General features: G+C 36.3%; 1 protein-coding gene across 1 annotated transcript; it reads right to left on the reverse strand.

Annotated features, from left to right (window-relative positions):
• Positions 1–6,341: 6,341 nt before the first annotated feature.
• Positions 6,342–46,314, reverse strand: LOC139704176 (kanadaptin-like). The gene is given in 6 exon segments (XM_071607240.1): positions 6,342–6,802; positions 6,804–8,587; positions 8,590–8,657; positions 44,096–44,156; positions 44,998–45,188; positions 46,277–46,314. Coding segments are annotated over 6 exon segments (2,478 nt in total). The 3' UTR covers positions 6,342–6,466.
• Positions 46,315–72,089: the final 25,775 nt, after the last annotated feature.

Raw genomic sequence — 72,089 nt, forward strand, 5'->3', positions numbered from 1 at the left:
GTGCTTTGTGTGACTTTTATTTTCTCATAAGTTCTACATATTTTGTTTCTAAAAATGTACATATGTGAAATACCACTTTCCTAAGGCACCTATGTAAAATTTATACATAGTGTTTTATGCTCTTTTTTAAACTGGATATATTATGAAATGTGACTGGCCCCAGTGACCATTTTTCCTACAGATTATTATTTATCTCTTCCAAGATGTATATTGTATTGAGCCATGCCCTTGGGGTTCAAGTGTTTGGATGATTACCATTGCATACTTACATGTTCTCATGATCACATATGCTCTAATTTCAGTAAGTCTCTGTGATGGGGAGTATCATGTATATTCAATAGTAAAATAGTTTCCACAAATAGATACTAATTTAAACTCCTTTTGAGTTAATGATTATTAATTTGTTTTAAATGTTCATCAATATTACTTAATTTTTCCCATGATGGGTTTTTATTTTATATTTCTTAAATTTCTAAATATTTTGAATTTTTATAGTTAATAAACATATTTCATGTATAAATTTGAAGTTCAGACTTTTGTCGTTTATATATTTTTGGCTTAAAAGATGAGAAAAGGATCCAAAAATGCAGCTAGAGATTGATTTGAAAAAAAAAAAAAAAAAAAACAAGGTTTAAATTATTTTTAATTGACTTTTTTCTTTACTCATCATTTATTTTAGGTTTCTTGTATGATTGTAAGGGTAGGTTATTTAAAGTGGATTCTAGGACTTATCTTTGTTAATTACTACAGGAAAAATAAATAAGAAATTTCTCTACACTATGGCTGCAGGAAAATGAATAAATTTCTTTAAAATCATATGGTAATAAAATTGTTAAATGACATACTTACTAAACATCCACTCCTTAAAAATTTTTTTTCTGTAATATTTTTGGCAGAGAATCATGAATTCTATTATCTGGATTTTGGGATTTAATATAAAATCATATGGAATAAAATTTGGCCAATCCTAGAAATATTCATACATAAATTGTTGTTTACTTAATGACATGTTGTGGAGATAGCAACTAATGAACATATTTATTTTTAGAAATAGTTACTTTTTTTGCTTTTTAGTTTCTAATAAGCCTTTTAGGTTTATTTCCTTCCTGAGTCACTCAGGGCCACTGATGTTTTTTTTTTTTTTTTTTTTTTTTTTTTTAATTCTGTAATCTCCAGGCATTTACCCTTCTAAGAAATCTTGTCTTGTGAGCTCTGTTTCTGAAGAGTTTCTTAACATGAAAGAAAAAAAAGTCTTTATGTTGCCCCCGAAATGTATTCTCAATGCACTCTCTTCAAAATGGAGAGAAAATAATATTTCCTCAGACTGACATCCCTGTGTCAGGAGCTAACAATACATTGATGGTCTTTGAAGAAATTTCATACAGTTCTGTCTCTGGGTAGTTTTCTGTGGGCTGCTGAATTGCCATTTAATATCCAGATACCCATGTTTTTTCATCTGTACTATGGGAATAATTTTAGAGGGAACAGATGAATAATGTTCTTCATGAGGCTATGAATACCTGTATGTTCTGTAGTGCACAGCTGACAAAGCCCCTGGAATACACTGTGCCACTCACATGAATTTTCTTTCAAAAGCTTGTAATAACCTTTTCACTTTAGGCATCCATGTCATCCACATTCCCAATTATAAAAGTTTGAATCTTTCTTTTCTGAATTCCACGTTTCGTTTCTCTTGTGGTACAATGTGGTACAAATAACTATGTTTTTTTTTTCTTTCTTTTACACTGTGTTTCTAATAAAAATGTTCTCTGCTCCAAACCTATATTTCCCATGTCCAGCTATGTTTAGAAAATGACATAGATAATTTATTTGATTTTTTTTTTCTGTGAGGCCTGTTTAATTATTTAGGGAATTTTTTAAAATTAAGGTAATACCCAAATATGACATTTTAGAAAAGGCAAAACTATGGAGACAGTAAAAAGATCAGTGGTTGCCAGGGATTGGTGGGGAGGGAAAAATGAACAGGTGGATCATGCAGGACTTTTAGGGCAGTGAAACTATTTTGTTTGGTACTGTAATAGTGGGTACATGTCATTTACATTTATCAAAATTCACAGAATGTGCATCACCAAGAGAGAACCCTAAAGTAAACTATGGAGTTTCGGTGATAACATATCAGTGTAGGTTTGAGTGTGACAAATGCAGGCTCTGGTGGGGACTGGGACAACTATATGTGTCGGGCACAGGGCATGGATGGAAATAGTCTGTACTTTCTGTTCACCTTTGCTGTGAATCTAATACTTCTGTAAAAAATACAGTATATTGGGCTGGGGATGTGGCTCAAGTGATAGCACGCTTGCCTAGCATGTGTGAAGCACTGGGTTCGATTCTCAGCACCACGTAAAAATAAAATAAAGGCACTGTGTCCACCTAAAACTAAGAAATAAATATTTAAAAAAATAAAAAAAAAATTAAAATACAGTATATTAAAAATGTTAAAGCAATGTACTGGAGGGTTAAGAGCCGGACTTAGATATTAGACTGTTTGGGCTTCAGTCTAATTCACAGACTACTGAGTGGCCTTAGACAAGTCTTAACTCTCAGGGCCTCAGTTTCCTCAACTATAGAACTACTTCAGTGATCTAAGATTAAATGAATCATACAGGCAGTTAGCATAGTGTTGACACACTGGGGACATTAAATAAATCTTAGCTACTTTTGGAAATTTTAAATAAAAAAACAATTAAGAAAAGTTTTGACCTTTTAGGTAAGTTTTAGGCCCCTAATTCCTATAGTGAATCAAGAGACTTATTTTGATGTTAAATACATGCATTGACATTTTTTCTCCACTGTTCACATGGTACCACACTTTATCTTTTTCTTACAACAAATGAGTACCTATAACCAGGAAAAAAATTTGTTCCCTGCACCAAGATAGGAAGATCAGCTGCCCAAGACAGTGGTTTCTCTGCATAATTCCTGTCGGTCACCTAGATTCTAATGAATCCTACTGGATCCCCCCATCCCAATGCTGAGGTTCATTTGTTGGACAGCCATAACTGCTCCTAGGCCCTCTCTTCTGAGATCCAGGCCTATGTATTCAACTGCCTGGTGGACATTTTATTTAGGTGCCTCAAAGTGTTGAATTCATGACCCCTCCACTTTTACACCAGCCCTTCTTATTTCCCCCCTCAATGAATGACCCATCATCCACTCAGATGTGGAAATTAGCAGCCTAGGAATCTTCCTGGATTCCTTTCGTTTACCCTACACAACCCCCCCCACCACTCAACTTAAGTCATTCTACTTTTACAAATATTGCTAAGATCCATGTGTCTCTTTCCTTCTCGATCTCCACTGAATTCAAGCCATCATAATCTCTCAGCTGGACTGCTGCCACTGGCTCCTAATTGGTCCCCGAGTCTTCTCACCTTTTTTCACTCTTTCTCCACACTATAGGTTGAGTGTGGAGAATTCAAGGTTCAGAATTCCTGTCCAGGACAGCTGACTAGGGACACCCTGGTTGCAGTTAACTATTGTGTTCCTGCTGCGACCAAGTATTTTTTTTCTAATGACTAAATAACATTACTTTTATTTCTGAGAAAAGGAGCCTTGTGGGAGGCGATCTTTGCACGTGATCTGAGTTACCTCCCTGGCAAGAGGGAGAGTGAGAGGCGCTTAAACACAGCGGTGTTAAAAGCCTTCCCCACCCTTTCCCAGGTCCGAGGGCTTGTCTGTGCAGTGACGTGCCTGGCCACTGACCTGAAGACCCAATCGCCGCCCCTGACCTTGGGATGCTGCCCCCCTTAACCTTCATTGGATGGGATTTTCCCTGGAATTTTTGTTCTCCAATAAAATCTCACTCCCTGGCATGCTCTCCCTCTCTCACTAGTCTCTTCTGTAAACCTCACCACCGCATTAGGTGGCTAGAGGCGGGAGCTAGGAGAAGCCATCTTGGAGCTGTGTTAAAGGTAATGAGAGTCTGTCTCTTTAATTTAAAACTCACTAGCAATTTCTTATGAACCGAACCTTCTTTCATGAAGCTCGCGCTGGTCGCGTGGCAGAGAGACTTGTTTACTTTAACTTCTGGTAACCATAAACTGCAACCCATATATTCAGGAGGAGATAATTGGTATTCTGAATACAAATCTTCCAAATATGCATGAACTGGGACACGCTTTTTTAAAAAAAAAGGTATAAGGGAACATTTTGAACCAAATAAGACCTTGAAGATGAATCAGTCTAGACCAGGGGTCTGCCAACCAGCCTGCTATTTGTTTTTATAAATAAACACATTAGAAAGAAGTCACACTCACTCATATATTGTTAATGCTATTTACAAGTGTACTACAAAAGCAGAGCTGAGTAGTTGCATGCAACAAATCATACAGCTTACGAAGCCTAAAATACCTGGCCCTTATAGAAAAAAATTGGCTGAAGGAAAAAAGTACTCTTGAGGTTTGTCACCCTGGGTTGTACATCAGAGACCCCTTGTAGAAGGGGTCACCTCAGGGATTCTGCTTCAATTGGTCTGCAGTTAAGATCCAAGTACTGTAACTAAAAACTTAAATTTCTCCTCAGTTGCTGAGATTACACAGGTGTGCATCATCATGCCTGGCTTGTGTCCCCTTTTTAAAATAACAACTACTAACATCTATAAAGTCCTGTACTAAATCCACCTCCATCATCTCATCCAATCCTTAAGTACATTTGAGGTTCTAGGAGCTGGAAGCTTTGCTAGACTTGCTTGAGATAACAAAATTGAGACTCAGAGAATTTAGTCCTATTCCCAGTCTCTATTTAGTAAAAGGCAGCTAAGAAACATGTGTAGGTCATTTAAATCAAGTCCACTGCCCACAAATTACATATTTAGATTTTATTTTGGCATGTGGAATCCCACTTGCTTTCAGTGTCTGTAGACACGAAAGCATACCTACTATTCCCAGAACCTTAGAAATCTGTCCTCCTAAAGCTGTCTATCCTCCTATAGCTCCTGGGATTCCTTAGGGTCACTGGAGGAGAGGATGTGTGTGTGTAGTAGCTCCAATCCCTGCACCTTCACTTCACCCAGAGCAGATATATTTTTACCATTCAAATATTAGGCTCACACATACAACTGTGTTTGAATAGAATTTCATATGCAAAGACCACTGATGTGGCTCAGACCTCTGTCCATTGTTTTAATCCAAATGTCATGAACACTGCCCCCAAATTCCTGACACTTCTTATATCATCAATCAGTTCTCCCTATTGGTCTGAATGAAGTCCAAAGTACGTTTCTCAGAGTACCAACACTCTTTTGAAAGATGAAGGACTTACTTTTAGTAGACAAGAACTTCCCCCATCTGTCATGGTAACTGGAATGGCTCATTACTTCTTCCTGCCTACTGTTGTATATACTGCGTAATGCATAATAAAAAAGCAACCAGTCTCATTCACTCTCTGGCTGGGCCACAGCATTTCTCCCCAATGTCTGCCTTAAGCCTAACCCAAATGCTCTCTACCTTGCTGCATCCCTTTACTTTCCCGCTTTCTATCTATGGAAGTAAAGTGAGGCATTAATTATGGGGAAAACGGGTGGAGTAAGACATCTTTTTACATTTCTTTGTTCCCAAGAGGAAAACACAGAGGTGAGAAAACACACATTGGGCGGAACACATTCAACTTTTCATTCCATAACAATATTTGCACCCTTCTGTAAGAGGAGGATGACTAATTGATTAGTCAGAGCCAAGATATTCAATGGGATGAGTTTTTATCAGACTGGGGCCCGAGTATATGAGATGGTGCTATCTATGGTTAACCTTGTCCTGATAAGTCAGGGTCTATTCTCAAATGTAGAGTGAGGATTAGGGTTGGAGGCAGTAGGAAACTTTCACTGTCAATCTAAATTTAGTTCTAAGAATGACAAGGACATCCAGAGTCAGATCCATGAAATATTCATATTTCACATCTGAGGAAGCAATATTAGTGAATTCTACACCCTAACTGCCAGACATAGCCTAATGCTTAGGAAAGCACAATTCTCCATCTTTTTTTTTTTAATTGTGTTTCTGGGGATGGAACCCAAGGACTCAAGCATGCTAGACAAGCTACACCTCTAACCCACAGTCCCTAAATCTTAAATCAAACAGGCAATCAGTATTAGGGGCACTTTGACTTTTCATTTTATAATAGCATCCCTGTTTCTCACTTTACTATTTCTCAAAATATAGGGTTCCCTTCATACACACACACACACACACACACACACACACACACATATATATATATATATATATATATATATATATATACAAAAATAAATACTTTTAAACATAAATTCCCAAATCAGGAGAACTGGATAACAAGATAAATTCAAGAAGCCAAGAGCATGGAAGAAAAAGTCAGTCACCAGATTTTACATAAGATCATCTGAACTTCTCTGGCCATTCAACTTCACATATTATTCCAAATACTCTATGTCACATAGTCCACAAGATCTTCCTCTGGGACTCTGATGTAATCAATAGCCATACTTGTCATTAAGATGAGTTCTGCCATCTCCACTTTGGCCTTCAGGTGGAACCCACACACAGTAGTCTGGGTCATCTTCGGGATATTTAGAAGAAAGTGTGGGGGGAAATTTGCCTGGACCAGGAGCTTTCTTTTTCTTCAATTCATCTCTGCTTTTCTCATATTCATTCTTTGGTGCTGATGGTTCTTTGCAGGATGAAGATGTTTCATTAATCTCTTGATAATTTTTCTTCTGTTCCATGTGGCTGATTTGAGACATGTTTTCATGGTTTTTTGTTTCCTTAGAACATGTGAGATCTGTGGGAGAACTCATTTCCTGCACTGAATGAAGTTTCTGGCTCTATCTCCTGTGGCAACCTGCTGTTTCCATCCTCCATTTTCTCTTCGTGCTCCCCCTTTTCTTTCTCTTCTTCTTCATCTTCTTCTTCCTCCTCCTCTTCTACTTCAGGCTCGTCCTTCATTCTCATTAGAGCCGGAGGGAGTTCTGGACGCTTGGGGGGAAATTTCCCTACTGTTCCAGTTTTTAACTTGAATTTGCTTCCTCCTTTCATAGCACCAAAGAGAGGCAGTGTAAGTTTCTTAGCTTTATTTTCTGTATCTGTAGTCTGACTTTCAGTCTTTTTTAGTTCTGGAATCTCTGCTGGCTTTACAATTTTTATTAACCCTTTAAGCCTCTGTTGTTCTTTCCTCAGTTCGAAAGTTCTGAGATGAAGTTTCTTCCTGGACACACCATCTAATGCACTCCCTGATTTCATTTCTGACATGAATGCATCTAAAGAATCCTGAGGTGGGGACTCTGACAGAGCTTTGCTTGAGGACTTGAGACTCTCAGAAATTTCAGAGAGTTCCCTTTCAGCATCATTTAACTTTGCAACCAGTGATTCAAAGGTCTCTGGCTTCTCATCAATCTTCCCAGCCTTCTTCATTCGGTTAAGATGCTTCTTCTCCACAAGGCCAGTGCGATCAAGGAATGTGTCATCATCACTATCATAAAAATATTCATCTTCCCAGTTCTTGGCTTTCCTTTTCCGAGATACTGCTTCCTGCCGCAGCAATCCCAAAGTATCAAGGATCCGGCAAGCTTCCAGTGAGCACTGAATCATTGCTTCTTTTTTCTTTCCTGAGTGAATGGCCTCAGCCACCAGCTGTTTCCCAGTTGAATCATCCACAGGTAATCTCACCCTGCAGAGCCAAGTGCTATGTCCCTGTTCATAAAATTCATATTCTAGTTCTTCTCCTTCTCGGTCAAAGAAACCTTGGAGAGCCTTTTTTGGGTCCTTTATATAAAAGGCTTCCCTTTCCTGCTGAAACTCTAAGACAATGGGATTCTCTTCTGCATCATCCTCTACAGCATCTTCTCCCATTCCCCAGGTACAACCCATATCATCATCTTGGTTACTAGTATTCCTCTTCCTTTCAGTGTTATCCATTTCCTCTTCTTCATCTGAATCTTCTCCTAGCATCTTCTTCTCCAACAACATCTGTTGCTGCTTGCGCAGTTCCTTCAACTGTGTTACTGTTAACTCGTATTCTGCCTCTCGGTCTTCTTCTGGTCCCTGCAGGATAAAGAGCCGGGTGCTACCACCAAAGCGGAAAACGTGCCCGACATGGACTCGACAATAGGTGCGGGGAGGGATTCGAGTTTTGTTGAGGAACGTGCCATGGGTACTTCCCAGGTCGTAGAGGTAGAAGCCCTGCTCTTGGCCGTCGCATTCTCCGTCCGGGTCGGACGCCCTGTGTTGGAGCACCACGTGGTACCGAGACACCGAAGGGTGCTCCAGGCACATGTCGCAGCTAGACAGCCTCCCCAAAAGGTAGCAACTTGTCCCTTTTAAGCTACGGGTGCCCAGGATGGTGCCGCCCTTCAGGGTCTCTAGGCTATAGGGGGCCATGGCTGGGCTGCCCCACGGCGGCTCTCTGTACCGCAGAGCTCGAGCCGGGCCACCAGGGTAGGAAACCGCGGTGGGGGGACGCAGCTGCTCTTCCTGGACACTCCTAGTCTCTCCACTCCTAGTCTCTCCGCTGTCCCGCCTAGGCGGAACGTCGGGCTCCGTAGAGTCAGAGTCCCGCGGCTCCGTGGGCCATTCCTTCTTCACCTCCTCAGGGTTTGCGGAGCCTTACTCCGCACTGCTGGGGTCGCCGGCAGGGCTGGCTTCTTAAAGTCGCCACTCAGTTCTGGCCTTTATTTGATAATTTATAAAGGAGAGTTGAGAATGATTCTTGCTCGTGTTTCCCCTCCTTAGAAACTGAACCAGAACTGTTCTTGGTCCTGAAAAGGGAGGACCATAACCAATCAGATATATATATATATATAAAGTTAATTGATTGTATATTCTCTTCTAAGAACTCTCTGTTCAGATCCTTGGCCCATTTCTTGATTGGGTTATTATTATTATTATTATTATTATTATTATTATCATCATCATCATCATAAACATCACAATTATTATTATTTGTTTAGTTTTTTTTTTGAGTTCTTTATGTACCTTAGAGATCGGTGCTCTATCTGATATGTGCGGGGTAAAATATTCCTCCTAAAATGTAGGCTCTGTCTTCACCTTACAGATTGTTTCTTTTGCTGAGAATAAACTTTTTAGTTTGATTCTATCCCATTTATTGATTATTTGTTTTAATTCTTGTGCTTTCAGTGTCTTATTAAAGAAATTGGGGCCTAATCCCACATGATGAAGATTAGAGCCTGTATTTTATTCCATTGGACACAGAGTATCTGGTTTAATTCCAAGATCTTGATACACTTGGAGTTGAGTTTTGTGCATGGTGAGAGATAGTGTTTTGTTGAAGAGGCTATCTTTTCTCCAGTGCATGTTTTGACACCTTTGTCTAATATATAATAATTATAGTTTTGATAGTTGATGAGCAAAGTAGATGGAAAGTAGATGGAAAGCCATCTTCTAAGGTGTTAGGCTATCTTTTCTCCAGTGCATGTTTTGACACCTTTGTCTAATATATAATAATTATAGTTTTGATAGTTGATGAGCAAAGTAGATGGAAAGTAGATGGAAAGCCATCTTCTAAGGTGTTTTTTGATTCTGTTCTTTAGGTTTCTGTAGTTTTCCTTGTATAGACCTTTCACGTCTTTCATTGAGTTGATTCCAAAATATCTTTTTTTTTGAAGTTATTGTAAATGTGGTAGTTTTCTTCATTTCTTTCTCAGTAGAGTTTTCACTGATATACAGAAATGCCTTTGCTTTATGGGTGTTGATTTTATATCTTGCTACTTTGCTAAATTTATTTACTAGTTCTAGAAGTTTTCTGGTGGAGTTTTTTGAGTCTTCTAGGTATATAATCATATCTGCCATTTGAAGGTAAATGGATAGCATTGGAGAAGATAATGCTAAGTGATGTTATCCAATTCCAATAAAACAAAAAATGCCAAATATAAGGAGGCTGACTCATAATGGGGTAGGGAGGGGGAGCATGAGAGAAATCCATGGATTCTCAATAAAGAAGAGGGGTGGGAGGAAAACAAAGGGGGCAGGGGATTATCAAGAATGGTGGAATGTGATAGAGACCATCATCAAAAGTACATGCACAAATACACAAATTTGTATCGCCATACTTTATATACAACGAGAAATATGAAAAATTGTGTTCTATACATGAAATAAGAATTGTAATGCTTCTGCTGTCATTTCTTTAAAAAAATTGATAGAAATATGAAAAAAAAATGTTCATAAATTATATACATTATATATATATATATAAATCTAGGGAAAGGCAAGTCTCTTTCCTGAATTTTCAAAAATCAATTAATTTATTAATTTGTTCTAACTTGCTAATAGAGCAGAATGCATTTCACTTTGTAGCACACAAATGGAACACAAGATTTTATTTCTCTTGTTGTTCAGAATGTATAGTTACAAAACCCATGTAACTCTACTTTGTGTACAACAAGATTTTCATCTCATTCCACCATCTTACCTACCTCTATAACATCTCCCATCACCTCCCTCCCCTTTGTCTTATTCAAAGTTTCTTCATTTCTTCCATGCTACCTCCCACTTCCCTCATTGTGGATCACCATCCACTTAGCAGAGAAAACATTATTGTCTTTGGTTTACGAGGATTGGATTACTTGCTTTAACATGATATTCTCTAACTCCATGTATTTACTTCCCAATTCCATAATTTTATTCTCTTTTAATGCTCAGTAATATTCCACTGTGTAAATAGACCATATTTTTTTACCCATTCATCTAGGGAAGAGCATATAGATTGGTTCTATAGTTTACCTTTTGTGAATTGTTTTGCTATGAACATTGATGTGGATATGCATCTGTATTATGCTGTTTTTAGCTATCGTTGGTCTAAACTGAGGAGTGGGATAGCTGGGTAAATTTTGGTTTCTTTCCAAGTTTTCTAGGGAATCTCCTTATTCTTTTCCAGATTGGTGTCACCAATTTAGAGTCCTACCAACAGTGTAACAGTGGGCCTTTTTCCTCATATCCTCACCAACATATATTTTTGCTTGTATTTTTAATAATTGCAATTCTGATTGGAATAAGATTACATTTTGGAGTAGTTTTGATTTGCAATTCGTTAATTGCTAGAGATGTTGAACATTTTTTATTTATTGATTGATTGTTTATATTCTAAGAAGTGTGTCTCTTCAGTTCCTTAGCCCATTTCATTTAAGGATAGGGAAATTTGTTTTCTGTTATTAAGTTTTTTAACTTCTTTATATATCCTGGAAATTAGGTTTCTATTTGATGTGCATGTGGTAAAAATTTGCTCCTATTCTCTGGTATCACTTTTTGCCTCACTGAGTGTTTCCTTTGCTGAGAAAAATCTTTTCAGTTTGAATTCATCTCATCTAGTGATTCTTGTTTCTATTTCTTGTGCTTTAGTACTATTCTTAAAGAAGCAAAATTTCAAATCCCCTACTTGGAATTACAGTAAGACATTATGATAGCAACACGATTCATCTTCATTTCAAGCCCACTTTCTTAAGGGGCTTTCATCCTAGGAAGAAAAAGAAAATGTTATAGACAGGCCACTGGGTCTAAGGCCACGACATAAAATAAGGAATATACCATTAATCAATTTAAATAATATACTCAAAACTTTGGATCTCTGGAAAAACATATATATATAATAATATATATAATATATATATATATATATATATATATATATATATATATATATATATATATATATATATATTATTATTACACACACACACACACACATACACACACACACCATACACTTTCTGGTTAAATCTCCTTGCCCTCACTCAGGGCAGTTTCTCTCTAGTTTTTATATGTCAAAAGAAATATTGGTTAAAAAAAATAAATGTATCTTTCACCTGTAGCATAAAAGAAGTGATCATGTCCTTCATCTTCCTGAACTCAGGACAAGCATAACTCTCAAATATGGTTCTGTGAACTGAGATTTTCTGGAGTCTTGACATGGTTTTGAGGGTGCTGTTCCAAAATTACATATACTTTATTAGTAATATTTTAAATTCACAATGGTAATTTTCACATAGTGGAAATTATGGGTTATACTATAAAATTCAATTTTTACTATTTTTATATGAATTCTAAAAAACAATTATCTTTCCACCTCATATAATTTTAATGTTCACTCTGTTTCCATACAAGAGAAGTTAACTGAAATTTTACAAGATTTTCACTGTATTATTTCCATCAATAAATAATATATTTACATATATAATCTTCAAATTCAAAAGGCCTCATATGGAAGTTTAAATGCAAATGCTTGTCTGGGTTGGCTGGATTTTACTTCTCCAAGGATACCTTGCCTTAATTTCGCTGCAGCCTGAGGATCTGGATTTCAATTCCCAGAGCCTCAAAAGAAAAATAAATAAATAAATAGATGTACAGACAAGACCCTACAATTAGACATCATTTATTTCTGGATTTGAGGTTATCTCCTGACTCTCAAAAAAACTCACTAGGCTCAGATTGAGCATATGAAGACATAAGTTGTGTCTAATCAGGACCCCTTATATAAGCATTGACCAATGTACACATATTCAGTAAAGAGAAGCAAGTTGTGACCATCTGGTGTGAAGTCTGCCAGAGTTGGTATCCATTTCTAGGCTTTCTCACTTATGTTCAGTGAACCTTATTTTTTCTCCTGTATACGTACTTTGTGATTTATAGAGAGGACATGTGGTTCCTAAAAATACAGTAAATGATGAGTGTGCAGTGAAATCCTGAGACTGGATGGTGAGTCTGGTTGAAACTGGCTGCACTAACTATGGTGGGAACTGGCTATGGTTGGCTAGAATCCCTGGTGTAATCTTTAGTTTCTGCAATCCTGTGTCTTCTCCTGAGAAAGGTCAGCCATGAATTTCCACTGGCCAGTCAACTGGACCATATATTAACAGTAGACACTGGAAGTTCTATAGTATCCTATAGAATATCTTCAGCCCCTACCTTAAATTCTATGTGAGAACATTTGTGGCAATATTTCCGAATCTTCTCAGATTGTGTTGTGGATTCTGGAGTGAGGAGATCATCCCAATAACAACTCCATGTATTTTTTCCTCTAGGAGTGGGGTGAGATACTCTATAGATATCTCAGTTTTTCTTTCTTCCTTAATTCATTCTCCTTTTTTTTTTGGAGATTGTGGTATTGTGGATTGAGCCAGAGGTACTGTACCACTTAGCTACATACCTGGTACTTTTAATTTTTTTTTATCTTCAAACAGTTGCTGAGTGTGATTTTAAATTTATGCTCCAGTATTTTGAGTTGTATTTATACATAAAATTTTAGCTTCCTGTTCAATGACAACTTCCCACTTTCCCAGTATTATCAGTTACTTTTTTGCAGTACTATCAGTTTCTTTACCCATATTACATTTCAAATGAACATGGTATTTTCAATTGTTATACCAAAAACTGGATGAGATTTTAAAGTATTTTTTCTCTCTGGGTGCAATGATTCATGCATATTAATTCCAGAGACTCAAGTGGCTAAGTCAGTAAGATTGCAATTTCCAGGTAAACATCAGGAACTTAGGTAGACTAATTAGACAATTAGAAAAACCTGTCTCAAAATTTGAAAACATGGCTGGGTATATAGCCCAGAATTAACATGCTGCTGTTTCAAATCCCCAGTACCATAGAAAAATATCAAAAGCAAAATTTTTTTTGTTGTTGTTTATGAGCATTTTACATGATTGAAAAGTAAAGAAGAATCACTTGATATTGGAAAACTCATGTGTTTCTATTCTTCCTTTGTGTCTCCAAAGGGAGACAACCTGTCAGAGTGTCTTTATGCTCAGATTTCCTTTTGTGGAATGTATATGAGAGCATTCTCATTCCCTACTCTGGTATTCTCCTGGAACTGTGTTTCAGAACTATGTAATATGAGGATCCCACAGCTGGCACATCTAATGCCTCTCATAAGTCCAGACCAGTACTTGGGGCTTTTCTTGTTCAAGAGCAATATAAATGTAGAGAGCTTAGTTTCTCAAATAAATAACTGAGAGAACTCTCAACTTCCATTTTTTAAAAATGTCTTCACTAATTTTATAGTCTAGCACAGTGTTTCTTTCTTCCATATTCATATAATTGAAGTACTACTTACTATTCCACTTTTTGAGAGTAGCCATTCTAACAGCTGTGCTCATACAGAAGATCTTATAGTTGGATGGTGCACTAAAATTCTGATGCAAGCTTTTTAGATTCCAGGGTGCCTTATGCTCACTGGAAAAAAAAAAATTGATGTGCACCTATTTTAGAAATAACGAGGGATCTGTGATTGTAACCATTTTTTCTGCACTAATATTCGAGATTTTAGCCCATTGCAATGTTTTCACACCAATGTGAGAACACTCCTTTTTGATCTAGGTAGATTTGCACCTCCACAGTTACCAGTGCTTTCAATGTTTGAGGTTTCAGATGTAGTCCATTGAATGGAAAAAGTTAATATCGGGACAAATTACTTACAGAAAGAATTGGTTAGGTCTGGTGTTATTAGTAAAGTGAGCTGGGTGAGAGACATCAGGAAGTGCTGAACTGCCACTTTGGCTTTCAGTGGTGGTCTGTATTTCCCTGTTAATTTTTTGGTACTGTCTAGATATAGTCCAACTGTCAGCAACAGCTATTTGCATTTTTAGAGAATGTTGGCAAATCCCTCTAAGGAATTAAGGGATTACCTTAAGATTTAACATCTCTTCCACTCTGGCCTAATGGAATAAAGCCCATAGATCTTGCATGGCCATAGAAAACCACTTATTTTTCCCCCTGGAGTAAATACTCATGTATATCTTATTCCTTCCTCTGTGTGTACAGATAAATTAGCATTTAAACTACAGGCAATTTAGAGTTAAATAATGTATTTCAAATGCAAACCAGTCTTCCTTTATTTATATTAACACTGTATTTGGGCATTTTGTTCCAGTAATTTTGCATATTGCTCAAATCAGAAAAATCTTCAAGTGCATTCTACTTATCTCATCTTGGTCGATATTTTTTTTTTTTTTTTCAGTTTTCCAATTTGTGTGCCTCTAATTCCTTTACAGTTTTTAGAAGGACTCAAAACAGGAGTATATATTTATTTGGTGTACCATAAATGGAGGTAGGCTTATATTCTGCTTTTATTTATTTTTATTTTATTTTTTAAAATTATCTCTCTTTATATCTGCTCTTTGGTGGATGCTTGTGTATAATTCCAGTGTCACACACATTCTGCACACAAATCACTTTTGTAATCTATGCCTTTTATTCTAACATCTACCTTGAAGTTGGATTGTAGCATTCATTAACATTAAATATTTTATTGATATGTTTTGATTTATATACTTATAATAATGAACAATAAAAAGATATTTGCATACATATGAACTGCCCTATGTAGTTTTCTGTATTGTGATTTTTTTTTATCTTAAAATTACTACACTGTTTTAGTATTATAACATGTATTAGTGTCAGGTAATGATCACTAGTACATTTGTTCTTACATGTGAGAGAGTACTTGTCTAATTTTATATACATTCATCTTTCCAGGAAAATTTTAGAAGTTTTTGCTTTGATTTCTTCTTTCACAAAAATCAAAGAATGGTAAAATTATGACCAGTTATTATTAAAGTGTACCTTGGGAAAAATGATCATTTTTATAATAGTTCTATCCTTTGTAAATATGTTGAATATTTTCTGTATTTTTATTTTTATTTTCTCAAATACTGCATATGAAATGCAACATTCATGTGACATCAGCATAAAACATACATGGTATTTTATAGTATTTGTCAAACTGGATATAATACATCAACAAAAATTCTAGCTCCTAGAATTTACATTTTACAAAATTTAATAATTATTTCTTCCTCTTTAGCCATGCCCCTTGGTTTCAACTCTGGAAGAATGTGGATGTACTCTCATGAAAAGTTGCTGTAATTTTAGTCTCTGTTTCCTCTGTGGGTGTATCATATACATATGATTACAAAACAGTTTCTACAAATGGATAATAAAGGTTAAATTATTATTTTCCTTTTTTGTGAATGCATTTATTCCACATATTCATCAATACTATTTAATTCATCTATATGATGTGATTTTATTCAATGTTACCTAATTTCTAAAGATTTTGAGTTTTTATGATAATTGAAAAGTTAGATATATCCTTTTTAAAGTGACTCTTCAAGAATTTTTTTTCTTATGCATTCTGTTGTATTTCTTCTTCATATAAGTGTTTGATTATATGTGAGGAAATTAGGGCTTATTTTTAACTTGTCAGTTTTGCAGCTTTTAATGTAATCATTTGATTTTTTTGTATTAATATTTTGTAATTCATAAGTTTAAGTCTATTATATTGTATAATTTTGAAAACAAAAAAAACTATTTTTTTTTTCTTTTGTGATATTAGGGATTCAACCAAAGTGTCTTAATGCTGAGCATTTTCTCAGCTCTGTTTTAAATTTTATTTCCAGATGGGGTTTGCTCAATTTCTTCAGTTGGCCTTAAATTTTGAACTTCATGCCTTAGACTCCAGAATAGTAGATATTTCAGGTGTGCACCATCATATGAACCCTACCTTTTGTATGTAAACTTTTGAGCTTTGTACTTTCTTATATATTTCAGTATTATTTAGTAATAACTTATATTCAGCATTTAATGTGTCAAAATATGTTGTTATGTTTTATGAGTGAAGGGATAAAATAGCATTTTATTATCACACTCTTTTCCCAATATCTTGGCGTGTTTTAAGAGTTTTGTTGTTGGTGTTTTCTGTAGTTCCACCATTTATTTTATTATGAGGTTTACCCTGATTGATTTTACTTCATAACATCAATCATGTGGCATCATGGTATTTTGGTCAGCAGTAGACTTTATGTACAACCATGGATCTAGCAAATATCTTAGCCATGTACTAGTCTATACCATCTAGATTCTATCATTGCACCCAGAGTATTGGAAAATTGCAGAAGATTCTTAGGATAAATTTTCCAGAGTGTATTTCCATAAAGTGAGAAATCATTATATATGCCTATATTTGCAATTATATACTGTATAATTGATATAATTTTTATTCATTGAATTTTCAAATTTGCTAGTGCTTTTTTAATTGTATTTGCTTTTTAAAAAATTTGTACTGAAGATTGAACCCAGGGGTGCTTAACAATAAAGCCACATCCTCAGTCGTTTTATATATATATATATATATATATATATATATATATATATATATATATATATATATATATTATTTAGAGACAGAGTATTACTGAGTTGCTAAGTGCCTCCCTAAGTTGCTCAGTACAATATATATATAAGACAATATTATATATAATATTGTCTTAGAATTTATGATCCTTTTTTCTTATCCTCCTCAGTCACTGGAACTACAGTTGTCCATCACTAGACTGGGCTCATTTGCTTTTTAAAAGCACCAACATTGATACTGGTAACTCTGTGTTATGTTTATCTTTAATAGCTTCTAATTTTGCTCTTTTGCTTAAGACTTTCTTTACTTTTAGTTTTTGAATTTTACTTTTTATTGGGATGTATGATTTGATAATAAATTCTAGTCATTTTATGGCTTAATAATTTTTTTGTATGTTTTATTTTCACCTCAGGTATAGATGAATTCCAATTTTTCCAGCTGTATAGAGGTCTACGTGAAACATAATAACCTGTATGGATATTGTTAAAGAAATGGAACCACAATTTTACCCAGTTTTTGACTGCACTGTATATGCCCAAAGGACATAAAATCAGCATACTACATTGACACAGCCACATTAACATTTATAGCAGCACAATTCACAATAGCTAAGCTATAAAACCAACCATTCAATGATGAATGGGTCCATTCAATGATGACAGGATAAAAAATATTGCTTATGTACACAATAAACTATGAATCGGCCATAAAGAAGAATGACTTTATGACATTTGCCAGGAAATGGATGAATCTGGAGATTTTATGCTAAGTAAAACAAACCATTTCTTTAAAACCAAATATTGAAAGTTATTGCTGATATGTGAAATCTAAATCTTATAAAGTGGGGAAGGGTAAGAAAAGAAGATCAGTAGATTGCACAATGGTAAACAAAAATAAATAAGTAAATAAATAAATAAATAAATAAAAGGGACAAGGATAGAAATATTATATATCTGTAAGTGAATCCTACCATTGTAGCCACCAACAAGAACAGGATTTTAATTAGGATAAGATATATCCCATGCTTGCATAATACCATAAAAATCAATTTACTGTCAGGTAGAACTAGAAAGAACCAATAAAAAAACCAAACAAACAAATTATATTTGTTTGAAGATATATATATATCTTCAAACAAATATAATTTGTTTCTATATATATTCTATATATATTCTATTATAAATATCTTACAATATACACATCGATCAAAGTTTGTGTGTGTATATATATATATATATATATATATATATATATATATATATATATATATATATTTTGTATGTTAAAATTATAAAAAGGAAAAATTCAAACAGGATTGTTGTTGCTATTTTTCATATTAATAACATACATAAAAACCATAAAATATTCGAACTTAAATAAACTATTAAATATTTCCATTAAGTGCTCTGCCTACCTTGTTGCATTTCAAAATTTCTCTTACTAGAGATCTCACTACACATTCAGAATAGTCAGCTCTATCAGAGAAATAACATATAAGATTCTACACATTAGTAAATTTCTGATTAGTGGTTGTACAATTAAAATTTGAAAATTCCCGTTCTTAATTACCATGATTTTCTCATCTGAAAATATGTAAAATTTAGATCAAGAAATAAAAAATTACAAAATATATATTTTTGTGATAATGCCTGAGTTTTATATTGTGTTTCATAAATGTGGAGTATGTATACTTTTTTGAACTTAAATTACTTTTTCTGCAGAAGTAAATAATAGTATAATTGTGTTCCAAAAAACTACCTACATGATAGTCTACTAACTCTAATTTCAACTGTATTTACATTACAGACTGTGCAAATATTCCTGTGGTCAATATGTTATTTATTTACCTATTCTTATTTTAGGAACTGTTAACATTTATGGATATAGCCATTGATTTTACTGAAGAGGAGTGGGAATGCCTTCATCCTGCTCAGAAAAGTTTATATAGAGATGTGATGCTAGAGAACTATAGAAACTTGGCTTTCCTGGGTAAGTTTAACTTCCCTTTAAAATTATTAATTACTAATTATTATTTAATTTACTTCTGTTGCAGAGTATATTCTGGGAACTTCTCTATAAAAATGAGTTTCAGATTTGTGTTTCAAAAAAAAGGGCATTTTTAGTACAGATATTTTACTCTCTCTCTCTCTCTCTCTCTCTCTCTCTGTATATATATATAATTTTACTTTTTAATCTGTCTCTTTCTTTGTGTGTTGCACATCCTTCACTTTAGATAAGTAGTACTTAGTATAATTTAGTGATGTAAACTATTGTAGACTACACATAGCAGCGGGCACAGTTGAGTCATTCAAATGTCAAGAAGAAAACCAAACTAAAAAATGTTGAAAGAGTAGTCACCCAGCAGAAGAAATTTTCAGAAGCTTAGGTTTATTTATTTTGATTGTAATCATTGAACACATACTGCCCTATATTTATCACATTTTCAAATTCCTTGTTGTTCTCTGTTTTCTTCTTTAGTGATGTCCCAGTTTATTCAGATTAACCATCAAAACTTTGCTTTTGTTGTGAGGGCCAGCATGATCTGTTTAAAATCTTCTTGTGAGGAAACTTTAAAGGAACAAACAGAAGAGAGAAACGCACACACAGTGAAAAGGAAAAAAGAAAAAAAAAACTGGCCACCCCTCTTAACAGCTACACATATAATCCCCCAGAATTACATAGCTTCTGATACCATGACTACATTCTAACCCAGTGTTTCTTTAACCCCATGTGCTAGCTAACCAAGATTAGGTACAATTAATACAAATATAGAGCCCCTTCTCCCTAAGGAAATTTCCACAGAAACTAGATAGTACACCTGTAGAGTTGTCTTAATATCTTCAGGGAGAAACTGCTGGGCATTACAATTGTGGTACGCAGGGTGCCAGTTACAATCACCCCCACACTTTCCTGTCTATTCCAAGATCAGAATACCTAATACCTCCCTCTTTTTTAAGGCCTTTTGAATAAATAATATTACTTATCTCCTTAATGCTGGTGGGGGCAAAAAATAGGGCAGACATAGACAACAGCAAGTTCCAACATCAGTAAACATCCACCTATGAATATTTTTGACCCAGATGAAATTGAGTAAACATGAAGTTAACCAATCCAAGAAGTCCAAAATCCATCATCTTGTTGAACCCTATGAATGATATCTTTAAGGTTATCTAAGCTTTTTGAAATAAAATTACTATTATAACTTTAATTGAAGGAACTCATGGTATTAAACTTCTGATATTCTTTATGATGTAACAATAACAGACAATCAATTGCAGCATAATTGTCAAGTATGGCATGACAATGTTGTTTTTGTTCTTCATTAAGCATATTTACATCCATGGAGGCATGACTAGTACTGTTTATGATAGCATAGGCGAGTTTCATAGTAGTTTTTTAAGCCCATAGAGCTAGTCCAGGTAAACTCAGCAAGGAGAATGTCAAAGCGTTAAATTCTGCCTTAGAGAGAAGCTTCACTGAATCATCACAGTTTTTATCAAAAGGAATAGATCTTTTATGAATAAATTACACAGGATTTTGACCTATTAAATACTATGTGGATGGTAAGGACACATTATTCTGCTAAGACAACAATGAATACCATGAGATATTTTTGCAGGTGTATAACAATTTTATGCAAGTGAGTCAAGATATTGTAATGGGTTGTTGAAGTCCAGGATCTGGCAGTACTGAATTTCCCAGAGCTGGTGTACAAAAACAGAGCAAAATTGTTGTTAAGACCAAAGCATTTACAGAGTTTTGTGTGAGTTTAGCAATCAAAGCAGTAACAAAGTTATCTAGAGTACATTCTAACCCCATTTTAGCCAACACCTGTTGAGCTGAGGCTGTTGATGATTTTATATCTCAACAAGTAACTAGAATTTAAGTATTGTGGGGTCCTCTTTTAATGTTTCTCCTCTTTTGAAGATGAACTCTTATCTTCCAGGGTTAAATGAAACTTAGAAATCAGCTTGTGAAGTCACTGATGTACATTTGTAATTGCTATTTTTCAAGCATGAAGCTAGATTCCAAACAGGACATGTTAGCATAAGTGTAGCAGTCTATGCTTTTCCCCATGTGAGCAAAACCATTGGAGCTTGTCATGCTGGTCAGGTGGAACCTCATATATTACATAATTTTATTGGTAATGGCTGTTTGAGAATAAAATGTCTATTCAATGCAGATGGCCAATTTTGAGTATTAACTTTATGTTGTATATTGAGCACATTAACTGTAAATAATACAATATTTAATGCATATTAATATAATAGAGGCTAGATCTTTGTTTGTTTCTGTTTTAAAAGGCAAGTATTAGGATACAATTTGTGCACTCAACAAAAGCTCATCCAAAAAATTATGAGAAATTTCATGATTTAAAACTATATCTCACTGATTAAAAATTGTGCAAAAGGATGAGATGTAAAGGCAGGAGCATTATCCATATTTAAACAAATAGGGCCTCTAGGAGCAGATCATGCTTGGTTTCTTTCCATGCTCTCTGATGGAACTTACTTCACGTTTTCTATTGTAGATTCAATTCTGTTATTAAATTTTTTCTTTTGTTTTGTGTTTTGCAATAATGCATTAGTAATCATAAATATTTTGAAGTGAATAAATCATTATACTTTTACTTTGTAATTTTTAAATATTTTTTATTTTGATTCGTGATTTAATTTCTGGATCATTGTTATTTTATTGTGGCATTCTTGGATTCTTTTCACAATATATATATATATCCCACTTCTCTTTATATATCCTATAGATTTTTAATTTTTACAGTATTTTACAAGTTGCTTAGACTTGTCTTAAACTTGTTACTGCTTGATAAGCCTCTACCATATTTGTTGAATTTCAGATTTGCACACTAGGAATGCCCCTCTCATTTTTCGTAAAGAATTATTCACATAAACATTGTGCTCATTGATGTTAATATTTTTCAATTTCAGTCTCTAAACTTTTTTAAATAGTTATTTAGTGTTCTTTGAGTAATTCATAACTGTCAGTATCCTAATGTTAAATTCTTAATGTTTTATTTTTGTTTTTATGTCTCGGATTTAGCCATGCTTCTCTATGTTTATATTTGCTGTACTATTTTTCATTTGTTCATTAAAGGAGCCATCAGTAGATTATATACTCCATTTTTGGGAAAAAAAAGTATAAAAACTTTTAAATAAATAAAAATAGGCAAGAACAGTGCTGCATCTTTGTAATATTTGCTAATTGGGAGGTCATGCAAAAGTACGTCTTGTATGAGAGAAGTCACAGATATTTAGAAAGAGCATGGCTCAAACAATTTTAAAAAGACTTGTGTTGTAGTTTGTGATATAGAATTTTTGGGGTAATCTCAAGCATTACACATGAAACATTAAAAGTTGGATGACATAAAGATCCAGAATTGCCAGTACTAAGTATGTATCCATGAACAATTAAATCAGAAAATTGAAGAGATACCCCTGCTTTTGTGTTTAGTGCCAACATTTTTCTCAGTATTAAAGCTAGGGACTCAATGTGTGTGCCCATCAATGTCAAATGTTTAAAAATATGTACTTATATACTATTATTATTTAGTTATAAAACATTTTGTCTCTTAAAGTGTTATAAGAAATATATGAAGGACTTTGAATTATTAAGTTGTAGGAGCATTTGATTCACACGTGGAAGTCAGAAATTTAGTGAGCAAAATTTTGTCACCAGGCACTGTGTTTTGCGTAGGGTTGATATTATAGTAAAAGTCTCCATATTTTTATTTTATTGAGCATAATAGGGTCAAGAGTTTTATTTTACCACATAGTGAGTGTATTATGTTCTTCATAAATACTAGTAGAAGGAAAACAATACATTGTAAGAACAAAATTGATAATTATATGAAATAATGATTGTTAATTCATTCTATTTAGTCATTTAACCTTGTATATATAGTATAAATTACCATGATATATTTATAAATAAACAAAGTTGTATTTGTCAATAAAGGAAATTCTCATATCACACGAATGTAAAAATATAAAAATCAATTTATTATACTTGATTGTCATGTGTTGAATTCATCCAAATATTATGGCCACAGGCTATGCAAGGTTTTTATCGTCTTTTAAAATGTTGTTACAAAAAATTTTATTTACATATATGTATATTTCTCAGTAAATTTTTTGCTCATATTTCTTTTTAAGAGTCCATTGCCTCTTTGCCCTTGTTGAATATTTATGGTATTATCACTCAAAATCTACTAGTTATTTTCATGTCTCTATGTCATGGTAGACAAAAATCATTTTTTGGACACACTTTGAAAAACCCGGAAATGTTTGTATATGTTTTACATTTCTCTTATTCTACTGACAGTGAAGGTAGGTGGTAGATATTTCCTAAATACCCAATACTATCTTATGAAGGACAAAAGGGTGTTAAAGATTCTTTTCTACACTTTATTATATTACTCATCTTAATGATGTACTCCTCTTGGATACTGTGGTCTCTACAAGAATTTGGATAATATTCCCAAGGTAATTTTTTTTCTGTACATTTTTATTGAACTAATATATTTTTTGGATTTATGGTGACTTTGGACTTACTAATCTGCTACACTCCTGATGTACTTATTTTACCTTAATTTCATGTTATGTATGCAAAATATATTTATCCCAGTCTAATAGGTATTATTTTTTTAATTTTTGTTTATTTCAGCCATGACTCCTAATCATATCCAAGAATATTCACCAGAAAAGGGCCTAAAACATATATTACATGAAGTGATAAGTGCAAAATATGAAAGTTGTGATCTTGACTATTTACCACAAAAGGAAATATGGAAAACTACAAGTGAGAGTGAACAACAGAAATCGTATAAAAAATCAGGCCTTGTTCATCACCAGAGAATTTATACTGGAGAGAAGCTCTACGAATATAAAGAATGTTGCAAAGTTTTTAGTAAAAAAAAAGGTCTTATTTACCACAGAGGAAAACACAATGGAGAGAAGCCCTACAAATGTAAAGATTGTGGCAAAGCTTTTGGTCAAAAATCACTCCTTATTTACCACAGCAGAACTCACACTGGAGAGGAGCCCTCCAAATGTACAGAATGTGGCAAGACTTTCGGTCAGAAATCACACCTTACTTGCCACATCAGAACTCACATGGGAGAGAAGCCTTACAAATGTAAAGAATGTGGCAAAGCTTTCAGTCTAGAATCACTCCTAATTTGCCGCAGGAGAACTCACATGGGAGAGAATCCCTACAAATGTAAAGATTGTGGCAAAGCTTTTGGTCAAAAATCAAGCCTTATTTGCCACATCAGAACTCACACTGGAGAGAAGCCCTACAAATGCAAAGATTGTGGCAAAGCTTTTGGTCAAAAATCAGACCTTATTTTCCACAGAAGAACTCACACTGGAGAGAAGCCCTGCAAATGTACACAATGTGGCAAAGCTTTTGGTCGAAAATCACACCTTATTTACCACATCAGAACTCACACTGGAGAGAAGCCCTACAAATGTAAAGATTGTGGCAAAGTTTTTGGTCAAAAATCAGACCTTATTTGCCACAGGAGAACTCACACTGGAGAGAAGCCCTACAAATGTACACAATGTGGCAAAGCTTTTTGTCGAAAATCATACCTTACTTGCCACATCAGAACTCACACTGGAGAAAAGCCTTTCAAATGTAAAGAATGTGGCAAAGCTTTTCGTCAAAAATCAAACCTTAATCGCCACAGAAGAACTCACACTGGATAGAAGCCCTACAAATGTAAAGAATGTGTCAAAGCTTTTGGTGAAAAATAAAACCTTATTTGCCACAGAAAAACTCACACTGGAGAGAAGCCCTACAAATGTACAGAATGTTGCAAAGATTTTGGTCACAAATCACACCTTATTTGCCCCAGCAGAACTCACACTGGAGAGAAGCTCTACAAATGTAAAGAATGTGGCAAAGCTTTTGGTCAAAAATCACACCTTATTTACCACAGAAGAACTCTCATTGGAGAGAAGCCCTACAAATGTACAGAATGTGGCAAAGCTTTTGGTGACACATCAAACCTTATTCACCACAGAAGAAATCACAGTGGCGAGATGCCCTACAAATGTAAAGAATGTTGCAAAGCTTTTGGTCAAAAATAGACCTTCTTTACCACAGCAGAACTCACTGGAGAGAAGCCCTACAAATGTAAAGAATGTGGCAAAGCTTTTACTCAAAAATCAGGCTTTATTTGCCACAGACGAACTCACACTAAAGAGAAGCCTTACAAATGTAAAGAATGCGGCACAGTGTTCAGTCAAAAATCACAGCTTATTTGCCACAACAGAACTCACACTTGGGAGAAGCCTCACAAATGCAAAGTATGTGACAAAGTTTTTACTCAAATATTACACCTTATGTGCCACAGAAGAATTTACACTGGAGAGAAACCTTACAAATATAAGGAACGTGGCAAAGCTTTCAGCAATAAAACAGGCCTTGTTCACCACAACAGAACTCACACTGGAGAATAGCCATACAAAAGTGAATAATGTGGAAAAGCATTTAATAAAAAATAAAACTTTATTCACCACAGCAGAAGATATCCTGGTGAATGTGAAATGTGAATAAAGTAATAATACTTTTAAAGAAAGACTATCTTGGGGCTGGGGTTGTGGTTCCGTGGTAGAGTGCTAGCCTTGCATGTTTGAGACCCTGGGTTCGATCCTCAGCACCACATAAAAATAAATAAGTGAAATAAAGGTATTGTGTCCAACTACAACTTAAAAGTAAACACTTAAAAAAAGAAAGACTACACCTTATTAACAACAGAATTTATACAGAAAAGAACCCCTACAAATTGAAACAATGCAGCAAAGTTTTTAATAAGAAATCAATTCTTTTCACCACTAGGCTACTTATTCTGGAAAGAATACATCTAAATGTAGAGAATGTAGAAACATTTTATATCATATATTACTAGACATCAGAGAAAACACACTGGAGAGAAGCTCTGCAAATGAGACCATTGTACCATTACTCTAAGAAAGGGACAGCATTTAATCCTCAACAAAATAACCATGGCATAGAGAAAATTTTGTAATGTGAAAATTGACAATGTGACAATGCCTCTAAAATTTATTCAGCAATACTCAGCATCTGTGGATACATACTGGTTAGAGAAAATACAAATGGAAAAAAAATGTAGCTACATGTTCTTAAACACTGCTTATTTTTGGAGAATTCATTATGCCCAGAAACTCTAAAAAGTTAAATAATATTTCCAAAATGTACTTAAATTTTAAATCATAGAACATCTGAAAACTCATACTAGTAGTGAACATTGAACAGATTTTGTCCAAAATGTATGCCTTATATAACAATGAAACATTTATAATAAATGTTAGAGTATAGTAAAGTTATTATCTATATATTACACCTTGATGTATATGAGGATCAGTAAAATACAGAACTCATTTAAGTTTAGAAAACAAGTAGTTGTCTTTAAATTTTGCTTAAATTTATTAAGCATTATCAAGTTATTTTGTGGAAATATCATATATGCATAGTGAAGAAACCTCATCTTTGAAAGAATATAATTGTTTTTCTAAATCAAAAATTACTATTTCACTTTTGAATACTGAGAAAAGAATTATATGAAATCTATTTTTGATGTTTAACACTCAAGTGTAATATTAAACTTTATTTTTGTGTGTGTGTGTATTTCAGTTTAAGTTTAGGTATTTTTATACACTGAGCCACATTCCTAAGCCCTCTCTCCACTTTTTCAAATTCTAAGACTGTCTTGCTCAGTTGCTTGAAACCACACTAAGTTGCTGAGGCTGAATTTAAATTTCTGAAATTACTCAGCTTCCCAATTTGCTTGGATTACAAGCATGGACCATCATACCAGGTTTACAGTGCATTTTTTAACCTATATTTAACTTATGTATGCAAAATGTCTTTAAAACTGAATATTTGTTTATGTGTTAACACTCATGTATTGCATCCTGTTGTTAAATGACAGACATCATAGTGTTCCACTTGACTAAATGTTCTATGTAACAGTAAAACATACTGTTGAGTGAATAATACTCTAGCATCTGTTAATACTTTTACACATTTTAATCAAACTTAATGTGGAATACAATTTGCATAAGTCAGATCATTATTTTTTTCTGTTTGTATTTATGTTGAAATTAAGAGTTATAAGAAGGATGTAGATATAGGAAAATAAGCCCCAGATTTTCATATCTTGATTTATAAATTTTAAAATTTTAACTTTTTAACATTTTAACATTTCCTAGTGATTTGAATAGACTGAATTTCCACAAACTTAAAGATAGCTCTTACATGAAAGAAGAGCTTTATCTTTCTTTTGTGCACAATGGCCTTCTAGACTTCATCCTCATTGGAGACATTTCATTTTTCATGGAATGAGGTCAATGATCAGTGTTTTCATGTACATTAGTAAATTCTGATGTCCTTGTTATTCTATAGGTTGTGTTATTTCAGGGCAGAAATTAGAGAAATGGATGTGGAGTCAAGGTTGAGTGAGGCCTTATACTTATGACAAAATAATCAATGAGCTATGTTTTATAGTCTCATTTTCTGAGGACCAAGTAGTAAGAGGTAAACTGAGAAGGTTGTATGTAAAGATTAAGTTTCTTATCATAAAATGTTGGCTTTTCAGGTACAATGGGGTAAAAGCTTCTTATACACAGAATCCATACAAAAATCATATTGAATATCATTCACAATTTTATTAACATTACATATAATTCATGAAGAACTGAGTTTACAGCAACAAAGGCCTAAGAACAAGATCTGGGGACATTGTGCACTCTCCAATATAGACATATTTATGCCAATTTAATTATACATGAAACTACTTTAAATGAGAAGTAAAATCAATTGGGTCAACACACAACAATATATAAATAAAAACTTGTAAAGACTTAAGCAAGAGACCAATAGTGGATGAAGTGTGGTTTCCAAATGCTAGGGCAATAATGGACATATAATCAGTTAAAGGTAATTGAAGAATGATAAGTTACCCACTTTGAGCTACAACAGCATTTGAATGAAAAAGAGTCACAAAGTAAGCAAAGATAATTCACTTCCATTTGTATGCTTTGTAATATTTTCTAAAAGTTTTCTGCATATTTTATTGCAGTAAAATTGGGGAAACAATCCAGAAAGTTAAAAAAGACAAGTATTCCTCCTCTGGTTTTAAAAAGCAAGAAAAGGAATAGAGAGAAATTTATTGAGCTAGAAAAATTTACTAGTTAGAGTTTAAAAAAAAAAAAGAACTGAGATTACCAGAGTCTAAGTATAATGTATTTCAGCTATCCCTGGCTGCACAGGGCATTTTTGCTTAACAAAGACTTTGTTCACGTATGTACGCTTAAAGAACATTGCTGTTTTCAGTCAGTCTTTTTCATTAATAACAATGATGTACCTTTCAACAGTTTCCAGCCACAAAAATACACAATTTCAGATATTTTCTGTTTCATCCTCTATATATTCTGCCACAATATTCACCAGGACAAGATAATATAAACCTTTTGGTAGTCAGATCAAGGCATTTACTTCTATTAATTTTAAGGCCAAACATATACTTCATAGAAAAGTATGATACATGGAACAACATAATTTTAGTTAGTAAAAATAATTTTTCTTCATGAAAAATATATCCCAACTCCTTTGTCTTGGGATTACATTGGAAAAATATGAGGTAATTATACTGGGTATTATGACCTTAGGCTATGAGCCTTAAAATACAAAAGAATATTAATGTTTATTTTTAAATATAGTTTTTATATTTAAAATATTCAAAATCCACAGCAATCAATGATACAAAAACATGAGAAAAACAACTACAGTTTGATGTCTCATCATGAAATTTCAATACCTGCTGTAGATTGCCTGTGGCTTCCACTTTTAATTTAAACAAATAGTAATTTTTCCATACAATTTGGGTGAAGTGGAGGACAAAATTTCCTGCATTGCTTTCCTGGGCAAGCCATCATACTTGAAACAACTGAATCCCAAATCAAAATATGTTTACTCTACAATCTAATTATATCAGTTCTTAACTCATCTAGCAAAAAACAAATCCACTTTCTTCTGGTTGAATATCTTGAGCTCAAAGATATGGAACCTGGGAGCTAAAAGAAGTATGGCATAAATAATGAGGTCTTTTTTTGCATAAGGCAAATTTCGCTTTTTTGTATTTGATTGTTCTGCCTGTGAAGATCTACATTTCTCTTCCTACAATGGTATTATGATTGATGGTGACTTGTATGATTACAGGAGGCGTAAAATGCAGCTACATGTGTTTAAGTCCTTTCACTGGTAAGAAAAAAAAATACTATAATTTGTACTCTAATAGGAGACTCAAAATGGTGCTGGACAAACCTATTTTTTTAATCTGCCTCTTTATTCATGGTTTTCTAATGGTTTTGATCTAGTCAATTCAGACTATTTCTGATTAATGGGTGTCATCAAGATGTAAATTCCCTCTATAATCATTAGCAATGAGACAATTCTTCCCATTAAAAATAAAAACATTCTCAAATAGTCTTTGCTATATTCTGAAGTACCACTCTTGCTTTTGCTTTACTAAACAAAACAAATTCCACATATTTGAGTCACAAAGTAAATGGCAATACATTAACCTAAGCACCATGAGGAATATAAGAAATACAAGATATCACCTTTGAAATATAAAAACAAATAAGAATCAGAAATGCTAAGCCATTACCATCTAAACTACACCAGAGCTTTTAAAATGTAATCTTAGATGTTCTACTCACTCTCATAGTAAGATGCCTTAGACACAAAGATATTTAATCACTCACTAAAGTCACTTAGTGAATGTATAACAGTTTTTATTCTAAAGCTTTTACCAAATTTTTTGATAATACATTGCAAAGTCTCAACTGTCTTCTTTAGAAATAAGACACAGAGGTTCTTTTAGTCTGTTTTATAATGTTATAGAAAAATACCAGAAGCAGGTCAATGTATAAAAAGAGATATAAATGCATAAAAATATTTTCTGAGAGGCTGGGGTTGTGGCTCACTGGTAGAGTGCTCACCTGTCACATGAAAGAAGCTGGGTTCAATTCTCTGCACCACATAAAAATGAATAAATAAATAAAATAAAGGTATTTTGTCCAACTACAACTTATAAATAAATAAAAATATAGTTTTGAGTACATAGTTCTGAAGATTTAAGTGCACTGTATTAGAAACTTCTCAGCTCCTGTGACAGCTCCTTCACCTGCATTACACATGAGGTGGCATTATGGTGAGGGCTCATCTGAGAGGTAGAGAGAACATAATGAGACAGGAAGTCAGAGAAATTCAGAAAAAAGACTTGCTCTTTTATAACAACCAGCTTTAATAAGAACTATGTTGTGCCCCATGAAAGTTACATTAACCCTCTCCAAGAACATCTCCCCCAATGATCTAACCACAATTTACTAGATCTCACTTCTTAAACATTCCACTATTTTCCAACTCTCTCCCCTTGAAACTAAGTTCCAAACACATGAGCTTTTGGGGGACATACTCAAATTATAATGAAAGTAATATTAGAGAGACAATGGTAAAAATGAGACATAGAATGCCATTTCTTAGTAGTTATAAAGATTATAGATACTACAATAAAATGCTTTACAGTATAGAAATTATTTTAGGTTGATTTTTTTTATTTTAAAGAGAATAGGGAATTTAATTAAATTACTTTTTGAAGAATGAATGAATTTGAATGTGACAAGACTAATAGGCTAGTTATATTAAAATAAGGGAAAAGTCTGTGCAAAAACTCAATGAATATTTAGTAAACCATGCCTAAGTATAAAAACAGAATGCTGGGCTTTCTGATTATGCTATATCAAGCCAAAAGTTTACTGGCTAAAATCTGGTGGCCCTCAAAAGCAGAGCAAATATTCATATAAAAGATGCAGTGGACATCAGTCTCAAGAGTTTCCTACTTAAAATATCTGCTTCCAAATACTACATGATTCATAGTAATTCTCAGGAGTAATATATTTCTTTCAATTTCAATTTTTAGCTTTCTATATAGTTACCACACCATCTCATGGCCACATCAATATTTTCTTGAACTTCTTCATATATTAATCTATACACTATCTCAGATATGTTTGTTTCTAGATTGTCAGGGATCCCTTCTAGTGAATTCTGAGATGTGTGAGAGGTTGAACAAGCATAGAAATATGCTTATGAAATATAAGCCATGTTGTAGGTGGGAAGTAAAAGGAGAAAAGAAGCAAAAGTCCTCATCTAAACTTGAATGTGCTGATACTACACAAGGTTATTCCAATGATGTCTGGTTTGAGGTAGGGAAGCAACTTTTCTTATACATTATGACACAAAGTTCATCAAATATGGTTGTTACAGACTTTTAGAGAACACCTAAATTTTTCTTAGTAATTTCTACATTGAAAAATGACTGTTCCCTTTAAACAAAACTATCCATTGCAATAAATCTGAAATAGTTCTTTAATATTGCAAAACAGAAAATTGATAGCATTATTCACTGAATGCTAATATTTTCCAATAACACCTCACACCACAATTTATGTACCTTATATAGATTAACACCTCTAGGGGTTCTTAACACAATGGATAGATAATTAAAGAGTGAAATGAGACTCAGAAACAACTAATTATAGTAAAAATTATTATTACCTTATTTCAAATACTAGTGCACCCTTTTGCTTTTGTTTTCCCAAAAGTTCATTTTTTTTAACCTTTGGTATGATATTTCACTTTATTTAAATAACATAATAAATAGTACTGTTTTTTCATATGTACTCTCTGATGCATCTCAAATATATTTGCATACCCCGAGACCTTAGCAGATTTCTATACACATTATTCACTAGAGAAGCAGTAGTTACTTCTGAAATCTATATTGCTCTTTTCAAATGAGGTCTTGCAGTTTTTTTAAAAAAAATATCTGAAATAATTATCATGAACTTATTTCAAATTAGCATATAGTAAGTGCCTGACAAATATTTGTGAAAAAGAATGAAGAAATAATAAGAGCATTTATATAATCTGTACAATATGGTATGTGGTATTTCATGATTTTCGCTACAACTTATTGAATATTATAACAATCTTACTATGTAAGTAAGATGCGGGTATAATGAACCAATAATAAATTTAAAAATTGTGCTGCATTGTTAGTAATTCACCAAACAATTTTTTTCAAAAACAGACACTCTGATGTGTTTTTTGTCAACTATTATATTATGAATGAATGAAGCTCAGTAAATGAATAATTTGAACTATGTACTTGCTTAGCGTGCCTGTCATTCATTGTTAAAAAAAAAAAAAAAAAAAAAAAACCTTTAGCTATATAAAATTTTAATATTGTATATACCATTGTAATATAATGGAATTTTAATAAAATGTACATTAATAATGCTGAAGTCTTTCATTGAGTCTTATATCAGTTTATGAAATAAACTTACTATGTGTGATTTCCTCAATTCTAAGTGTCTTATGTTTTAAGAAACTGTATGGACAATGCAAATTAAAGTTAACATACTAATATCAAGAGCAGAAGCACCACAGGAAAGATGAAAACAAAGAATTGGGAGATTCCACCATTGTAGATGTGATTTTCTCAACATCTTTTCAATGTACCTAACCCACTATTGATACCAAAATTAATGAGCAAACTTTTCTCATGCTGATTGTGCATGATGCTATTATATAAAATGAAAACAAGCAAATGTGTCAGAGATGCATTTTACAACATTAGTTGAAAATACAATTGATTGATCAGTATCTCACTGTGTTTTACCCCAGCAGAAACCTTCTCAGTGTGCAAGATAAATGGGTAAAAGTTAAAAAAAACAAGTAAAATTTATGTTAAAGAATCACAACTATTTTTTCTTGAGGAAAATATTAATGTCTTTTTGAAACAACATGTCAATAAACTGTGCCCTATCACTTAAAGGAAAGCAATAATTCTGATAAATTTCTTCATTTTATTCTTTGAATATGCCAAGTATTCTTTAGCAAACTTCCACATATATTGTTTAATTTCACAGGTGTAAATTATATCTGGTTTTCTAGAAATTGCTACTTATTTAATATAAATTTGTTGAGAAATTCTTTCTGAATGTGCTGATAGTGAAATATAGTGAGGAATGGAAGTCATTTAAAGCTCTATAAATTGAAATCACAGAATGGTGGGAGGAAACTGTATATAATCATGAGAAACATATTGAGTACTATGAATTTGTTTCAGATATTTATTTCCCTTAGTTTCCACTTTTCACATAAGCAAGTGCTTTTAAATGAAGCTGACTATTAAATATCATAGAAAAGGCCATCAGAGAAATCAGAAGAAGAAATTTAAAAGAGAAACAATCAAATCATAAACATCTGGTTGAAACAAGAACTGGCCAAATGTTGGATCTTAGCTTTTGACTTTACTAAATTTTCTCCTATCTTTTTTTTTTTGTTGTTGTTTGATTATGACTAAGAGGAAGGTATTTCGATTAAAACACTTACCGGAAAAAATTTATAGCAATTTGTTTTTTCTAAAACACGGATGAAATTGACTTGCTAACTCAGGATAGAATCTAATGCGTAAATCTTGTTATGGTAAGAAAAAAAAAGTATAACTACTCAACATGAATATTTGCCTTTTCAAAAAAATATTAGGGTCAAAACCAATTTAGTAAGATAGTATTGAGTATTTTATATCAAAGAAAATGCAAAAATATTTAAAATAATTTTGATTATTAGATGCATGTAAAAAAAAGTAGTGTCCAGGCCTGATGTGGTGGTACATACCTGTAATCCTAAATATCATAGGGGCTGAGGCAGAAGGATCACAACTTCAAGACCAGCCTTGGTAACTAAGTGAGACCAGGTCTCAAAATAAAATATCAAATAATTTTGTATATATATATATGAGTGATAAAGCACCCCGAGTTCAATCCCCAGTGCCATATAAAACAGTAGTTTCCAAAATTTACACCCAGATCAGCAGCCTACACTCTATCTGCAACTATGTAAAGTTTTAAAAGGAAACTAAATTTAGCCATATCTACTATGAGTTGTTTGATTATATTGATCATAATATTGAAATATAAATATAAGACCCTACACAATGTTTTAGGTGTTCCCATTATTTTTTTATAATTGCAATGAGAGAGGGAGGAAAACCAATTTAACTTATGGGGCCACTTCTTTTTCTTCAGGCCTAATTAATCAAATATTAAAAGGATTTAGCATTTAACTGATTATCATTTACGGTATGTGTTCTGGGATTTCTTGCTTAATTTACATTGGACACTTTATTATTTCTGAGTATCAGCATCTGTACAGGCCACCACACCCACTCTATTTTTTAATAGTTACAAGTCCCTGTGTTCATGCTTCCTCAGTTATTCTCTTTAAAAAATAATTATGTGTTGCATTCTTTGTCTACAGAAAATTTATGAAGGTTAAAAACCCATAAGCATTTTCACAAATTTGACTTTAAGATACTTTTCATCACAAAACACACACCAAAATTAAGAATGATTTCTTTATCGAATTTATTAGCCTTTCTGACATCCAATATCAGGACATGAATGCTGCTCATGGAGGGATGTTCTTACCATCAAGAACAATCAGTACTACTTTCTTCTTTCCCATTAAATTTTACAAAAAGTGCACATTTTACTGTGTTTCATATACAGAACTTGGCTTTCCATTATTTGTGTTTAGTATGTTTTTACTTTCTTTTTTTCATCATTTGTTTTTCCTGTATTTCCTAATATTCATTTTTTTATGGTGAGAAAAAATAGACCACTAGAATCTTCTAACATTTGCTACATTTAATCACTTGACTACTCACTAGCTAATATTTCTATTAAACCATCATTTTAAAGGTAGGACTGAGGTATGCTAAAAAACTATTTTCAAGGTCTACTGCAGAATAAGCATAACTTTCTTGAGCTCTGCAGTTAGAGCCACTGTTTCTGTCCACCAACTCTGCTCTCTTTTTAAATTTTTTTTCTTCTATATTGAGTAACTCTCTTTGAAATGAGGCATGGGAAATAGCTTTTTAGATTTTTATTATTTATGAAAATCTATTTTTATTTATCATTGATGGACGATCTGCTTCATTTTAGAATACCAGATTGAATACTATTTTTCCTTTAACTCTTGTGCTTATTCTGTATTTATCATATATAATCCATCATTAAGGATAAATTCTTGGGTTTTATTCTTGCTTTCTTGAAGCTGACCATGGTTTTTCGTTTCAGGATATTTTCTTTGTTTTAAGCATAGCTACTTGAGAAAATCTGGAGATATATTTAGCATATTTAAAATTTATTTTCTTGATTATTGTATTCAATCAAAATGGAATATTTCCAGACCTAATTTTCTTTTCAGTATATACATGTAGGAAAATGGATAAAATATGGAAAATAATATATCTGTTTTTCAGACCAAAAACAGGCATAGCAGGTGAGTGAAACCATAAGCAATAAGTGCAGACTGGTTAGGCAAACTATAACTTTATTTTAAAAAATGAATCTTAATAAGCACAGTTTGATAAAATGCTGTTAAAACTAATGGGTAAAGGGAAGTAAAAATAATCAAAGTATACCACTGTAAGAAATAATTGAGGTCTGGCACCTGAGAACAGACTGTGGGGGGAACTTCATGTTATAATAGGAAAGAATTCCTCACTTTCCCTTCACCCTCTCACCCACGTAACCTCACCAGAAACCACCAAGATGCCCAGAATAAAATGTTTCAAGTTCAATAGTCACAATCGTTCCAAATACAAAAAGCAGTTACAATTCAACTGAACAAAGAAGCTAATGTGCAAAGTTAAGGGGATCTGAGACATCATATAAAAAGTTAGGTTAAGGATAATTCTGTTTGGTTTTTTTTTTCTCTTTTTTGGTGTGTGTGTGTGTGTGTGTTTTGTTTTGTTCCAAGGGTGTGGCTATTCCTTGGTCACCTGAACTCAGAAAAGAAACTGTTATTTTGATGAAGTGTTAGTGGGTGACCCACATTGAAATCAGACAAATATTAAAAATTTTTTTAAAAGCCTATTAATCTGCTTGAATCAAATGTATGAAATATGACATGTCAAGAGCTTTGTAATGTTTTGAACAACTAATAATAAAAAAAATAAAAATAAATAAATAAATAAAAAGCCTAATTACAAAAAAAAATGTTGCTACTTTCTCCCTCTACATTTTACTTTTTAAAGTATCTTTTTTTAAAAAAAATATTCATTTTAGTTTTAGGTGGACACAATATCTTTATTTTTTTCACATGGTGCTGAGAATCAAACCCTGTGTCATGCATACTAGGCAAGCACGCTACTACTTGAGCCATATCCCCAGCCCTAAAGTATCTTTTTTTAAGTTATGATTTTTATTTTTGTCCTGAAAAGTAGACAGTAAAACAGCTTCTGGAAAAATTTACAACCAACTGCATGAGGGTCTGGGAAGCTGAGAGGCTGAAGCAGGGCTGGGGGGGAGCAGACTGGAAGTCTGACTAAGGAGCAGGCTTCCCTTAGTCACTGGAGGCCAATTATAACTAAAAAGAGACAAAAATCAATAAGTGTTTGTAAACCAGGAAATGACACAGATTATCAAGTTAGTGTCAGTTATAAAAATTTATATAATCATGAAATTAGAGAAACCATGAACAGGATTAGAAAAATAATAGATGTAAATTATATTTTTAGAAGTTTATTTGTGATACATAAAAATAAAGATTTTAAATGGAAGGCAGAGAAATATGCAAGTCATATAGTACTTCACAAACCTTACTTCAGTTACAAAAGTATAATCAATTGATAACTTCTACTTATTTTACTCTCTATCTTCCTTGGCATTTCACCTGAGGTCACATTTGTAGATAGTGACCAATAACTAAGCAAATAACTAACCAAGAAGATAGTCACTGAAGTTACACTCTTTCTCAGAAAACCCCAATCAATTTCAGAGCAAAGGTGTGATACAACACCTATTCATTTCTTTCTTTGGGAAAAGGTCCCTTTTGTGAATCAGATAGAAGAGGAAATTGGCCAACCTCTATCAAAATATTACTAGAAATAAATATGAGTTATCTTCATTTAGAAGTGAAGTGAAATAAAATAACACCATTGTACAGTATCTTTCAGGATTACCCTTGAAAAATAAAAAATGAAAAAAAAAAAAAAACTCTTTCTAAAGAGCATAATACTTGGCAGCACACTTCATCCTTAATTTCATGTGGAAAAATAAGTTACCTCAGGTAAGAAGGTACATAAGAAGGTACATAAAATAATAAGAAGAAATCAAGACTTGGTCAAGGATTTAGAAGGAACTTTGAAGACTATAAAATTTGGGGGGTACAGTAATAAGGACGGATCTCTGAGAGAGACAATGAAGTGTAAATATAATGGGATTTCATGCTATCACATACCAAAGCACATACATCATGGATATTGTACAAGACAACCTAGTCGACAACTGGACTTGGCTAGTTGTTTTTATCCAGCCTCTGATGCCGCACAGGATGAATGAGGACTGAGTAAAATAGTGGTTTCCAGTCACCATATTTTATCTATCAAATGCTTCTTCCAAATATCTAGCCAGCTAGGAGGAGAGATCTATCTCTAGGTTCCTGTTAAAGCATCATTCTTTTCTTCATTTTCTCATAATAAATTAACAAGTGGATGTCTTTTAACCCAGAAATAATTTTAACCAGAAAAACCCAAACATTTTTTTTTTAATTTTGTTTTTACAGACAATAAATGCTAAGCAAGTACCACTAATAAAGTGTCAATACATCATGCCTAAAATCGAATCAGGTCACACTTAACAAAAATAAAGATATTACTATTGGTCTATGACCATGGTATCCACTGTATTATCATCTAAAAAATAGAAACAAAAAGCTGCTGGCCTGGTAGAATTCTGGAACAGGTGATGGTGTTGCTAACACTTCTTAAATTTCACATCATTATATCAGGTTGTGCTACCAAGAGACACAATATATAGATCCAGGAACCAGAGTGTCAAAGTTTAAGAGTCTTAACTCACCATCACTCCTATTAATGCACTTGGCAATCATATTTTCTTACATCATGCGTCTGCATCCTCCACTTTTAGAAATCCTAATTATTTAAGAGGACCCTTTACCAACAGGATGTTTAACAAAATTCCAACTAAAATTTAAACTGCACCTGAGGACTCTAAATTCTATGTACTAAGAAAACAGAAAGCAAGAGGAGAAATTACAATCCTAGCTAGGTCAATTCACTCTCCTCACCAGAAGGACATTGATTCCATGTTGCAATGCTAAGCAAGTACCACTAATAAAGTGCCAATACATCATATGTAAAATTGAATCAGACCACACTTAACAAAAATAAAAACATTACTAATGGTCAATGACCATGGTATCCACTGTATCCAAATATAAAAGTCTATTGTATATTTATAGATAAAAATCAGATGATTCAATTTGAAAACAGATGATCCAATTCTCTACTTTTTAGTATTCACTTTCCATACAGGAATTGTAAAAGGATCAGTGCAGTAGTTGTGTCTTGAGAAAATTATAGTGAGGAGCCTCAAATGATTTGGGGATGAGTATAGAGACCAAAAGAAGTATGTTTAGTGGATCTAAATTGAACAACAGAAGAGACACAAGATGACTATTAATTTGACATTCAGTCTACACAGCTGTCGAAACTGTAGTTAATTGCACTGTTTTCCATTCTTATAAGTTTTCTTCAGGAATAGAGTCTCACCAGTACCATAAACTAAGTATAGAACTTAGACTGAAAAGTGAGATTTTGTGGTGTCACAATAGGGAACTATGCTTTATGGCACAATTAGGACTGAAGGATTCATTTCCCAGACAATTTCTGAAAGTGGTCTTTTCAAAGTATTTTCATTAGTAGAAGATAGTTTTTCTGGCTATTACCATTTAAGGCTTCCTAAACTCAAGACTGTTTGAGACTCATGTAAATCACACTCCATGTCTCAAGTAGGAAAAATATGAGAGTGCAAGACAGATCCATAATTTCACTTTGAGTAAGCAGAAGCCTCCTTTGAGATTAGAATGCAACCCAAGATTCTGTGTGCCCAAATGTGCTTCCTTCCCTTTATTTCCATTGTGCTGATCTGAAGCACACTAACTTATGGACTTCCAAGATGACTAGTCATGGTCTTAATCCACCTCCTGTGAATCCCTAATTAGAACTCAGATGCATCCTTCATCTACTTCCAGACTTTCTGTTTTCCAGAAGTTCTTTGAAATCTTTTTTTCACTGGAGATTACCTCCTCTTTTCATTGTGGATGTTTATCACATTTTACGCTTCTCTTTTACTGTTACCTTAATTCATTGTCGGTAAAATAGATTGCATATTTGAAGATCCAGATCTCTAAGTAAAATAGTTAGTTTATGAGCTTATAATACACAATCAAAAATGTTCAATACATTTTAATATGAATTTAGATCCATGATTAAAATTGGTGGAAATAAATTAGGATTTATTAGGATGTAATTCTGCACTACAAAATTATCTTTTTTTTCACAAAGGATAAGAATTTTGGAAGATAACATGACACCAAGAAAAAAAATCACTATTTTTAATATATATTTGTGCTTGAAAGAGAATAATAATGTCACCATAAATTGATGATATAATATAAAACAAAAAGCTCTATAACCAAGTTCTGTTTATTTTTGACAAAAGATATTTGAAGCAAAAATACCAAATCCATGAATCTCCTCAAAATACTATACAGTGAATAGCACTTCTACGCAAATCATATAATTTTTATGATATTATGTAAATTTTCTACACATAGATGTAGAGGTTAAATACACTAATATTATTTCTCAAGGCACATTTATTTTGAAGCACAGTTCCATAAATCTGCAAATACAATTAAATTTTACTTATTATACACAGATCAATACCTCAAAAATGACCAAATACCTGGATATATTTCCGTTGACAGATTTCTACTTCCTAGACAATAAGGTCAGCTTTAATATAATATATCTCCTACCTTTTCAGTGACACAGAATTTTTAAATTTTAAGTAAACTTCTCCGATAGGCTCAAAATTCACCATATAACTATGGTACTAATACAAATAGTGACGGATGTTACAAGAAAAATTCTTAGTTCTTTTAAGAGAGTTTTTTGAAATGAAATCCTATATCAACACATGATCCCTCAAACAAATCATGATAATTCACGCACAGCAATAAATTTGGAATAAAGAAGGTATAGACATTTATTAGCTACAGGACTTTGAAAACACATGCTTTGCACCTAAAAGACAGTTATTTTGCTTTGTAATTGCAGCACTTTTTATAGCTGTTTGAGGAGTTTTAGTTCTATGATTTTTTTTTTTTTTTGTGATCTCACGTACTTCATTTATTCAGATGTAATAATGTAATATATGCTTATATGAGTTATATGCCTCTTTCTAATTATAGAATATTTTTAGAAACTCTTGGTAATCATACAGTTTTTAAATTAGAGAGCAATTACCATGCAAGCTAGAAAATGCACAGTGGCTTAAAGAACTCCTCATTCCAGAGTCTAGCCTTAGAGTTTTCACATAGTTGATGATCAATAAATTTATATGGATCATAAAGTTAAGATCTGTTTAATATTAAAGTAAAGAAATAGAAAGCCAGAGAGGTGCTTCTTCACAGATGCCAAGCTGTCCTAGAGGGCAGTCTGTCTCTCTGATTGATGTAGTTATGTAAAATTCAAATCCTGCTTTTCTTCCCCACAACTTTGGCTTTCCTGTGTCATCGTTTTCTTTGTGTTTCAGTGACCAGAGAATGAGATATGTTCACAAATATTTGTTCATGCTAAAGACAAAAAACATACAAACAAACAAACAAGCAAGCAAAAAAAGAACTAAAAAACAACTGAGTTTGTGGAAACATCAGAAATTTTTGTACAGTGATCAGGGTAGGATGAGATTCCACTGGCCTAAGTGTTCCTTTAAGAAAAATTAGATTCAGACATTTCCATTGTGACAAAAATGGGAAAGGGCATATATGTATGTATATAGTCTCATATATATACACACATGAAACTAATACATAAAGAACGGATGAACACAAATATTCCTCCTCTAAACTTGAAAATTATATTCCTGTGTATTTTTAATACAGGAATGGAAAATTACTAGTACGTCCATTTGATTTTCAAAAATATTCAGTGTGCTTCCAAACCCTTTTATCATGATCCTCTCATTTGTCATTTCCTTTTTTTTAAATTTTTATTGTTGGTTGTTCAAAACATTACATAGTTCTTGACATATCATATTTCACACTTTGATTCAAGTGGGTTATGAACTCCCATTTTTACCCCATATACAGATTGCAGAATCACATCGGTTACACATCCACTGCTTTACACCATTTGTCATTTCCTAACTGAAAGAGTACAGGATCAGGAAATTTTTAATCTTTTGAGTTAAATTGGATCCAAAGACTTTATGAGAAATATAAGTAGTTTATGGCATTGTGATATTGCCCTCTATGAAATGAAGTTTTGAACATAGAATATCATTTCATTCTAAAAATTTAAAAAAATTATAATTACTCAAATTATAGAATTCACATCAATAGTAGCTCTATTTTATTTTTTATTATTACAGAAGCAAGTTTATAAATAAAAAATGCTAAATTACAGATGGAGATATGGCTCAGTGGTGGAGCACATGCCTAGCATGTGTGAGGTCCTGGGTTTTATCCTCAGCACCGCATGAAAATAAAATAAAATAAAAGTTTATAAAATATCAAGTTAAACTCATGTCTTCTTTTATAATATGTATACAAATAAGTAATTTTTAAAATCTCTAGATGACATTCCATATGTAAGTTGTATCACTAGAACTCATTAAACTTAGAACAAACAGAAAACTAAAATTAATCATTATTACCTATTAAAAATGACTCATTTTAGGAGGATATAAATTAAAGAAGCAAACATTGTTAGAAGAAAATATCCTCAATGTACCATACAGAACACAGTCGTCTGGATTGAGTAAAACTGTTGGAGCTGAAGTCTCTCTTCTGCATCTACAAGAAACCTCAATTATGCTAAAATTTCCTCCTTCCACAGCCTTTCCATGACCCAACTGCACACTACTTCTGAATGTAAGAATGAAGAGGCACTTATCCAGATGGATGAGGCAAAGGATGATGTGGTGCAGGTAATAGCCTAAAGAGTTGCATGTTTTAAGGAAAGACATCTTTAAGTTCTGTCTCTTCAGGCCTATAATATTATTTTATAGAGAAATATGACAAAAATCTCCCTGGAAAACACAGAACTGAGGCTTTCCAAGTGTAATACATAAGCTGTCTGTTAATTTTACTTATTCTTTGGTGGATAACAGCAATCCTGGGATAGCTGGTCTCCAAATTTTTTTCTGGACATATTTGGAAAAGCATCTCAATGGGAATCATGTGCAAACAAAATTGCTATTACTCTGATCATAAGATCAAATTAGTCCAGTCCAATTAAACAATTTACAATACCTCCACTTTGGGGTGAGGGATTTCTGGCACCTCCCATGGTTACACCATGGCTCTGAGGGTCCTCTCTCTATCATGTGTGATAGGCTCCTCTTCCCTAGCTTTTTCTCATATGAAGCACCTGGTTTCTGGGTAGTGTTGTTTCTGCTTGCCACCATTTCTAAACTGGCTTTTTTGTGATTCAGGCTCTGTGTAAAGTATTAAAATTAATCTGAAATTTCAAAAGAAGGAGAAAAGAAGAAGAAGAAGAAGAAGAAGAAGAAGAAGAAGAAGAAGAAGAAGAAGAAGAAGAAGAAGAGGAGGAGGAGGAGGAGGAGGAGGAGGAGGAGGAGGAGGAGGAGGAGGAGGAGGAGGAAGAAGGAGAAGAACTGAAGGCCACAGGCTGAGGAGATCACAGGAAGATTGAACATGGAGCTGAGTCAGAGCCCATGCTTAAAGGCAACCCTAAGGAACTTGTGATGAGCCCTCATATTCACTAATGAAGGTAGAGGGGAGGCCTGCACTTTCTCTGAGACAAACCATGTAATATTAGCTTAGTCTTGTCTGTACTATATATAAAGTTATATAAAGCATAAAAAATAAAATGGAGACTTGTAATGTAGAATCAAAAGAAAGTTCAATCATTTCAAGCAGGTCACTGAAATTCCAGTGTTGGAGTCAGAAGATACTGCTTTATCACAACCATTGTCAATGTGTGAAGAGTTAATAAAAGTATCATAAAAATGAAAAAAAAAAGATATTTTGAGAGAGATTTGGAGACTTGAAATAAATGGTAATAAAATAAAATAAAAACTATAATACCTACTGTTAATTTTCCACATGGTTGAATTTGGAGTAGTTTGAAAGCTGCAGAAAAAAAAAATTATAAGAAATGCCAAATCATGAGGCCTTCAAAGCCATGTGCAAAAGAAATATAAAATAGGAGAAGGGCATAAATAGTTGAACAAGCCTATGTGTGATAAGGCAAGGTAGGAAAGGATTGGGGCAGCTAAATCACATGGAGAAGGGTATGTTTTAGAATAATTGAGAAGTTAAAACATTGCCATGGATGGTAACATTAGATCAGATGCCTAAAGGGGGTCAGTACTTCATGTCTCTTTAGTGCCTGAATTCTTGGGTAAGTCCAGGGGAATTGTAGCCCCCACGAAAATGAGAGCAGAGATTCCTTGCTGTTTTGTTCATGTCTGTGTCCTCTCTGCCTAGGACAGAGCCTGGTACTATAGTTTTTTTTTTAATTTTTTTTATTGCAAGGAGTTATGTTTCAATATATAAAATTAAATGAAGGCTGTGGTCATCTATTATGCATGAGGCATTGGGTTCAAGCTTCACCATAAAATAAAAATAAAATAAATGTATTGTGTCTACCTACAACTAAAAAATAAATGTTAAAAAATACTAAATGATAATACTGTCAAAATAGATCCCCTACCCCATCCATTGCAAACTGCCTTTTAGAGAATCATGAAGCTGGAACTTGGCCTTACACCAGCCTGAGAGGCAGACGTCACTTTGTGTCCTACTTTACAGACATAGGGAGTGTCCCAAAGTAGCACCTGGAAAGAGTCAAGGCCTCTTCCCTCATCAATGCTTTTTTTATTGACCAGACACAATGAAACCCCTGCCTGTGAGTGAGTGAGTGAAGGGGAATGTGTGATCCAGATCAGGCTCCAGCAAGTGACGGCTGCATCACAGGCTTACCCTCTCTGGACTTCAGGGTCTCAATATGTAAACAGCAGGCACCAAGAGAAGTCTCTGTGAACACATTGGAAAAAATTATTGTTCCCCCAAAACAAAGTGTCTCAGGCGATATCCCAAGGACAACTTCCAGAAACCCAATGGGAACCAACCAACCTGAAAATATAGAAAGTGCACAGCATCCAATGAGAAGGAGGAAGATAGAAAGGCTGTGCCATGCCATCTTCAGCCTCCCTCTATTGCCTCAGTGGGTAAGAGGGGAAACTGAGGCCCCCAATGGAGAAGACCCTGAGGTCAAATTGCTATCTGAGAGCCCAAAGACCCTGCTTCCCCTCTGGGTCCACAGTGACTCCTGACAGAATTACCGGATGCCTCTCCTGACTCCCTTTACCTCCTGTGGATGCACCCACCATGCCCTCTGTTCCTGCATCACTGTGCCTCCTGGTTCCTAGGATGTGTTCAACTAAGGGGTCCTGGGTGGGGTGCTGCATCCCACGTGCTTCCCCTGTCTTCTCCCCGCCCACTGTTCTTACGAGTTGGGCTCCACTCACTCAGCCTGACTCTGCCTCACCAGCTCTGCCCACTAGGTCCTCTCCACTTTTTTTCATAGGCTCCACCAAGCATCTGGTCTCTTACCTGCACTGTTCTGCAGAGCCACGCCCACTCCACCCATTTGATCCTCTGCATTCTGTCCACGTGACTCATCCTCCGATGACATATTTAACAGTCTGGGATTGCAGGTTTTTCCCTCTAGCTCTGGAACGTTTGCAGTCTGGGTTGGCCCAATTCCACCAGCATCCACTAGCATACCAAATGGCTCTGCTCTTCTTCATTAGGCATGGTTTTCCATCAAGATCACTCCTACACCAGCCTCCCTGTCACCTAGCCTCTCCATTGCTCCTTGAAAACTCCACCTGAAATGAATGAAAGAGATCTTGCAGAGATGCCCATGGTTGTGACACCACTGAGTCTAAGGGACAATTACCTTTGGGCTCTGGTCACGTTTGAACCCCACATCTTCAATGGTTCACCTTGAACCACTCTGCTAACCACAGAGTATCTGCATTTACAAAATTCCAGATGATGACAATACTTTATTTGCATAAATATGAGCATGTTTTCAGCACTATCTTTGTATTATGGATGCAGAAGAGGCACTGTCAAGCAACTAGCAGCGGTCCCTGCCCTATTTGTGAAAGAGCCCAGCCAGATTTAAAAAGCATGTTTTCAATGGACATGGCCTTCTGCTTTTTTTTAAGCTCTGTGGCCTTCAGCACCTTCTCTTACCCTTTCAGCACAGGATGGGCACAATTACATGGCAAACAAGAGTCATCTGTGATCTCTTTTCCAGCCAGCCTGGGGCATCTCAGAATGAGGAAGCATAGGTATCTGGTCATGGCCATCTTTCTCAGGGTTCAGTCTCAGAAGAGAAAGCCTCTGTATAATGACTTCTGTATAAGTATGGTTTATTCTGACAGCCTGACCCAATGCTGTAGAGACAGGGCAGCGGTTGGGGACTTGGGCTTCAAGCTGCAGAAACTGAACTAGGTGATTTAATTTTAAAAGAAAATGACACTGGGGAGGTCAAGGAATCTGATAGCAAAGTTCAATAAAACCAGGATGTGGGATTTTCCAGGTGATTTCAGTGGCCAAAACCCCTTTATAGTTCTCACTGAACCCCATTTTTATATGAGCACACTGGAAGCCTTTCTTCAGGAGTCACAAGACAACTGGCCAAGGAGAGCCATTGTTCCTGAGGCAGTGTCCCCCTCAGAGTTTTAAAACCCTTGGTTGTTGGCCAGAAGTGACTGGAAGCTTCTTGTCCCTGCCCAAAGCCCATGGGCACTTTACAAGCCATGTCCTGGGGAGCTGAACTGGGCCAGGGAGGCACAAAGGGGATGGGGGTGGTCATTACCTGATGGCTCGGAGGGTGGCCTTGAGAGTGGGGATCATGTCTCGATGAGGAAGTCATTTCCGTAGCCCCTGTCTTCTGCCATGGGATAGCCTGTCCCAGCATCTGGGAGGGAGACACAGGTGTCAATGGCAGGCCTCAACATGTGGGGAACCTCTGAGACTCTCCCTGGAGTAGGAGCTTCCAGGCCTCAGGCTTTGTCTCCACTTTGTGGGGCCGCACTGTGGCCTCCAGCTGCCACAGCACCCACCCTTCCTTGCACCCCCTTTCTTGTCCAGAAGTTTGAGTTAGAGGCCCGAGGGCTGGGGAGGGCATGTGAAGTGGGCAAAGTATGTCCCACAGGATCCAAGAGGTCCCATGAGACAGCAATGGACACCTTTGAGGGCCTCAAAGTCTGATAGATCTGAAGTGGGATTCTTTCTCTGTTGGACTGTCCTGGTGACCTTGGGAAGTCACTATCTGTGCCATTCACACTTCACAGGTCTCACAGAGTACCCAGCAATATGGTGAGAGTGAAGGACCCAGTGGCCTCAGACACTGGAGTCACTGCTTTCCTGCTGGCCCTCCCTCTTCATGAGTAGAAGATGCATACAAGGCCATTGTTCCTATGGCTCCTCAACATGGTGGGGGGGGCTTTTCTGACCCCTCTTCCTCCCCCCAGACCTGGGTACTGAGGCGTCCATCTGCCGATGGCTGTGCAACTGGTCTCTGCCTTCAAATTGACCTGCAAAGCTGTTTGCCCTTCAGGGCCACCTCAGAAACCATGGCAACCTGCCCCCAGCTCCCTGGAGATAGCCAGGAAAGCAGCTAACTCAGGAGCCTCCTGTCCTATGAGCCCTGATGCATGAATGAGATGAGGGAGAAGGAGGGAAGGGAGAGGCACTTTGGGGACTCAAGAGTTCTTCAAAGGAGAGGAGGGGAGGTGGGGAGGAGGTGTGCTCAGGAGAGCAGAAGTCGGGGAGACAGGCAGAGGACAGGAGGACAGGAGGCCCTTACCTTGGGAGCTCTGCCAGAAAGCGTAGGCTTTCATGCGGAAGACGGTGCGGAAGCACTCTTTATTGTTTAAGCCAGCAGGCTTTGGCTCTTTAGAAGGACTTTCTTCTATGGCATCTACATTCAGAGGGGTAAATAGCTTTCCTTTAGTATTGCTACCACGAGGATTAGAAAGGCGAACCCGATCCAAGAGACCTAGCTTTTGGCTACAAAATAAGCAAAAGTGAACAATTTTCCTCCTTAAGTTCAGGCTCTTGTAACTTCCCATCCTTCCATAAAGACTCAATGTCCTCCTCCAAGGCTGATGGGGAGTAGTGCCCAGTGTAGGACAGGTTGGGGCTCACATGCTGGGCACCAGTGCACAGCCTCACATCTTGGGAGATCTCCTCAACTCTCTGGACCCAGCTTCCTCCTATGCTAAAGTGGGGTGCACATAAGATACAGTAAGAGCGTCCACCCCTCTAGGGTTTCCCTTTCTGTAGTTTCAGCTATCTGCTGTCTACCACTATCTGAAAATGTTACTAGAGTGCAATGAAGGATTAAGATATTTTGAGAGAATGCATGCACATTGCATAACTTTTATTTTATCCTATTATTATAAATATTTATTATCTGTTATTGCTGTTCATCTCTTACTGTGTCTAATTTGTAAATTCAATTTTATCCTAGGTGTGGGTGTATATGTAAAAAACAAAAAACACCCAGTGTATGTCAGGCTCTGCATCACCTTGTTTCAGGATCCATAGGGATCTTGGATGCATCCCCTGTGGATGAGAGGGGCTACTGGGAGGTTCCTGTCTCATAGTTCATGCTGAAAAGATTTGTTGCTTCTTCATGTCTCTCCCCTCTCTATCAATGACTTTCTGTCTTTCCTTTTTTACCACATTGTGGTGCAAAATATGACTTACACAGGCAGATCCTTATCAAATGCCCCTTGAATAGAACTAAATAACATAAAGCCATAAAGTGGCACCTTTAACCTGCTATCCACAGACAGAATCTAGGGGGTCCAGGAACTTGGGTGGAAAATGATACCTTTAAGATTCTAGCCTTTAACTAAAATTTATCATCTCTTTCAATTAACAAATACAGGTAACAAATTCCACCAATATCCCCAATGCCTATAACTGCCCACAAAAGAAATTATAGATAATTTTATGTCCTATTAGTTCAAGGTATTGTTTATGCTCATGGCAGCTTCAAGGTTATCATAGTATTCAACCTGCCACTAGGTCTTGTCCTTTAGTACAACACAATGAAGCATGTATTTGACAGTTCAAATTTTTAAGTATTTAACTCTATTTAATACTTAACAACCAGTTTCTTTTATAACTGCATATTATATTTTATTTATGGATTCAAATAAGTATTCTCAGAAAGAATCCGTGGGTTTTGCCAGACTGCCACAAAAGTTCTTGGCACAAAAAGTAGTTGATAACAAACATAGAGTTGTCCTGGTACAAAATATCAGCTCCTGGTACAATATAACACCTCCACTTGAGGCCAGGTCTATCCTTCCCATCTGGCTGACATTGGCCAAGCCATGCTGTTCCTGACCCTCAGAAGCCTCATCTGTAAAATAAAGGTAAGCATTCCCTGTTCCATTGGGTTGCAATGAGACGATGTTGGTCAAAGATTTGACAAAGAACTTGATACATGGTAGGTGCTCTTTAAATATGAATTTCTTGTGGTGCACGACTGTAATCACAGCAGCTTGGGAGGCTGAGGTAGGAGGGCCATGTGTTCAAAGCCAGCCTCAGCAAAAGCAAGGTACTAAGCAACTCAGTGAGACCCTGTCTATAAATAAAATACAAAATAATGCTGGGGATATGGCTCAGTGGTTGAGTGCCCCTGAGTTCAATCCCCAATATATCCCTCCCCAAAAATAAATAGATATGAATTTCTTCCCTCTATTTCCCACCCTCTGTGCTGTTGCACTAGTTGGATAAGAAATAGTGATTTCTGTGTGAAGATATCTGGAGAGTCATATTGCATATTTTCCCACATAAATAGGCTCCAGTCATTGGCTTCCTCTCCAGTACTCTACATGGGGCTTAGCACAAAATAGGGTCTCATGAGAGGGTGAATGTGTATGGGGGTTCCATCAGTTCCCTGTGGGCCTGGGACCACTCTGTGTTCTGAGAAGCCAGTGTCACTGCCACAGCTGTGGGCTTCTGCCTTTGCAGCCTAGGGTTGTGTGGAGGGAGGTCCTAGGGTGGGGCTGCAGGGCTCAGGTGGGAATGCCAACCCTGCTAAGAACTCCTGCACTCCCTGAGCACCAGGTCCTCATCTGGTACAGGGGCCTGACAACTGCTTCATAGAGGCTTTGGGACTGTTACACATGATGTTATCTGTGACACATCCTGCCTGCAGCCTGGTAAATAGAAGTCACTAAGAAATATTGTATAAATAAGTAAATAAACAGATGACTATGAGAATAAGCAATGGGCACCCCTTATTTCTTGCTCCCTCTGGGGCTATTCTATCTCATCCTGCACTGTTCACAGCAGTTTGGTTGAAGGACCCCATGAATAACCAGCCCAGGGTACATTTAGATAAACTCCAATATTCAACCAGCTCCATCTTCCCTAAGCTGAAGTCAAAATTTTTGGAGCTGCCTTCCTGACCAATATTTGGTGAATAGCAAATAGGCAGAGAAGATGTCAATGGTGGATAAGGCAGGAAGTGAACTGAGCACATAGAGAAGGCAAACCTGCCCACCAAGGAAGAAGAGGCTTTGGCATTTAATTTTCAGGCCATCTTCCCTCTTGGCCCCTGCCTACCTGCCCTGCTACACCTCCAAGTGGCTCCATCATTCTATCTTCACCAAGCCCTTTGTCCTTCCCAAAGGGTCCTCCCACACAAACAGGTCCACCTGTCTGCAGTGCCCTTTTTCACCTCCTCAGACAACCTCATTCCTATCTGCAAACCTATGTACAAGTGTCCCCCCTTGGAAATTAGATACTCCTCATCTGCTCCAAAGTCATGTTATATTTCTCTCTGTCATATATTAACACACTGTGTGGATAAACCATTTCCACATCTGCTAGGCAGAGCCTCTGCCTAGTTATTTTGGGCCTAGCACACTCCCCTGCCCAGTACATCTGGATGCTCAGCATGGTACCTCAGGTCATGGGCTTTGGGAAGAGACATCCTGGTGAACCATGTGACCCAGGACACATAACTTGTGCTCTTTGGTCTCCAGCTTCCTCACAAGCAGAATAAAGACAGTGAGCCTGTGCTTCACACAGCTGACGAAGAGTTAAATGCAGTAATGCTTGTAAAGTACTTTGCCCACTGTCTGGGATGCAGGAAGCATTTAATAAATGCTGGCTATCATCATTATCTTGGTAAATAATCCTCTTCTCACAGAAGCAGTGGAAAGCTTACCACATTTGTGAAAATAGTGGATACAATTTCCTGGGCCACACACACACACAAAAAAAAGGTTTGTGTGGTGTTTTAAATTTTATTTTATTCTTTTACATGAACTGAGATGAGCTTTGGGGATTTATATATTATTTTCCAGTGCTTATTAATGCTAATCTCAAAACATTCAACATTCAAAAAGAACACATTCCAAGACCACACTAGATCTTGGAATGTGTTCTTTTTTCCATATTTTTTGCTGGTGTGTTATGGTTGTACATATTGGTGGGATTTATTATGCACACAATATAATAACATAATTTGGGCAATATTATTCCACAGTATTTATCCTTCCCTTCTTTCCTCCTTCCCCCTGGTAACTTTTCTCTGTTCTACTCGTCTCCCTTTGATTTCCTCCTACTGCTCTTTTCTTTTTCCTCTTGAACTTCCATATACGAAAGAAAACATATGGCCCTTGACCTTCTATGTTTGGCTTATTTTGCTTAACTTATGTTCCCCAGTGCTATTTATTTTCCTATAAATGTCATAATTTCATTCTTCTTTATGGCTGAATAAGATTTCATTGTGTCTATACACCACATTTCTTTATCTGTTCATTACTGATGAACACCTAGGCTAGTTCCATAGTTTGAGTATTGTGTATTGTCTTGCTATAAACATGGGCGTGCATGTATCACTGTGGTGAGATGACTTTAAGTCTTTAAGATGAATAGTTAGGAGTGATATAGCTGGTCATATGGTGGTTCCCTGCCTACCCTTTTGAGGATCCTGGATTCTGATTTCCATAATGGCTGTACTAATTTACAGTCCCATCAACAGTGTAAAAGTGTTCCTTTTTCTTCACATCCTCTCCAGAATTTATTATTTTTTGTACTATTGATGGCTGCCATTCTGACTAGAGTGAGATGAATTCTCAGAGTAGTTTTGATTTGCATTTCCCTGATTGCCAATGATGTTGAACATTTTTAAAATATTTTAGCAATTTCCACTTTTTATGAAAAAGTATCTATTTAGTTCATTTGCCTGTTTATTAATTGAGTTATTTGATTTTTGGCATTAAGTTTTTGGGTTCTTTATACATTCTGAATATTACTCCTCTGTCAGAAGAGTAGCTAACAAAGATTTCATTCTATTCTGTAGGTTCTCTCTTCAGATTCCCAATTGTTTATTTTGCTGTGCAGAAGCTTTTTAATTTGAGGCTATCCCATTTATTACTCAAAGCATTATTTCCTGAGCTTTAGGGGTCCTATTGAGGAAGTAGTTGCTTGTGCCTACATGCTGGAGTGTTGACCCTATGTTTTCTTCTAGGAGTTGCATTGTTTCTGGTCCAATTCCTTGATCCATTTTAAGTGGATTTTGTACAGTGTAAGAGATGAGGGTCTGGTCTTATTCTTCTATATATGGATAATCAGTTTTGGGAATGTGCTCTTTATGTCAATATAGAAAAGACTCCAAAGGCAGTGTGAACTTATGCATGATTGAAGACCTCATTGGTCTGGAGGGAATGAAAATCAAGAATATGCTGGAGGGAGTCTTGAGACCTGGATCATATAACCTCTGCTGCTCATGCGCTGTGTGATATAAGGTGAGCCTGTCTCCTCGAGGGTTCTCAGTTTGTATAAATCTATCTAGATGAGTAGTCTGGTTTTCTTCCCACTCTGCCTCTGTGAGTCATGAGCTGCTGCAATTTCTCTAGAAAATGTCCTCTGACCTTGTCATCAAAATTCATCTAGCCCTCTTCTACAGTCCACCCCCAATGACCTCTACAGTCCAAGCTAGGTGCAGGCAAGAAACTCTCCATTCACTATACATACACATTCCTGGAAATCCTGACATATATTTCTGCAGGGAAATTGATGGTTCTGACTGCAATGGTTTCTTCTAAGCAGCATGATGTATGGGGAGAGCACCATGCAGATCACTCAAGGGTCAAGGTTGTCCAATCACAGGTTCTCAAAGGCCAGTGTTCTCAAATGGTTCCCTGCAAGCAGTCCAAGTTCCTGTCACCTCCTCTGCCCAAATTCTGTCAGCTCTAGGAGCACAGCATTGGCTTAAGATACAAGAATATATTTCATGCTTGTATAACTATGTCAAAATGGATTCTACTGTCATACATAGCTAAAAGGAACAGTAAAATACAATTTTTTAAAAAGTCTACTGTGAGACCTTGTAAGTGGTTTTCCAACAAATAATAATGTGTGTGTAATTATTTATATTTATAAATACATAAGCAGTTTGCAGTGGTATTTACAAGATGGCCTTTCTTTACCATCTGTAGCAGGGTCCACGGTTTCCCTGTCATTGGGGCCTCTTCTGAGAGGGAGAAGGAGGAGGGTTAGAGAAATGCTTAGAACCCAGAGGCTCCTGCAGTCTCTGCAGCAGCCTGCAGTGAGGACTGTTTGCTGGGAAGCATCTGCAGGTGTGGGAACCATGCATTATGGTCTTGATTCATTTTCTGAAGTTCCATGTGTGAGGCCAAGAAGCAAATGAAACTCCATGTAATGGAAATAACTTCTTAATATTCAGAACTGCCAGACTTTGGATTTTAGTCTTGCCACACATTCACTGTGTAAACCAGGGGGAATGATTCAACCTCTCTGAACCCCACTCCCCTCATCCACCAGGGAGGATATCAAAGCTTATTTTATACTGGGGTTTTATGGACCAAAGGAGGCAACACAGAGAGAATTCCTGGCACAAAATCTGGCCCAGAGGATAGTAAGTGGCTGCTGCTATGATTCCCATTAAGTTTCTCTGATTATGTCTGCATGAAAATGGAGGAGAAATGCCATCATCAGCAAAAGTGACCCCAGAGACTCTATGTTGTGACAAGCATGGCCACACGGGGGCCACCCACCATACCAAAGCATACTGGGAGAACTGGACCCTGTACCCTGACCCAGTGGTGGGGAGAAGGGAATTTATAATCAGAAATTCACCTGGCGGCTGACTCCAGCTGTTCTTTCCTGTAAGGAGAAGAGGGAGAAAAGACAAACAAAGTGTGAATTACATGGAACACGCCCCCCAACCCCCCGCCAAAGTTTGCTCCACATATTCCCTTTGAAGGTGCTGGCACAGAGTGTTGCTCTGGGACAAGATGAAATATGTGGAGGGGAAGCCATGAGGGAGGAAGTCCCAGCTGGACCCCAGGCCCCTGCTGCTGTGTGCTGTTAGGTTCTTCTCAGCCACTCCTATATGCCCTTTCTCATCCAGAAAATAGCTGCTGAACACCCTCTCTGCCCCTGTCTGTAGTGGATCTCAGTGGATTTGTTCAAGAGGAGACAGATCAGGCTGCAGCAGCCACACACCCCACTGTCTTTCACCCCCATCATCATTATAATCAACACTGGCATCTTTCATGCCTTCTTGGGCATCTTTCATGCCTTCTGCTCGATCATCAGATACTACTGTAGGTGCTTTTATAGGTCAGCTCATTTCATCCTCATTACAACCCTATAAGGTAAGTACTAGGACCAGTCATTTTCCTGATGAGGTGCAGAGAAGTAAAAAAAAATATATTGATCAAGGTCACAATTAGGAAGCTGCAAGGTCAGGATCCCAAGTTGGGCCATCTGGCTTCAGAGTCCACGCTGTCCAGAGGGGCACTGCAGGTGCTGAGCCTTTGCCCAACCTCAGCATTTTAAAATATTCAATTACTCATTTCACAGGTGGCTGATATATGAAAACAATACATCACAACCAGAACACTCACAGCATTTATCCAATGCATTCCATTCTTAATACATAGAAGGTGAAATGTCAAATTGGTAGCCAGAAGTTGAGTTGTTAATCTCAGAATCAGACCATAGGTAAATAGAAGGTGATGTCCTCCAAGTTACAGTGAGTCCTAAGGAAACATCCCTGCTCATAGAAGAGAGCACCTCCTCTCAAGCAGATCCAGTGAACATTCATTGAAGCCCCAATATTAACCAGCACAAGGAATACATATATGAATAAGAGATAGCCTCACAAGTGGTTCTTCATGTAGAGAGGACAGTTGGTTGACAGAACATTTCTCCCTTTGTGGGTAAGAAAACTTAGCTGATGGGAGAGTATAGGACACCTGGGTTCTTTCCACCCTGCACAGGGCCCAAGCCTCATTTCTGTCTTTCCAGTGGAGCTTCATTTATTTTGTTGTCACAGAATTTGGCTATTGTCAAAACATACTCATTCTGCATTTTAACCTTTGCATATTTCCTGGATTAAGACTTATCAGCCCTAGTATAATGGTTATAAATAGCTTTCCTTATCCAATATTATATAAAATTCCTTGATTTAGTGAACTCTAAGGGCTGCTCTGAACTAGTAGAAATAATTATTAATTAGAAATGTGGAGAATAATTGAATCAATATTAGTTTCATAATCTTTCTTGTGTGAGTTCAGTTTTTAAAGGGAGAATATAAAAATATTATAATAGAATTATCCTTGACATTGATACAAGCAGACTCTTTTTCTTCAAATCCGGTGGTATGATTTACCAATGTGTCCCCCCAAACCTCATGTGTGAGACAATAGAAGAAGGTTTAAATGTGAGACAATTGGGTTATAAAAGTCTTAAGCCAAGTAGTAAATTAATCTCTGAGTGGTAACTGAAAGCAGTTAGGGTGTGGCTGGAGAAAGAGTGTTCCCAGGAGACATGAATTTGAGGCACATATTTTGTCTTTATTGTGTTAAGTGTGTGCTCGCTCTCTGGCATGCACACTCTCCCTCCCCTCTCCCCTCCCCTCTCCTCTCCTCCCCTCCACATCATAGATTCCTAGTGTTGTGTCTTGAGCCACTTGGCTCCACCTCAGTCTCCTGGTGTGATGTTTTTCCTCCCCTCAAGCCCTGAGGATTGGAGCCAGTTGTCTATGGACTGAGATCTCTGTGAGGCCCAAATACAATTTTCTTCTTCTAGAACTGTTTTTGTCAGGTCTCTTAGTCACACCAGAGAAAAAGCTGACTAAAACATCTAGAAATCAATACTGGGAAAGGACCATAGAGAAATAAAAGTGTTCCTTTGGGTAGATAAACACATGCTCCGTACACTAAGGGTATTATACAGAAATAGCATTCTTCTAAACGCACACATAATACTTCCTTAAAAAATGTATTTGTTTTTCTTCTCCCTACTTGGTGTTCCATCTATATCTAAGCACAAACTTGAAAGTTATAACCATTACCTAGAAAAAAAATATTTATTTATTTATGGTACCAGGGACTGAACTCAGGAACACTTAAACACTGAGTGGCTCAGTGTTAAGTATACATATTTATTTATTAGAGACAGGATCTTTCTAAGTTATTTAGGGCCTCACTAAATTGATGAGGCTGGGTTTGAACTTGCAATACTCCTATGAGGCTTCAAATTTTAGATCCTTTTCCTGACTTCAAGGAACATAAAGCAGATTTTTTTTTTACATTTTTTTATGAAAGACTTTTATGTAAATTTTTGTAGTATTGTTTTAGTAGAATTTTACTTCTTTGCTATTCGGAATTGACCTCTGTATTCATCTTTATTCATGGTACACAGTATTACATATAGTTCTGGAAGTAACAGTGATGTGGATCGCTTAATCCAACACTACAAAAAAATCAAATATCAAGAGCTGACACAACTTTGCCTTAGAGAGCACCAGATTGGAGTTTGTCCTGTTGTGTTCAAGAATAGTAGAATGCTCATAAATGTTTATGGTTTTGATACTACTGAAGGCTATCACAATGGCTGGATATGTGCTTAAAGCTAAAGTTTCAATTTGTTGTTTTTTTTAAACAAAGAAATATTTTAAATAAAGCCTAATTCAAATTGTCTCATAGCAAAAGAATAAAATCTTATTAAGTATTAGTGTCATTATAGTGAAATGAAAATGTTGTTACACTTAATACTGTTTTGATAAATATTAGGGGTTAACCCTAATGTAACAAAAATTAAAATAAAACTTCCATCTAAAGTGTGATATTCAGAGTGCAGTGTATCAGTCCTGACCTAGCAGTGGCTATGTCTCAGCCACAGAAAATCTCTGGTCCTCTCTGAATGTAAATGTGTGGTGCGAGGCTGTGCAGTCAGGAACTGAGTGACTCAACATGAGAAGTAGATGCAAAGGGAATCTTGCCCACCCACAAGCCTATACCCATGTTCAGTCTCGGATTGGATGAGCAGACCTTGACTAGCAGAGTTACTGCTAATGAGTCTTTCTCCAAATGTAGCCAGTCAGTAAGCACCCAAAGCATCTTTCACTTCACTAGAATACTTCATAATCAGTTGAAGATACAGCATCCTGGCCTGCGGGAGCCATCCTGTCCTGCTACCCAGAACCAGATGGGTTTGCATGGTGCTGTGTTCTTCAGAACCTGCCTTCATAGCCTGCCATGTGTTGAAGGGGACAGAGGAATGTACAATCCCAGGTAGAACAGCGTTGGGATGGACTTATGTTAAATAAGTGTATCTTTCTGATTTTTTAAGCAAAATACTCAATTTTCAGCTTATTTTCTAACTTTTATTCCATGGTAATATCAAAAATTGGAAAGTGTTTAACATTAAAACTTCTAATTGCTAATGAGCACTGAGGAAATGGGAGCTATCAGTTAAAATAAAAATAAAGACAAAAGATTTTTCTTGAACATACATATGTGACAGGGTATTAAAAAGCCAGCACCATCTGCTAACTCTAAGGGAGTTAGCTTGTTCACACCACTGCGGCCTTTCTTCATTCAGGGTAGTGTGTTTGCAGCCAACCTCCATGGTGTTGTCTGATGCTAGTCTCCTATCCTGGTAACTGCTGGCCTTTCCTAAAGGTTGTGAGGGAAATGATCTCCCTGTTCAGCCTCCTCTCTAAGGATGGTCCTGTGGATCCTGAGCAGGGCTGGCCATCCTTTCCACACTTGATCTTAGCCAAAAGGCTGAGAAGCAATGGCCATCCTTTCCAAAGCACAGATGATTTGCAAGTAACAAGTCAGGTGAAACTGAAAGCAATGGAGTCTAATGAGGCTATTGCTGAACAGTCCCAGGGCTGAATTTATATGAGGCATGTGGTCCACTCTTGCAGTACTCTATAAAACCATTTACTGTGCTGTTGGAGGCCAAAGGGCCAGGACAAATCCCTTCTCACATAGAGGAAGGAATGGTGGCCACGTGTATCACTTCTCCCATGTGCAGAGATAAGGCATTGGTGCTAAGAATGAAACCTTTGCAGCTTCTATTGGACATGCTTTCTTTTTAGGAATGAAGGAATATTCTTCCATTTTTTAGCCATTCTTTTGTAATTTCTACAAAATTGCATGTAACTGTATAAGTATTTTTAAAAGAGAGTTTTGTAAATATTTAATATACTGTTAATTTGATTTTCAATTAGAAAGGTCAAGTATTCTGTCTTTGGGGTCTTTATGTTTTATAATACTTTGCTAAAAATGAAAAAAAATGTACCTTTTCAGAATGTTTTAATGTGGATTTAATTTAGTGAAAATAAAAGTTTTTTAAGTGTCAAAAAATTGCAATTTAAAAAATTCAAAAAGAATATTTTCCATGGCAACTGCCGTATATGATTTGGTTACTGACTGTTGGAATTCTTGTCTTACTATTCTCTTCCTCAAACTTGCCCTTATCCTTCTGGCCCCATTGCACTCCATTTTGCTCCTTAAACATTGCATGTGTTTTTTTTTGTTTTTTTCCTCACGGGAAGCTGCAAACACAGTGCAGTTTCTAGATATCTCAGTTGCAGAGCCCACCGAGGAAGTGAACCCAGACTGCACTTGCCAGAGCCCCTGAGGAGGAGACCCCAGCCTGCACCCACCAGATTCCATGGCGGAGGCACCCCAGGCCTGCCTCCACCTGATTACGTGCCCCAGCCCTGCACCCTCCTGAAACCACCAAGGAGGCGCCCCAGGCCTGTGCCCAGCTGAGCCCACTGAGGAGGCTTCCCCAGGCCTGCCTCCAACCAAGCCCACCAAGGAGGCACCCCAGGCCTGCACCCTCCTAAAGCCACCAAGGAGGCGCCCCAGGTCTGTGACATCCTGAAGCCACCAAGGAGGTTCCCCAGTCCTGCCTCTGCCCAAGCCCACCAAGGAGGCGCCCAAAGCCTGCTTCTGCCTGAGCCCACTGTGGAGGTGCCCCAGGCCTGCGCCCTCCTGAAGACACCAAGGAGACACTCCAGGACTGCACCCTCCTGAAGCCACCAAGGAGGTGCTCCAGGCCTGCTTCCTCCCAAGCCCACCAAGGAGGCGCCCCAGGTCTGTGCCCTTGTGAAGCCACCTAGGAGGTGCCCCAGGTCTGCGCTCTGCTGAAGCCACTGAGGAGGCGGCTCAGGCCTGTGTCCTGCTGAAGCCACCAAGGAGGTGCCCCAGGCCTGTGTCCTGCTGAAGCTGCCAAGGAGGTGCCCCAGGCCTAAGCCCACTGAGGAAGCGCCCCAGGACTGTGCCCTCCTGAAGCCACCAAGGAGGCACCCCAGGCCTGTGCCCTCCTGAAGCCATGGAGGAAGTGCCCCAGACCTGCACCCACCTAAAAGATAACCCCAGCCTGTGCCCGCCAAAGCCCACCGAGGAGGTGCAAAAGGCTTGCCCCCACCCTAGCCCACTGAGAAGCCACTCTAGGCCTGTGCCCACCCGAGCCCACCAAGGAGACACCTCAGGCCTGTGCCCACCCCAGCCTGCCTGGCCTGGGCCCATGGAAAGGCTCAGGAGCCTGTGGCAGTGCGCTTCTCCAGACCCACCTACCTTGTTCTGGTGCTGGGAACAGGTGCAGCTGGAGCGCCCAGCATCCCTGGCAACTGGGACTGAAATTTGCAGCCCACTGCCTCTTGCTATGCTTTTGACTGATGTCTCAGGTGCCACAGGGTTTCAGGTGCCACACGGGGACCATGGAGATGGGGTCTGGACAGTTTTCCCCGCTGCCTCTCCAGACTGCCAGTTCAGGGGGCTGAAAAATTGATAAGGACAAACGCTCAGCTGCTGCCCTAACCACTCACAGTCACCCATACCCTATGCTGAAAAGAATGAGCATCAAACCACTTGCCAGCTTAGGCATGGGCCTCTGCAGCTCGTCACTCACTGCCAAATGGCTGAGAGAGGGGAAATCTGCGCTCAGACTGCCCCCTCTGCTAATCAATTTTCAAACTCACTGTGCTGCCCTCCTGCAATTTTGAGCCAGTTCCTGCGGCTTCCATGCCATTATGCCCTCTGTGGAGGACACTGCCTTGGATGCTATTTTGACATGCCCTCCAGTGGTGGGCTGCTGGGCCCAATATTTTCGATCTCTGGTACCAAAATTCTACTATAGAAATGAGATAATATGCACACCACTCGGTTTGAAGGGGAGAGGAAGAGGCAGCCTATCAATCAGGTGATCTCAAACACTAGAGCATCTGCAAAGTCCAATTTCAAATCTCCAAGAAATAAAATGTGTGTGTGTTTTAAAACATAGTCTTCATTATTATTTAGGTATGGCAGGGCCAACAGCTCAGTGGAAGCTGCCATTGAAGAGGTAGCTTCTTATGTTCTGTTTCCAGTACTGTTTCCACACCATGACATGAGTGCCACATAGGGGCTGGGAGCACTGGCATCAGTCAAAAGCACAGAAGAAAAAAAACACAGAAGGGAGAGGAAATGTCGGCAAGAGCTCTTGGTGTGGTTTCTATGATTAGGAAGAAGTGGGGTGGGGTAGTGAGGTTTAGGATTGTCTGGCTTAATTAATTCAGTGGGACTTGAGGCAAAGGGCTGTTCCTTATTATCTGATATCTGCTCCTGAGGGCATTAGCACAGGTGGATGATGACACAGGGAGTGAGATCTCTGTAAAGCAGGCTGTTGGGGCATGAGCTGGCTCATGTTTCAAAAGTCTACTCAGGCCCACATTGCCATCTCTAGTGATTAGCAAAGTTTGGAAGTGGAAGAAAGTCCCTAGGGTTTCAGGAAGACCCCAAATGTCAAAGCATCAACTGCAGGTGCTTCCAATTTAGCCCTTTCAATCCGTGTTTGTTATGTAATAAAAAGTCATAGTTTTATGGAGGTAGGAATGTTTATGTGAAATTGTTTTTAAACTATACCTCTTCCCTGTTCATTTAAAAAAAACATAAACAAAGATCGATGTTTGTCCTTTTCATCCCTGCTCTTTAATTGGAGGGTTCTTCTCTGTCAGATATATTCTGAGAGCTTATCTGATGCAGATTCAGAAGGCAAGCTGGGCATATAGAAAGACCAGTGGTTCTTAAGTCTGCAGGGCACTTGAAAGAACTTCTGAATGAATCTGGGAAAATTATAAAGAAAAAGGGGTAGATTTTAGTAAAAATTACGTTTTTGAATATGTTCTATTGATGATGTTCAAGATATAATTATGAAAATCTCTGATTGTTGTGAAATTATGGGGGGAGGACCTGGAATATTTTCTTTCAAATATGATATTACTCTGAAACTCAGTCATGCCTACCATAGATACAATTTGTTACATTATTACTAAATGCCTTTGGATAAATATTTTATTTCCTATAGATTTTTTTTTTCTAGAACATAGAGCCTTTAATTTTATATGCATGTAAGTGAACTTTAAAATTTAAAAGAAAAGTAATTCACATATAAAACTACACTTCTAACAAAATTATAATTCTGCAGAATTTTTTTTTGTAATAGCACATTTTTTAAAAAATTCCATTAACAAGAGTGTATTCTCCACTTACATGTTAACTTTACATTCATTTAAAAAATACATAGTATTTCATTAAATAGATTTATTATCACTAAACAATAATAATTTAATTATTATATACTTAAAGCTTGCTTTCAATATTTAGACAATAAAATGCTGGGTATCTGTGGTATATATAGTCCCTTAATTTTCAGTCTTTAAGGTTGTTTTACTTGCAGAGCTCAGATAGAATGGAGAATAAGTATGGGTAGCAGGGTCTGGGGGTGATATTTCTCTCACTGCAAGCTAATCATGTGTGAAAATGAATTTAGAGAATTGCATGTCTCCATGAACTACATCATGTACTGATTAGAGAAAAAAAGTGACCTTGACATTGATGAGATTGACTTATCTCTAAATTTTGATGAGCACTCAAGATGGTTGAATGAAGTGATACTTCCTGTGTGGTGGCTGCTCTCATAACTGCATTAATCAAGGTTTAAACTGTAACTTCTATAGTTGATTTGAATGATTAGGTATGTGTGATGTGAAGATGAAAATATCACAGCAGATATGGAATTAAGTAGTCAGCTGTTCAGGAATCAAGTCACAAGTAACAACAAAATATGTAGAGAGGGGTATTTTATAATGTAAAGGACTTTTAAAAACTGTTTAATTGTACTTGCTAGTAAATCTCTTCATTACTAGTGCCACCCCATGTTAAAAAATAACAATAAATTCTTGGGAGAGCTTTAAAAATGACAAACTTATGGTCATCTTTATCTACTCTCTTCTTCCCACCCTTTATCTCTCTTAGCCCATTTACCAATTACTTAAAAAATCACATGTCTAAATTATATATATATATATATATATATATATATATATATATATATATATATACACACATACATATGTGATTTATATATAATTATATAATTTTCATGTAATTATATATATATATATATATATGTGTGTGTGTGTATATATATATATATATATATATATATATATATATATATAAAACAAATTACACACACATGTTCATCTTCATCATTATCACCATCTCAATTCTATCATCTGTTGTATTTGTATGAATATTATGTTCCCGTAAAGATTAATGGGCTAAAATTTTGGCTCCTGGTATGGCAATATTAAGAATCTTTGAGAAGTGGGACCATGGAAGGTAACTAAATCATAGGGACTGAGTCCTCATGAATGGAATAATGCTATCTCTGGAAGTGGGACAAATCTCATAGAAGTGAATTAGTTCCCATGAGAGCTGATAGTTATATAGAAAGAAATCCTAGGTCCTACCATCTTCCACTGGCTATCTTGCCATGTGATTTCTCTGTTCCACACCATTGTGATGACATCCACAATGAGCCCATTACCAGAAGAGAATAGATGCTGACAATATGATCCTCCACCTCCAGAGCTGAGATATATAATCCTCTTTTTCTATGAAGTATCTACTATCGGGTATGTTGTTATAGCAACACAAAAATAGACTAAGTCAGTTACTCATCTTCATTGTACTATTCACAAGTTTCTTGAAAGAAGTTTGCATTCTGATAATTGTGTAGCTGGGAATTTACTACTTCACTTTACAGTTAATTTGTTAGCTCTCTCTAATTGAGATTTTGACCCCCACATACCATCTGAGACTGTTTTGTTATAATCCACAAAGACTTACTTTTTTTGGTAAATCCAATGAAAAATATTATTTTTATTTTACTTCTATTACATCTAAAATCATTTAAGTTACTTCCTCTCTAAGCCATTGTGACAGTGTCTTTTCCTTATTCTTCATCTGTTCATTTTATTTTACTTCATAGTTACTTAATTTTTACTTTTTACTATACCCATATGCTCAGGGTTCTTAAATCTTTTTGGTTTTCTACTATATCAACATGCTGGTAATTCTCAAATATCCATTTGATGACCAAACCTCCTTTTCTTCCAATGTTATACCCATGTAGTCAATGCCTATTAAATTTCTTTAGCTGGATTTTTTTCTCATTTAAAAATAATTAACTGATACATAGCTCAGCTGAATTCCATAAATGTCATTAAAATGTAATGCATAGATTTCTCATCCTAAAGTTCTACCTGAAATTTGTAACTCTGAACAGCAGTGAGGAGTACTTCCAGTTCCTTAGTAAACCCGCCAGAAGTGGAATAATCCTTCACTCTTTCCTCCCTAGTTTTCCTCTCCATACTCTATTTATCTTCTGGGTAGCTTTCAAATTCAAATTCATTAGTTGAAATTCTAATTCTTTCTTATGTGGATTGTTAAAATAGCCTTTGACCTGTCTCTACTCTCTATTCCATTGGGCTGTTCTTAGTACTATATCAGGACTAAGGTGCATGTATTTAAATCCCAGCATACTTTCTAATGGATTAGAGTTCACAATTAATGTACCATAGCTTTCTGAATAACAATGAATTTATTACTACAGAATAACTGACTTTTGTGACTCCGTTATTTTTTTTTCTCTTTGCACGCATCTCTACACTCCTGTATCAAAATACTACTTAAACCCCAAACTCATGCCTCTGGGAATCTTCATTCTGCCCTTCTCACTTCCCTTTCTTTTACCATGTATACATTTCTTCTGAACTTTGGGATTATGGTTAGTTATTTCTTTCTCAAGAAGTCTTTCTCTGACTCTGCTGCCTTTGTGTATGTATTTGTTCTCTATCCCTGTGACCCAAATCACTATGAACTTGATGACTTAATAAAGAAAAAAATCTTTTAAAACAATCATTCTCACAAGTCTGAAGTTAACACCCAAGAACCCCTTGTAACTTTTCTCACTACTGTAAAATTCACTTCTTTGGGGTTGCATATTTGTGGTTCCAATGCTCTTGATGGTTGTCAACTGGAGACCTGTTTCATGGATTGAAGTCCTCCTCCTTTCCTTCTTGTTTGGCTTCTTCAGTTCTCAGAGTGCCCTCGGTGATCAGTTCCTATGCTTCAAGTATCTCTTATTTATGTCCCAGCCAGAGAAGGGACTCTGCTTTGAAGGGCTTATGTGACTGGTTAGGTCTTCTAGATCACTTTCCTACTTAAGGGTGATCTGTACCATAAAACATAAGATAAGCTTCAGAGTGATATCTTGATATATTGACAGACTCTGGAGATGGGCAGGACAATGCTGAGGGCCTCTTTAGACAGTCTGTGTACAATCTAGTAGGATTTTTCTCCTTACATGTACTTGAAAGCTTCTTATTGGGGAAATAATATGCCACAAACCCAATTTTATGAGGAAAACTGAACCTTAGAAAAGTAATGTAAATCAATGTTGAGGTGTACTAGCTAGGGTAATGTTGACAGAGATTATAAGAAAGTTGTTAAAAAACTGAAAAAAATGTGGTTATTTATATCTTCTTGGTATACATGTATCATCATCATAAATCAGGCACTTAAATTAACATAATTGCTTTATATAATAAATTAATAATAATATCCTGATGGATATCTGGGGGAAACCCTTACCATGTACAAACCATTTTACCACATCATATAATCTATTTTGAAATTGAAACAGAAAAAGAAAAAAAGGGGGAGGATATAAATATGCTAAAGTGAGGAAATATGCTAAGTTGAGGAAACTTAAAAATATATTTAAAAATATAGATGTACCATACTCAGATTAAAGTTTATTTTTAGATAAAGGATATTTGTAAATGATTAATTAAACAGTTAATTAGAGTTTCAAGTCTTCTAAAAAATAATTCTATTTTATGTTGTTGATACTGCTGGTTCTGCTCCCTCATATGTTGAAGTAGAACATTAGAAAATGCACACTAAGGCAAGCATATAAAGCAGGTTTTACTTAACAAGGGATAGCATAGACTTCTCTGAGGAGGGAGAAGGGGGGCATAGATGGTGTTTCTAGAAGTGGGGCCATTCTGCCTTTTTTAAATTGGACTTAGGCTTCCTTTGTTCTCCTGCTCTCTTCCCCTTATCTCTCTCCTTCCTGCTTATGTGACTAGGCCCAGGAGCTGCTCAGTGTGATGGCCAAAATGTGAGCAGTAGATGGGATGGATTGGCCAAGTTGGAGCCATCAGGGCCGGAAGGCAATTAACAACTCCCTATAGGAAGGGACAATCTCTGGGACAGGTTATCTTAGCAACAGGTTGGAACAGGTGCAGGGTTATTCTTGATATGGGTGGAGAAAGGGCTCTGAAGGCATTAACATTTCAATCCCACCATTCTCTTGATCTAACCCTTGCCTATGTTCCTCTCTGATTCTTGCTTCATTGTTTATTTAAAATTTTATTTTCAGAACAATATACTACCATTATATAATTCTGGTGTTATGTATTATACACATATATAATCTTTGAAGGTTTTTTACAAAGTTTTAAAATATTAGTGAATAGAAATACATTCTTAAAATAAAGTCACTTTGATAAAGACAGGTCATGGATTTAAACACATCAGCTGCATGCTACAAATTCCCCCTAACACTAAAATATTTCTCAGGGAAAGGACCTCCTTAATGCATGCTAGTATATTCAAAATACTATTTTTACTCTCAAGTGGCATGATTAATCAGAAGAAAAAATAAGCACAATGGCTAAACATGACATTTATTTTCATCAGTGATTTCTTTTGAATTCATGCTAAGAGGAAGTATTTCATTTCTCTGTAGTTAAAAAAACAAGTATAAAGATTAACCGTATGTCCACTCTCATTTTTCAAGGCATTTTTCTTTTACTGATCAACAATTTTGATTTTTGTTCTAAAATCTCCCTTTTCAACTTATATCATTATGATAAATCATTGAACAGTATAATTCCTGCCTGGAAAGGTAATATCAACAGGATCTGTAAGGAGAGTAGTCCACAATGTCACATCAACTTCTTTCTTCCCCAATGGCACTCTCTCTATCCGATCTCTTTCATTACATTCCATATAACATGTTTTATTAATGAACATCACTTAGCAAGCTGAAAGGAAAAACTCCCCTTTCTATTTTCTCTTAAATACACTGGATAGATTTAAATACAATTATTTAAAACATATTTCATTATTGACGTCATAAAATCTGAAGATGAGAGATCCACAAGGCAGATGGTTCTTTATAATTAGAATTACTCTTAGAAAGCAGGATTGGCCTACTATTACATCTGTACTGATGGCAGAATGTTGATTATAAATTCTTTATTTCACATGTTTTTTTTTCCTCTTTTATTTTTTCCTCTCCCCACCCCCACTAGCCACCCTCTTCTTGGATTATTGCTTTTTCACTTAGATTGGATCAGGACCATTTATACAAATCACCTGTAAACTCACATAAAGCTCTGAAACATCCAAAGCAAGATTCTTTTGCTTGCTTGTGAGAACATAAGACTTTTGTTCAAGCTTTCCCTTGATTTATATCTATCAGGCATATGTTTTTAGTCCTTTTCAGCATTTCCAAGTCTTCAATTTATTGCAGAAAACACATTGTTGGATTTTATTTTCCTTTGTGGAATTTATGGATCCTTGTCTTTTATTTGGTTACTTTAATCCATCTTCATTTGTTTTAATTTCTAACTAGGTTTTTATTCTGCCATATTATTTAATGTTCTTTCTATTTCTTGTACTTGCTGTGCTCTTTTAATTAACTTCTATAATATTTTCTTCTGGTGTTTAAAGTTTTATACAATAATTTTATTTCTGTTTCTCTTTAGAGACACAAACAATACTTCTGTTTCCCTAATATATCAGTGGCTGTATCTTCCCTCTTAGAAAAGAAGAGCATTAGTAAACCTCATGTCTTTACCATCTCTATGATGCCCAGAATATTACTTACTTCTGGTGACATGAGTAATCTTTCTCTTTTTCTTACATTTATATATTCGTGAATCATAGTTTATTATATTTATTTAAAATTATTCCACTACCTTTATTGGTTCTTTGGTTTTGAAGAAGAACCAAAGGCCAGAACATAGTGTTTATCTCTGTAAGAAAGCTGAAGAATCTTGTGTGTGGGACAGGGCATGGGACATGGACTTTTTGACAGAAAGACCCATGCAGTGCATCATAAGACAGCTATCACTTGATTTTGAAATAGCCCAGCAGAAAATAACTGTGGTCAAGATGGCACCCCAAGTTCTTTTTTTATGTTGGAATGTAGATAGAAGACAGTTTTGCCAGGTTGCAATCTACAAACACTGGGAGTTAGATTAGAGAAGTAAACGACTGAATGCACAAAGCATGTCAGCCTCCACCTACTTTAACTTTACACAGAAGAACTCTTGCCCAAGAAGATCCCCACAGCAATGGTGTGAGGGCAAAAGGATAGGCAATAACAGTCCAAAGGCAAAGAGGTGGGAAATGGGTTGGGGAGAGCTAAAGAAGAATTGGAACTGATCTTCCTGTGTTGCCTCTAGCTCTTCTCTGCCCTAAGCTGGCCACTCACTCCCTCAACAGAGCAGTTTAAAATATACTTGTTAGTGTTGTTGTTGTTTTAGATCCTGTAGTCCATTTTTCTAATCCTGTGGATTCTTGGCATCATTTTTTGAGGCAGTAACCTATACAAGTTGGACATCTTGTTGAACACCTGCTATCTTGGGGGAATATATACAGATGTGTGTGCATGTTGAACTTGTATCTATATTCAGAATGTATTAATTATATAAGGAATTTATATATATATATAAAGTTTGATACCTTTACTATACTTCACGTTCTTCATTTAAGTCATTTGTTTTTTTTTTTTTTTTGTTTTGTTTTTTTTTTTCATTTTCTGTATTCTGTGATGGTATATATAGTTTTTTTATACCTAGATAATATTGTACAGTTTAAAATCTGCTTATTTTACAATGAAAAAATTTCCATGTACAATGAAAATATACGTTCTGAAAGATGACCTTATAAAATTGCTTTGAAAGGACACTTCATATAGTGTGAAAATACCAAGCAAAATTTTTTAAATGCAATTTTTAAATAAGTCACAAATTTCAAACATGCAGTTAATAGGCAGTATTTGGAAAGAGTTTTGAAGTCTCATCAAAATTTTTGTTCTTTCATGTACAAAATTGAATACTGGTAATTGTTACTTAGTTTATAGCCTAAGTAACCTCCAAACATCATTTTAGTTTACCAAAGCATCTTTTATTTTTATGGTGCTTGAGCTTGAACCCAGAGCCTGTGCATGCTTAGGCACATGCTCTACCACTGAGTCACCCAAAACCCCATATTGATTTGGCTAAAACAAATACAGCAATTAATGGAAAATATATGTTTGATGAAGTACATTAACGTGAGCACATTATCTTGTGTTGGTACTGCCAAAAAAGCAAATACTGGAGAAAAATTAATACTTACTCAAATTCCACTTTAAATTTTGTAAATTCTCCTCATCCCCAAAACAACTTGTCTCAAGAAACACTGACTGTACTACTTCTTGTCTCCTCTCTTCTTGTCCCCTTTTACTATCCCTGATTCCCTTTTCCTTCTTGTTCCTCACCCTGCTTCTTACATTTTTTTTCTTTCTTTTATTTTCTGCCATCACTGTTTCCTCCCTTTTCTTCATATTTTCTCTCCTTTTTCTTATCTTCTTCCTTGGTCATCAAGTAGCAGTGGTAGTGGTTGCCAAGTTGCACGTACTAATAATGGTTGTATTCATCATTCAGTAAATGCTTTCCACGTGCTGGACATTGAGCTCAGCTTTTAACCAGATGAGTAATTTTAGTTGGTAGTTCTTGGGATTCAATCGGAAGTTCAGTTCAATTTGCATGCAGTTTGATTAAAATTATGCTCTGACATCTTTGAAATTTGATTGAATTAAAAGACTAATGAATTTATATTAAAGAAGATAGACTTTAAAAGAACTGTAGAGAGACAGACCTGCGACCACCGACAAAACAGGCCCAGCGGCCCACAGGGGGCAGAGCCACCGCCCGCGCCTGCAAAGTAGGCAGACATGCGACCCACCTGCAGAACAGGCCCAGCAACCCAAGGAGGGGCAGAGCCTCTGCCCGCACATGCAAGATAGGCGTACCTGTGACTCACCTGCAGAGCAGGCCCAGCAATCCGCGGAGGGGCAGAGCCGCTGCCCGTGCCTGCAAGATAGGCAGACCTGCGACACACAAGAAGGACAGGCCCAGCGGTCCGCCAGGGTGGTAGACACATTGCCCTGGTTGGGGGAGGGACAGAGCTGCTGCCCATGCCTATAAGGTAGGCGGACCTGCGATGGACTGGCAGAACAGGCCCAGTGGACCGAGGAGGGGCAGAGCCACCGCCTGTGCCTGCAAGGAAGGCGGACCTGCGACCACCAACAAAACAGGCCCAGTGGACCGCGGAGGGGCAGAACCGCTGAACCGCTGCCCACGCCTGCAAGTTAGGCGGACATGTGACCCACCAGCAGCACAGGCCCAGCAGCCCACCAGCGTGGTAGACACATCTCCCTGGTTGGGGGAGGGGCAGAGCCGCCGACAATGCCTGCAAGGTAGGCAGACCTACGACCGACCAGCAGAACAGGCCCAGTGGCCCGCGGAGGGGCAGAGCCACCGCCTGCGCCTGCAAGGTAGGCGGACCTGCTACCGACTGGCAGAACAGGCCCAGTGGCCTGCCGGCATGGTAGGCACATTGCCCCAATTGGAGGAGGGGCAGAGCAGCCGCCCACACCTGCGAGGGAGACTTTGCAACTATACAAGAGCAATATAAATATATAGGGGGAAAATTCAATAACACAACAGGTTCACCAAGCAGAAAGAAATGCAAGCAGTGTGAAAAGACAAGGAAAGAAAGGACCACAAGGAATGCAGGTCAACTCAACGTTAGAAGAGGTAATATCTGCAGCAGATGGAATGTCAGTAAAGAATTCAGGATATACAAGCTTCAGATGATCTGGAGTCTCAAGGAAGACATTAGACAGCAAAATAAGACAATGAAAGATCACTTCAACAATGAATTAAATAAACAAATCCAAGAAGCAAAAGATCAACTATACAGGGAGATAGAGGTTATAAAAAACAAACAAACAGAAATCCTAGAAATGCAGGAAGCAATAAACCAACTTAAAAACTCAATTGAGAATATTACCAGCAGAGTAGAACACTGAGAAGATAGAACATCAGACAATGAAGACAAAGTATTTCAACTTGAAAAGAACATAGACAGCTCAGCAAGACTGTTAAGAAACCATGAGAAGAACATCCAAGAAATATGGGATAACATAAAGAGACCAAACTTCAGAGTCATTGGGATACAGGAAGGTATAGAGGTCCAAACCAAAGGAATGAGCAATCTGTTCAATGAAATAATATGAGAAAACTTCCCAGACTTGAAGAATGAGACAGAATCCCAAATCCTAGAAGCCTACAGGACGCTGAATCAGCAAAATCATAAGAGATCCACACCTAGACACATTATAATGAAGATGCCCAACATACAGAATAAGGAGAGAATTTTAAAAGCTACAAGAGAAAGGAAAAAGATTACATTTAGGGGTAAACCAATCAGGATAACAGCTTATCTTTCAACACAGACTCTGAAAGCTAGAAGATCCTGGAATAACATATTTCAAACGCTGAAAGAAAATGGGTTCCAACCAAGAATTGTGTATCCAGTGAAATTAAGCTTCAGGATGGAAGATGAAATTAAAACCTTCCACGATAAACAAAAGTTAAAAGAATTTGCAGATAGAAAACCATCTCTTCAAAACATCCTCAGCAAAACACTACAGGAAGAGGAAATGGAAAATAACAATGAAAACCAACAGTGGGAGGTAGTACAGTAAAGGGGGAAAAATAATCAAAGAGGAAAAACAAACCATGTTAAGTAACATAAATAAACAAATATGGCTGGAAGAACAATCTATATCTCAATGATAACCCTAAATGTTAAAGGCTTAAACTCACCAATTAAGAGACACAGGCTAGTAGAATGGATCACAAAAAAAGACCCAACAATATGCTGCCTACAGGAGACGCACTTGATAGGAAAAGACATACATAGGCTGAAGGTGAAAGGTTGGGAAAAATCATATCACTCATATTAACTTCGGAAACAAGCAGGAGTGTCCATACTCATATCAAATAAAATAGATTTCAAGCCAAAGTTAATCAAAAGGGATAAAGAGGGAACATACTGCTCAAGGGAACCATACACCAACAAGACATAACAATCATAAATATATATGCCCCAAACAATGGTGCAGCTATGTTCAGCAAACAAACCTTTCTCAAGTTAAAGAGTCTAATAGACCACCATACAATAATTATGGGAGACTTCAACACACCTCTCTCATGACTGGACAGATCTTCCAAACAAAAGTTGAATAAAGAAACTATAGAACTCAATAACACAATTAATAACCTAGACTTAATTGACATATATAGAATATGCCACCCAACATCAAGCAGTTACACATTTTTCTCAGCAGCACATGGATCTTTTTCAAAAAAAGATCATATATTATGTCACAGGGCAACTCTTAGACAGTATAAAGGAGTAGAGATAATACCATGCATCTTATCTGATCATAATGGAATGAATCTGAAAATAACGATAAAAGAAGGAAGGAAAAATCATGCATCACTTGGAGAATGAACAATAGGTTACTGAATGATCAATGGGTTATAGAAGACATGAAGGAGGAAATTAAAAAATTCTTAGAGATAAATGAAAACACAGATACAACATATCAGAATTTATGGGACACATTGAAAGCAGTTCTAAGAGTAAAATTCATTGCTTGGAGTTCATTCCTTAAAAAGAGAAAAAAACAACAAATAAATGACCTCATACTTCATCTCAAAATCCTAGAAAAAGAAGAGCAAAACAACAGCAAAAGAAGTAGAAGTCATGAAATAATTAAAATCAGAGCTGAAATTAATG

This window comes from Marmota flaviventris, unplaced genomic scaffold, assembly GCF_047511675.1.
Source record: "Marmota flaviventris isolate mMarFla1 unplaced genomic scaffold, mMarFla1.hap1 Scaffold_43, whole genome shotgun sequence".
Lineage (NCBI taxonomy): Eukaryota > Metazoa > Chordata > Mammalia > Rodentia > Sciuridae > Marmota > Marmota flaviventris.